The 71,701-nt window shown below is 42.8% G+C and overlaps 1 protein-coding gene and 1 long non-coding RNA gene across 4 annotated transcripts; one reads left to right on the top strand and one right to left on the bottom strand.

Moving 5' to 3' along the window:
* Positions 1–20,405: 20,405 nt before the first annotated feature.
* On the bottom strand, positions 20,406–24,837 carry LOC125611869. The gene is made up of 3 exons (XR_007342105.1): positions 24,417–24,837; positions 23,220–23,290; positions 20,406–20,931 (listed from the first exon to the last, which is right to left on the bottom strand). It is a non-coding gene; the product is annotated as an uncharacterized LOC125611869 (long non-coding RNA).
* Positions 24,838–26,409: 1,572 nt separating this feature from the next.
* On the top strand, positions 26,410–64,392 carry Ada2 (adenosine deaminase 2). 3 transcript variants are annotated; one of them, XM_015500810.2, is made up of 10 exons: positions 26,410–26,689; positions 32,641–32,970; positions 35,514–35,739; positions 37,711–37,921; positions 54,588–54,715; positions 56,556–56,646; positions 57,529–57,637; positions 61,331–61,488; positions 62,026–62,228; positions 62,746–64,392. In XM_015500810.2, exons 1-10 carry the CDS (start codon positions 26,437–26,439, stop codon positions 62,843–62,845), a joined length of 1,809 nt encoding a protein of 602 aa, XP_015356296.2. In that variant the 5' UTR covers positions 26,410–26,436; the 3' UTR covers positions 62,846–64,392. The 3 variants fall into 3 exon arrangements, with proteins under 3 accessions (XP_015356296.2, XP_048643675.1, XP_048643674.1); XM_048787717.1 differs by lacking the exon at positions 26,410–26,689 and adding an exon at positions 28,340–29,292; XM_048787718.1 differs by lacking the exon at positions 62,026–62,228 and having other exon boundaries at positions 62,746–62,864.
* The last annotated feature ends 7,309 nt before the right edge of the window (positions 64,393–71,701 follow it).

The raw sequence follows: 71,701 nt of genomic DNA, 5'->3' as shown, positions 1-71,701 counted from the left end.
CCCAGCCCTTTTTATTTTTTATTTTGAAACATGGTCTCACCAAATTGCATAGGACCTTATGAAGTTGCTAAGGCTGGCCTCAAATTTGCAATCCTCCTGTCTCAGCCTCTCGAGTCACTGGGATTATAGGCGTGTGACACCATGATTGGCTCCATTTTTAGATAAGGAAAATTCATCAATTAGTTTTTGATGGAGCCAATATTTGAATCCAGGTCTACTTAACTTCAAGGTCAGAGAAGAAATTCCAGTGAATTTTTAAGCAGCTGTGACTGGTGTGGCTGAGCCAAATCCTTTAGTCCTGGGTGTCACTTGCCTCAGCATATATGCTGTGGTCAATGTCCACAGGCCTAGGCCTCCACAGTCTACTTGCACCAAGTTAGATGAGGAATTTTTTTGTTTTTGTTTTTGTTTCATGGTGCTGGGGGTGGAATGCAGGGCCTCATACATGCTAAGAAAGCACTCTACCACTGAGCCATTGCCTCAGCCCGCCTTTGCAGCTTCTAAACTCATTGAGGCCTCTGGGGATCCAGGCTGAAATAGCCACATGACCCAGCAGCTGGGCAGAACACCAAGAGAGGAAACCACCTGGGCAAAACTTGGTCAACAGAGAGGCCCTGGCTTCAAGTCCCATTTTGTTTTCAAACTTTTTATTATGATAAAATAATAACATAGAGAAAGTTTGAATTGTACAAATAATATTCATATATTCATTACCTAGAGTCAACAATGATTAACATTTTATGATATCTGCTCCCTTGCTCTATCTACTAAATCATTTCCTTCCTTCCTTCCTTCCTTCCTTCCTTCCTTCCTTCCTTCCTTCCATGCCCCCCCCACACACTTTCTTTCATAGGGATTAAACCCAGGACACTGAACTATATTCCTAGCCCTTTTACTTTTTTATTTTAAGACAGGATCTCACTAAGTTGCATAGGGCCTCCCTAAATGGCTGAGGCTGGCACCTAGCAGTTTGATCAGATTTTGATTAAACTTCTTTGGCAAGAAATGATGTTTAGTTGGACACAATACTAAGTATTGGACAATACTAAGTATTGTCTCTGGTTATATTTTAATAATGGAGGCTGACATCTTGTAGACTGTCAGAGCTAGCCACCAGTGTGTGGTTATACAGGGTGAACTTCTTTGCCTACTTGTTAATTTAATACAGGATTAATTGATAGAGGTAAACCTGCTATGGCAAAGTCTGTGTTTGTTTTCTTGGCTAATTGCACAGACTTTGGTAATACAGTTTTTAGAACATATCATTTGCACATGAACTCTGGGTTAAGATGAAAAAATGCTCATCTCTTGAGTTAAAAACAAATAAATAGCCAGGTGCAATGGTATATGCCTGTGATACCAGCCATGCAGGAGGCTGAGGCAGGAGGATTGCCAGGAGGCCAGCCTGGGCAAGTTGGCAAAACCCTGCATCAAAATAAAAAATAAAAAGGACTTAGAATATGGCTCAATAATACAGTGCCCTTGAGTCCAATCCCCAGAATCACAGAACAAAACATAAACACCAACATAAAATGGGTGAATGCAGGTTTATAGGTGGTAGTGCTGTAGCTTGGTGGTAGAGCATGTGCTTAGCATGTGTGAGGCCCTGGGTTCAATTCCCAGCCTCACACATGCACACACAAAATTCAGTTTTCTCCATGAGAAGCCCAATCCCAGAATATAGTTAAGGAATTGAGCAAGCCATTAAAAACCAGGGAAGCATCCTAATGATGGCAACAGGGCTCATTTAGAATGTGACACTGTAGCCTTTGGTTTTAAAGAACAGAATGCGTAACTGGAAGTCACCTAAACAATAGAAGTGAGTCTTATCTCACATAACAGGAAGTGCAGATGGAGATGTTTGGGTGAGTTGGCAGCTCAACTATGTCAGGGCTGTGTTTGCGTCTTTGTGATTCTCTTGGCTTTCCTCTCATGATCACAAGGTGGCTGTTAAAGCACCAAGTGTTACATTCTATTGTGGCAATAAACAAAGATGTCAAACAGGGAAGAAAATCTTACCAAAAGCATCCCCACTACCATCAAAGCCAATTTCAGTGTCCCGTTGTCTCTTGGACTAGAATAGGTCATATACCTACCCTGAAGCCAATCACAGTAAAACAACAAACAAACAAACAATCAATCAAACAAACAAAAAACCTGGGATTCCCAGGTTACCAATTATAGTTTAGAGTTGAGTCTGCTATCCCTGAAAACATTAGTGCTGTGAACAAAACAATAAGGGAAAGAGGAAGAATTGGGTCGACTACCAGCAACATCTCCCCATAATAACTCAAGACAGTCATCCTGGGCTGGGCTGGAGCTCAGGGGTAGAACGCTTGCTCAGCAGGAGCAATGCCCAAGTTCCATCCCCACCAATGCAGAAGATTCATGCAATATTATATTTATGTGCAGGGAGGGATTGATTCCAAGGGGACAGCAAACCTTGAACTTTGATTTGCAACACCAAGTATAAACCCTGATTATGGATCAAGATGCATCAGTGTTTTCTGAGAAAATTGTATTTTTTATTGTTCAAGTGAAAAGAAGAGCTCATTTTAGGTAAAAACCAAGAAGGAAAAAACAAAAACACCTGCAAGAACTCTGGAACAGTGGGTAGGGATTGGGGTAGAGGGGATACCAGGTGTCTAGGGCTGGAGGGTGAACATTGGGGGCTGTGGCTCTAGGCATCTCACCTGTGCCCCTTTACTGTTGTTATGCAACAGCCTGGGGAGCCCAAGTTTTGTCTGAAAGGGACAGCTCCTGAGCCTTGTACCAAGGAGGTTTCCAATGTTGCTCATATTCTCATTTTTAAAAATATTTATTTATTTTTTTAGGTGTAGATGGACAGAACACAATGCCTTTATTTTTATGTGGTCCCGCCTGTGCTAGGCAAGCGCTCTACCACTGAGATACAATCCCAGCCCCATATTCTCATTTTTCAAGGAAGTAAAAATTTTATTTATTTTTTAATTAATTAATTAATTAATTATTTTTGCAGTATTGGGGATTGAACTCCAGAGTGCTCTACCACTGAGGTACATCTCCAGCCCTTTTATTTTTTATTTTGAGACAGGCTCTTTGCCAAGTTGTCTAGATTGACCTTGAACTTGTGATCCTCTTGCCTCAGCCTCCTGAGTTGCTGGGATTACAGGAGTGTGCCACCACACTTAGCTATATTTTAAATTTTTATGTGAAATTATCTCATTTTTAAAAGCTAGCAAAAAAAATTTTTTTTTTCCAAAAAATAGTTTAAATGTATGGGGCCAAATATAACATCTATAGGTCATACTTTGACCTACAGGTAAGTGGACATAATGGATTCTATTGGGAGGAAAAATCAATGCATAAGGATAAAAATTTTATTTTGGCTCATAATTTTCAGAAGTTTCAGATCATGGCCAGTTGGCCCTGTTGCTTTTTCTTTGGGGCCTGTAGTGAGATGGGACATGGGAACGGGAGATGTGGCGGAGGAAGCTGCTTACCACGCCAGCAAGAAAGAAAAGACATAGGAAGGGTTTAGGTCCCTGATATTTCCTCAAGGGCATACCCCCAAGTGACCTTACTCTCTCTCACTGGGCCACACCTCCTAAAGATTCTACCACCTCCCAATAGCACCAGAGCCTGGGACCAAGACTTCAACACCTGGGCCTTCAGGGGACATTCAAGATCCAAAGTATAGCAGTGATAAATTTACTAAAAATCATTAAATTGCACACCTGAAACATATGAATTATATATAAAATGCACCTTGACAAAGTTAACAAATAATTGGCCTAAAGTCTATAATTTTGTAATTACAACTAGAAAGTTATTCCTAAGTCTCTCCAAGCCTGACTTTGGTTTTGTGGTGGGACTAACCACACTGGAAGTTGAGAATTGACATCAGCTTGTGAAGGAAGGACTATAGGTCTAGGGATATATTGCTAGAGGGTTTGCCTGGCATTCATGAAGACCTGGGTTCAATACCCAGTAGTTGGGAGAGTGGGGGGGTGTGTGTGTGTGGAGGGGGAAGGGAGGGAGGGAGGGAGGGAGGGAGGAAGAGTATAGCCTAGTGGTTAATATGTGGCTGTGTAGTCAACTGAGTTCAATTCCACCTTCCTCAATGACTAGCCATATGACTTGGGACAAGTTTTATCTCTAGTCTGGTTGTCTTCTTGAGATTTGTTTCCCTCATCTTTACAATGAGAAGGATAATAATAATACCTAGACTATTAAATGAAATAATACAGGTAAAGCATCTGGAATAATTTAAGTCCTCAAGCTACACAAACACACACACACACACACACACACACACTGTTTTGTGGTGCTACAGATCAAACTCAAGACTTAGCACATGCTAAACACAGACTCTACCACTAAGTAGTAACCTCTACTCCTAAAAATATATTTATTATTAGGATTTCTTGCCACAAAGCACACCTGGACTAAACAGTCTCCTTCCTGGGTGTAATCTCCTTCCTGGTGTAATCTTCTTCCTGGGACAGAGATTACCTCCAAGTCTACTGCCATTGACTGAGGCGACTGATGGTACCATTAGCTGTTACTCTAGTGTTCTGTGGAAGGCTTGGATACTCTGCCCACCAGTGAAAGAGCTCTCTTTTGCACTCAGGGGCAAATAGGACTCTTCCAACCCACACTCTCAGTGCAAACAGATTTAAAGTCAGGCACGATAGCACACCCCTGTAATCCCAGTGACTTGTGAGGCTGAGGCAGGAGGATGGCAAGTTCAAAGCCAGCCTCAGCAACTTAGCAAGTCCTTAGGTAACCTAGTCTCAAAATAAAAAATAAAAAGGGCTGATCATGTGGCTAAGTGGTCTCAAAATAAAAAAAAAAAAACCCAAAACAAAACAAAACAGATTTAAGAAGATTTGAGGCTTTCTAGAGCCCTGAAGAGCTCTGTGTGTGTGTGTGTGTGTGTGTGTGTGTGTCTGTACTGAAGAAAAGATAGCAAACCAAAGTAGTAGCTCTTGGCAAATTCAGATTTTTTAAACTCCTGAGAGGATCAATTAAAAATCCTTTGTTAGAGGTTTATTTATTTTTTTCTTTTTCTTTTTTGTGGGACTGAGGATGAATTGTAAGAGCTGCTAAGGCCCAATGCATACTGGATCAATACTTCTGACGAACCACTGGTTTCCTTTGAAAGTCACACATCAGAGACACTTGGAGAAGTTAAATGAGGATGCTCTGACTCCAAGTCTCACCCCATGTGGTTAGTTTTTCTGTCAATCTCCACAGTGGTCACTGTGTAGAACTGAGCTCAGTTGCAGCCATCCAAACCCTGAACTTCCCAGCCTCTGGAGAAGCTTACCTTCCTGTCTTCCACTTGTTTGATTTTCTGCTACTGATTTTCATTCCACCCCAGAAAATATTGCTTTTATTTTTTTGAGGTACTGGGATTGAACCCAGGGTCTCACACATGCTAAGCACTGAGCTACATCCCCATCCCAAAATATTGCTTTTTTTTTGGTACTGGGGATTGAACTCAGGGGTACTCGACCACTGAGCCACATTCCCTATTTAGAGACAGGGCCTCACTGAATTGCTTAGCACCTCGCTTTTGCTGAGGCTGGCTTTGAACCTGAGATCCTCCTGCCTCAGCCTCCGAGTTGCTGAGATTACAGGCAGCACCACAGTGCCCGAGCCAACTATTGTTTTAAAAGGACCATGAGCCAAGCATAGTGATGCACACCAGTAATCTCAGCAACTCAGGAGGCTAAGACATGAGAATAATAAGTTCAAGGCCAGCCTCAGCAACTTAGACTAAGCAACTTAGCGAGACACTGTCTCAAAATAAAAAGAGCTGGGGATATGGCTCAGTGGTACAGTACTTCTGGATTCAATCCCCAGTACCTAAAAAAAAAAAAAAAAAAAAAAGAAAGAAAGAAAAGAAAAAGAAAAAAAGAAAGAATGAAAAGACTAGAGGGCTGGGCATGGTGGAGTACATCTATAATTCCAGGTACTTGGAAGGCTGAGGCAGGAGGATCATAAGTATAAGTTCAGCCTTGGCAACTTACTGAAAAACCCGTTTCAAAATTAAAATAATAATAATAATAATAATAAATATAATAAAAAAAGAGGGCTGGGGATTTAGCTTAGGGGTAAAGCAGGCCTGGGTTAAACAAACAAACAAACAATAAAAAGACTTTGAGACTCCTGAACTTGTTTTTTTCTTTCAATATTGGGGATTGAACCCAGGGATGCTTTACCACTGAGCTACACTTCAGCCTTAAAACAGTTTTTAAATATATTCCCAAGAGTTTACTTGAAAAGTAGTCACTCTGGCCATCACTAGGGCCCTAGGAGCTTCTATACTCATGTGCAGAGAAGGGAGGAGGCCCTGCCTACAGGAACACACAGCACCCCTGAGAAACCTAGGTTGGGGTACAGCATTCCTCACCTTGCATTGCACGTGTAGCATGTGAACCAGCAATAAAACCTCTCACAGGGGCATTGGGGGCTGAGGAGAGGTGCACAGAACCTGGCTACACTCATAGGCTACTCTGGACCCCTGTTCTAAAAGAGACCCAGAAATGTAAGGGAGAGAGAAATATGCACATCAGATCAGACTATCTGTCCTTGTCCTTAGTTCTCATATCTTTTGTTCCTCTTGTTCTCTCCCTGTCCACATTCTGTCAAGTGATGCCCTATGCCTCAGTAAATTGCCACCAGCCTCTTAGAGAAACAAGGACATGCCTAGTACAGTAGCATGTGCATGTAATCCCAGTGACTTGAGAGATCCAGGCAGGAGAATCATAAGTTTAAGGCCAGCCTCAGAAATTTAGTGAGACTAAGCAACTTAGCAAGACCCTGTCTCAAAGTAAAAACCAAAAAGGGCTAGGGATGTGGCTCAATGGTAAAGCATTCCTGGGTTTAATCCCCAGTATAAAAATAAATAAATGAAGGAACAGGGCATTCTTTATTATTTTTTTCCCCTTCTGTTCTGGGAATCAACCCAGAACCCCATTGCATGCTAGACAAGTGTTCTGCCACTGAGCTGCGTCCATAACCCCAACAAGGGTATTCTTACTAGTAACTAAGCACTCCCACAGGGCCAAGGAGTTTGGGGGAGGTGGGAATGAGGTGCAGGCGTGAGCCTACTGGACCTCTTCTGTGGAAATGCCCTGTCGGGGACGGCTGTCACCACGTGGTTCTCGCCCACCCTTGGGATGGAAGGTGAGTGGTGAGGACTTTCAGTGCACTTTTAGTGTTAGGTGGTGGGTGGGACTGTGGTGAGCAAAGCAAGACCCACAGTTGTCTTGTGATGTTAGAAATTTGAAATGAAACTCGAGATCTTGAGTCACCCATGTGATTGAGGCCTTCTGCGTGGCTTTTACTGTCTTGAACAGAAAGTCCGGAGCCTGAACAATGCTTCTGACTAATGAATGCTTCAGCCTAAGTGATTTAGCTGAGGTTGACCCACTGGCTCATTGATCTTCCTCATTCTAAATTCCAGCGGCAATTGAAGTCCCCACCACACAATTTAGAACTCGGTTATATATCGCCTGGTGTTGTTCTTCTTGTTTCATGCGAGCTTTTCTTGCCTCTGGGCAAGAATTACAAGCACCTTCAGGAATGGGATCAAGTATGTCTGATACTTCTTTAACCTCCAACGCCACTCAATAAATACTTCTTGATTAGATCAGACAGTATCTGCAATGCAGTGGGAGCCCTTGTTGCTCAGCTTTTATAGCTTTGCTTTCCTAATACTGGGCACAGACAGGTGCTCAATAAATGGCTACATGAAGGAGTGATTTCTTTTTTTCTATTAACAAAGGACAAGGCAGAACTTTCTGAAAACTTGCAAGGTGTGCTTAAGTTTAACTTGGCTTGCTGTTAGTAGTAAATCTCCACTAATGAATTAAATTGTGTTGAGTAAGAAATATGAAGTATGAGCTGAATTAAGTACCCCCCCCCACTTTTCATATCTTGAAGCCCTAACACCCAGTACCTTAAATATGACTGTATTTGGCGATAGGACCTCTAACAAGATGATTAAATTAAAAGACGGACATGGGGTGGCCTGACTTCAATGTAACTTTTGTTCTTATAGGAACAGGAAGTTTGGACACACACAGAGAAACAGGGGTGCCCATGGACAGAGAAAGGGCCGTCTGAAAGCCAAGGAGAAATGCTTCAGGAGAAATCAAACCTGACGACATTTGATCTTGGCCTCCTAACTTCCAGAATTGTGAGAAAAGAAATTTCTATTGTTTCAGCCACCAGTCTGTGGTATTTGTTATGGTAGGCCTAGCAGACTAATACAGAGAGAGAAGTTGAGACCCCCACAAGGGAAGTACTTTCTGTCACAGGTTAAATGTCTAAGCTTTCTGGAAATCCCCAATGTCATGTGTCCACATGCGTGGGAGTTCCTGAAGGTGCACCACAGTCTAGCTGTGTCTTGCAGTTTGGCAGGGGGTGCTTAAGTTTAACGTGGTTTGCTGGTTGTAATAAATCTCTACTAGTGAATTGAGTTGGTGTTAGTAGTTCTTTTTTGGGGGGGGGTACTGGGGATTAAACTCAGGGGCACTTGACCACAAAGACACATCCCCAGTCCTATTTTGCATTTTATTTAGAGAGGGTTTCACTGGGTTGCTTAGCATCTTGCTTTTGCCAAGGCTGGCTTTGAACTTGTAATCATCTTGCCTTAGCCTCCTGAGTTGCTGGGATTGCAGGCATGTGCCACCGCACCTGGCTTGGTGTTAGTATTTCTTACTCAGATAGTGTTATGGGCTGAATTGTGTGCCCCTCAAATTCATATTTTGAAACACTAATATCCAGTACCTCAAAATATGACTGTCTTGGGATTGCTTCTTCTTGTGCTCCCTCAAAGCAAAAAATGAAAAATAAAAATAAAAAGAGTTTGTCTCCATCAAGAATTCTTCCTCTGGATCCTGGACTCTCCATGTTCTTCCCAACTCTATCACACTTCTGTCCCCATATCAACACAAGCACCAGTGTAATATGTCCTGCAACACTGCAAAAAAGTACACGACTCAAACTGTATTGTATTGTGTTGAGGTGACTCCTGGGAACATTCTCCCAGGGTCAGTTCTTTTTGAACCGTTGGATAGCACCAGGAAGTCCCATCCAAGGACTTATATGTCTAATATAAGCAGTCACTCCCTTCAGGTTTGGGCAAACCTGTTCAGCCAGGACTGTAAGTAGGGGAGGCAGAAGCCAAGGTCCTAGGTACCAGCCAAGAAGTTGTACTCTAGATGGGCATGTAGAGATGTGAATCTTAACAATTCCTGGGGAAAGAGCTGAGACATGAACAGTCAGAGGATAGAAATGCAACAAATGAGTGCAAATCTGTTTAGACCATGTAGACAACTGCCTATTTGTTTAAGAGATCCAACTTATAAAAAAAGTAAATAAATAAAAGAAAAAGGAAAAAGGAGAGAGAGAGAGAGAGAGAGATGGAGATCCACCTCAGACTATACCAAGTAGAGAAGCCTTGGCCCAAGGGTTGGCAGGTACACCCTGAAATTTAATCCCTGAACATCTTTCTCACGTGTCTGTTAGATTTAGTCTTCCCTTTTCTTCTGGGTTCCTATTTTCTAACACTAGTTATGTGTTATATTTTGCCTAGTTTTGCCCAGTTATGTGGGATCTTACCTGAGCACATAAACTCCTTTCAGGTTTTAGAAAACATTTTGCAGTTAATAATTACAGGCACTTCTTGGTTTACTTAGGTTTGCTTTATTTGTATTCTCGAATTGTTTTCTAGTAGACCATTACTAACATGCCATTCAATAGCACTTTTTTCTTTCTTTCTTTCTTGTACCAGGGGTGCTTAGCCACTGGGCCACATTCCTAGACCTTTTTATTTATTTTTTTAATCTTTATTTTTTAAAATTTTTTTTACTTGTAGATGAACACAATACCTTTATTTTATTTGTTTATTTTTTATGTGGTGCCAGGGATCAAACCCAGTGCCTCAGGCATGCTAGACAAGTGCTCTACCAAAGAGCCACAACCCCAGTCCCTATTTTTTTGTTTTGAGATAGGGTCTCAATAAGTTGCTTAGGCTCTCACCAAGTTGCTGAGACTATTTTTAAACTTGCGATCCTCGTTCCTCAGCTTCCCGAACTGCTGGGATTGTAGCCATACACAACCATGCCTGGCATACAACAGCACTTTTTTTTTTTTTTTGTACTCAGGGGCACTCCACCACTAAACCACATCCCCAGTCCTATTTTCTATTTTTTTATTTAGAGACAGGGTCTCACTGAGTTGTTTATTGCCTCGTCTTTGCTGAGACTGGCTTTGAATTCATGAGCCTCCTGTCTCAGCCTCCCGAACCGCTGGGATTACAAGAATGCGCCACCACACCTGGCTACAACAGCACTTATGAGGATGGTATGGACTGCTGGGTTACGTGGTTCCCATCTTGGTGTGACCTCCTTAGTGTGTTATCTAGAGCTGTGTCCATTGGTGTGGAGTGATAGAAGACCCTCTGTGAAAGGGCAGCCTGACACCTCCTTTCCTTACTCACCAACTGAGTCTAACCTAGCGGGGTACAATATTGCTCTCTTTGTACTTCCCCAACACTGAAGTTTCTTCTAATGCCATGAGGTCTTGAGACTTGATGACCATTGAGAGACTGGCCAGGATAAATCTCAGACTTTCCCAAACTTCAGAAATGCCTCTACCCTCCACCTCTACCAGTTCAATCACTCATCCTAGGAACATGGCATTATTCTTCCACGTTAGTCAGCTGTCCATTGCTCAGATAAAATACCTCATAAAATCAACATTAAAGGAGGAAAGTCTTGCCAGCTGTGATGGTACACGCCTGTAATCCCAGCCACTCAGGAAGCCGTGAAAAGACTGCAGGTTTTTTTTTTTTTTGTAGTTGTAGATGGACAGCATGCCTTTATTTTATTTATTTTTGTATGCGGTATTAAGGATCAAACCCAGTGCTTCACACATGCTAGGCAAGTGCTCTGCCACTGAGCCTCAGCCCCAAGGAAGACTGCATGTATGAGGCCAGCCCCTGCAACTTAGCAAGACCCTGTCTTAAATGCTTTGTCTCTCAGTGGTAGAGTGCCCTGGGGAAGGTGTGGAGGGAGAGGAAAGGTTTGTTTTAGCTCACAGTTTTAGAGGTTTTAGTTCATGAGCGTTTTATCCTGTCTCCTTAACAAGTACATCATGGCAGAGCATGTGGTGGAGGAAATCTCTTTACCTCATCAGAGCTAGGAAGCAAAAGAGAAATGAGGGGGCTGGGGTCCTTATATATCCTCAGAGTGTCAATGACCTAACTTCCTCCTGCTAGGCCCCACTTCCTAAAGGTTCCACCACCTCCCAATAGTGCCACAGGCTAGGGACCAAGTCTTTAGCACATGGGCTTTTGGAGGATATTTAAGATCTAAACCATAGCATCAACCTAAAGAGAGATTCTGCTTCTTAGACTTGAATATACATCAGAATCACCTGGGGAGCTCATTAAAGAACAGATCTGGGTTCCATCCTGGAGTTTGAGTCAGTAGGTCTGGGAAGAATCTGAAATGTTTCCTTCTTTCTTTCTTTCTCCCCTTCCCTCCCCTCCCCTCCCCTCCCCTCCTCTCCCTTACCCTCCATTTCCCTCCTNGTCCTCAATTATTATTCTTTTCTGATCCATCTTTTTTCCCCTTTTTCTTTTCTTGTAGTGCTGGGGATGGAATCCTTGTGTATGCTTGGCAAGTGCTCTACCACTGAGGGACACCCCCAAGTCCTTCTGGTTGATCTTAATACTCTTACCCAAAAAGGTCATTTGCTTTGATCCTTTGGAGGTTTCTGGGTTCCTGGCCAATTTCTCCTGCTCTTGTATTTTCTCTGAGTTTTCTTCAGTTGACCAGAAAGGATTTTAATCAGATTAAAAAAAACAAAAACAAAAACAAAAAACACTGAGAATTGAACACAGGGGTAACCTACTACTGAGCTGTATACCCAGGCTTTTTTTTTTTCTTCTCTTCTAACTTTATTTTGAGACAGGAACTCTCTAAATTGCTGAGGCTAGCCTCGAATTAGCAGTCCTCCTGTCTCAGCCTCTAAAATTGCTGGAATTATAGGCATGTGCCACCATGCTGGCAAAGGGATTCATTTGTGTGTGAGAGTATTACTGGGGATTGAACACAGGGGTAATCTATCCCCAAGATACATCCCCAGCCTTTACATTTTTTTTTTCTTTTTTGGTTTTGGGACAGGGTCTCACTAAATTGCCCAAGCTGGGCTCAAACTTGTGATCCGCTTGTCTCAGCATCCTGAGTCACTAAGATTAAAGGCATGCACCACCATGCCCAGCCTATCAACTCTTTTTTAAATTTTGAAACAGGGTGTTGCTAAATTGCAAAGGCTGGCCTTGAATTTGGGATCCTCTAGTCTCAGAATTACTGGGATTATAGGCTTGAGCCACTGCGGCCAGATCCTCTGATCAGATTGTTTAAGCTAATCTCTTCACTCAAAACTCAGTTCAACCTAGAGCCTGGTGTGGCCTCTCAAGGTACAGGAAATGAGCATCTTGTCTGAAGGCAATTTCCTGCCCAGCACCAGTCCCATTGTACCATGCATTTGTTTGTTTTTGTTTTGATTTCCCAACTTTTTTTAAAAATATTTTTTAGTTGTTGATGGACCTTTATTTTATTTATTTGTATGTGGTGCTGAGAATCGAACTCAGTGCCTCTTGCATGCTAGGCAAGCGCGTTACCACTGAGCCACAACCCCAGTCCCTTGATTTCCTAACTTTATTTAGAAAAACAAATCCGGGTCTCAGTGTCCCCCACACCCTCCCCGTCCCCAACCATAATTTAAAGTTTAGAGACAGAGAGGGAATGAAGGGCCTGGAGGGGAGAGTTGAGCCAGGGGTGGGAGGAAGAGGAAAAGTCCCCTGCAGTTGCTGAAACACCCACTTCTTGTCTTTTTCTTATTGTGCTGGCAGGTGTGCTTCTTGGTCATGGGACCATCAGCCCCTTCTGTGCCTCCAGGGGCCACAGGGTCAGTGGAGGAGGCTTCAGAGACACTGGCCACAGCCCAGTCGGCCTCAGCCTGCCTGCTGCTGGGCCACCTGTGCCACCATGGGTCTCTGTGAGCAGGTGGGCCCACAGCAGACTCCTCATAGTTCCCCAAGAGCAGGTGGCCTGCCTCTTTGTTGAGTGCAGATTTGCGGTTTAGGGTGGATCAGCAGGCACTTGATGGTCAGCAGCACATGTTGGACGCCCAGCTCAGCCTTTTAGTCCATCTTGACACAGATCTCACCATTTCCATGCCTGGTCTTGTGCTACCTAGGTGACCTAACTGAATTTCTTTACCCTAGTCAGAGGCCTGGATGCCTGAAGGTAAGACATTCCTTTTCAGGTGGGTTGGCTGAAACTGGTTGGGTCTAAAATGACTGTCAGTCATGCATACTGCCCGCTTGGAATCCTAGCAACTGGGGAGGCTGAGGCAGGAGAATTGCAAGTTTGAAGCCAGCCTGGGAAATTTAGAGAGACTCTGTCTCAAAAAACAGATGGGGTTGGGGATGTTAGGATGTAGCGCCCCTGCCTTCAATACTCAGTATGAAAAAAAAAAAAAAAAGGAAATAAAAAGCCTGTCTCCCCTGTGGGAAGCACATTCAGTATCAGACAGTCTGCAGTCTTCATACTTGGGAGGACAGGGCTGCTCCCTAAGCTAGGTTCAGGGACTGGGGAAAACCAGGCTGAGAAATAATGGCAGGTCCTAGAACCCTGGGAAGATAATGGTCAAATAGTGAGATGGATGCATATCTATTTGAAATCCACTGGAATGGATTTCTTTATATTCTTTAAGTGCACTCGATAGGACAGAAATTAATATGAATCAGTGCCTTTTGCTTAGCACCACATGATTTATTTATTTGTTTGTTTCATGGTACTGGGGGCTGAACCCAGGGCCTATCACTTGCTGGGCAAGTATTTTAACATTGTCCTCTGTAAGGACAGCCATCTTAAGTGACAGCCACCATCTTCAGGCATTTCTGAGAAAGGGCATTTCTGAGAAAGGCTCACCACTCCCTCATACCAACTCAACCCTTAACCTCCCACATTAGGACCTGCCCAGCTCTGAGCCTCCCCCAAGCCTGAGTTGCCTTTCTCCTCTATGGAGAGATGTGCCTTTATTTGTCAGTTCTGACAAATAAACTCCTGTGTGTATCTCTACCTGGTCTCTTTCATTTCTTGCTCGCTGGTTCCTTGCTTGCTGGTTCCTCACTTTCCTTTCAATCCCCAGCTGTTTCTAAACTGTTATTTTGAGACAGGGTCTCACTAAGTTCCCCAGGTTGGTCTCAAACTTTCCACCCTCCTGTTTTAGCCGCTTAGGTAGTCATCAAGTTTGTACCATGGTGTCCAGACTTTTTTTTTTTTTTTTGGTACTGGGCATTGAATCCAAGGTATTCTAACAATGAGCAACATTCCCAGCCCTTTTGGTTTTTAATTTTGAGATAGAGTCTCAGTAAGTCGCTGAGGCTGCCCCTGAACCTTTGATCCTCCTGGCTCGGCCTCCCAAATTGCTGGGATTACAGGTATGCATCACAGTACCCGGCTTGTTTTTTTCTTTAACGTGTTGCTGAGATTGGAACCCAGGGACTCCCATGTGCTAAGTAAGTGCTCTACACAGAGCAATATCCCCAACCCCAACCCCAACATCACATATTTTTTTCTCTTTCCTCTGCTACCCTCCTCTCAAGTCCTTTCACTTCCTTCAGCTCTCCACCTAAGGACCTTTGCACATACTTCCCCTTGGCCTAGAATGATTTTCCTCTCTGGGTAACTTCCATCTATCCTTTAGATCTCATTTGAGCATCACATCCTGTGGGACACTGTACTGCTCTGGGTTGGATTTTCCTTCTATGTGGTTCATGTCCTTTCATACCCTAAATGTAATTAAATTCATGTAATTAATTAATTATTCAGGTTTTCTCTTCCTCTGTAGATCATAAACTTCACAAGGGCAGGAACCACATCCTTTACATTGCTTGGTATTATAGCAGGATCTCAATAAGTATTTGGTGAACTGTTATGCTCGAATTTGGGACCCCCAAAAGACCACCAGAGACAAAGATCGATGTAAGCAGCAAAGAGGTGTTTATTGCGAGCTAGCTCAGTCCTCCGTGCTTACACAGCAACTGGTGATGCTGAGAGGCCCAAGCCCAGGGTTTACAGCAGTTTTATACACTCTTTGGAGGAGGCAGGGACCCCCACATACATCATAACATCTCTTAGCAAATCATCACACACAGCGGGAAAATCAAATAACAACTCTAAAACCTGATTAGCACATTCACTGGCAGGAACAAGTTGGGTAGGGGTGATTGGTTAGTACAAGAGGGGGATTCATTTGAACTGATTGGTTTAAGCCACAAGGGGAGTACTTGCTGAAATACATGGTTTCCCAACATGTTATCAACCACCACAAACTACTGGGAGGGTCATCTGGCATCCCAGGTATTTTCCCTGTCTCATGCTGATTGGTGGTTGCTAGGGGGGTTGCTATGGATCCTCACCTAGCCTGACTGAGTCAGGGACACCTGGCGCAGCAGATCTCTCCTTCTTTGGACAGGCTTTGCTCTGAGGTAGAAGCTGTTTTTTCAGAACAAATGATAGAAGCAAAGAATCAATCATTTCTTCATCAGCTATGCTCAATAATTGCTGGGCACTGGGGATATAGAAATAAAATTCAGGGGCTGGGAATGTATCTCAGTGGTAGAGTGCTTGCCTCAGTTGTATAAGACTTAGGTTCCATCTCCATAATAATAATAATAATAATAATAATAAAAATCATCATAATCCTTGTGATCAGGAAATCTACCCTTGGGCCCTTGGAAATAAGACCTAAAATACTGAACCTGAGAAGTGCTATAGAGGAAGCTTGGGTATGGCCTGGGGTTCCTACATTTGATTTCTAAGATAGTGAGTTCCTGTCTTATGTTTGTCCCAAATGTCCTTGGTCTTCTGGCGGAAGAAAGTCTCCTCCTTTGTCACCCCTAGTCACTGACCCCAGGAATGGTGTTCTCTTTCTTCATGTTGCCTTTGCCGGAAAACTTTTCTTATCAGCTCCTGGGTCTCCTTTTGGTCTTTTTCTTCTCTCCTCTAGTTTCTCCCTCCCCATCCCCAACAGTGCTCTGGAGCCCACTCAGTTGGCCCCCTTCCCTCTTGCCTTAGTCAGCTCCTCACCCTGACAATAACTGCATTTAAAGATTCATTGATTCATTTGCATGTAAAAGATAATCCTTTTGGCTCCAGAGCAATTCATTTCTTGTTTTACAACTTTAAAATTAGTTAAGACCCCTGAATTTGCATTTTAACAGAGACCTGCCAGGTTCCACATTTGAGAGGTGGAGTCATCCCAAATTGTGACATTTGCATTAGGGTGAAGAAATGTCACCTAGGAGATTGTTCTGGCATACCTACGAAACATTGTAGATGCAAACGGATGTTCTTGGTTGGTCGGGGAGGGTCTGCACACAGGCTCCTACAGCCCCAAGCCCTGATCTTGAGCCTTTGAATATCATTGTCTTCAGATTGCTTTTTCCTGTGGACCTTGGTTTCTCTCTATAAAATGGAACCACAAGCCTCCCCAGAACCTGTTCTCTCCACAGGAGGAGCTGAATGTACCTGTGTGCCAGCCTTGGGAGACAGAGAGCATGGGTCACAGAGCAGAGTTGTTCACTCCATGCATCATGGCCTCCCTGTGCATCCTGCAGCAGCTTTCATGACCCTTCTGTGAGCAGAGGAACCAAGTGTCACCTTCTAAAGTGCAGTTCCAAGCTGGACACACAGGATGGAGATTCCTGATGGCTGGTGGTGAAGCACAAGGCTTCCAGGACATGGTAGAAAACCTGATATGTTAGAAGGAGGAAGGCGAGCAAGGAGGAAAGGTGAGGGAGAGGGTGTCCCTCCCATTCTCCTTCCTGTCATTTCCTCCTAAATCTCCTTCTTCATTCTTCTGCATTGCTGCTCAGGATCACCTCTTTGATGACGTGCTCACCTACTTCTCTTCCAGGCTCCTAAAGAATTTGTCTTTTTAAACTGGGAGTGATGGTGTAGGCCTGTAATCCCAGTGACTTGGAGAGGCCGAGGCAGGAAGATAACAAGTTCAAAGCCATTCTCAGCAAAAACAAGGTGCTAAGCAACACAGTGAGAACCTGTCTCTAAATAAAATGCAAAATAGGGCTGGGGATATGACTCAGTGGTCGAGTACCTCTGAGTTTAATCCCCAGTACCCTCCACACACACACACACACAAAATTATATGTAGATAATACCATCTATTGTTTTTAGCATTTTCATGTATGTGGCCTTTCTCCTGAAATGTAGTGGTTTTAACTTCAGCTGCAAATAAGAATCACTAGGGAAGTTAAAAAAAAAAATTGGTCTGGGGTTGTAGCTCAGTGGTAGAGCATTTGCATAGAACATGTGAGGCACTGGGTTTGATCCTCAGTACCACACAAAAATAAATAAATAAAATAAAGGTATTGTGTCCATCTACAACTAAAAATATTAAACATATATAAAAAAAATCCCAGAGCTGCTGGGTGCTGTGGCCCATGTCTGTAATCCCAGCAATTTAGGAGGCTAAAACTGGAGGATTGCAAGTTTGAGGCCAGCCTGGAAAATCTAGGGAGACCCTCAACAATTTAACAAGAACCTGTCTCAAAATAAAAATAAATAGGTCATGGGGCGTGGTGGCGCACACCTGTAATTCCAGTGGTTTGGAAGTTTGAGGCAGGAGAATTGGGAGTTTGAAGCCAGCCTCAGCAACTTAGTGAGGCCCTAAGCAACTCAGCAAGATTCTGTCTCTAAATAAAATACAAAAAAAAAAAAAAAAAACAAAAAAAAAAAACCATGGTTGGGGATGTGGCTTAGTGGTTAAGTGCCCCTGGATTCAATGTCTCTGGCACCAAAAAAATAAGTAAATAAAAATAAAACAAAATAAATAAATAAGGTCTGGGGATGTAGCTCAGTGACAGAATGCTTGCCTAGCATGAGCGAGGCTCTGGGTTCAATTCCCAGTACTGCAAAAGAATTTAAAAGTTAAAAAAAAAAATCCTAGAACCCAAGCCCCAAGTCCAGGGCATCTGATTTAAGTCCAATGTAAGGCTGTCATCTGTGGCTGGAGTATTCCCCAGGCGCAATGAAGGCTTAAGGGCAGGACCTTGCCCAGTAGTTCAGCATTCAGAAGATTTAAGACTATATGGGGCAGGCGTGGTAGTTCACACCTGCAATTCCAGCTACTCAGGAGTCTGAGGCAGGAGGATCAAAAATTTGAGGTCAGCGTTGGCAAGTTAGTGAGATGTAGCTCAGTCTAGGTGACTTATGCCCTGCACCTTTTAATTCCTCACTCCCTACTGCCCAAAAGACTGTGGATTGGAGGGTGGATTAAAAGGTCCTTTACAAAGCAAGTGTCTGAGGCCTGAGAAGATCATCTGGACAATGGCAAAGGGAAGGACACACAGAAGTGCCCAGTGGGAAGGTGGTGGAGGTGAGGTGTGGTGGGATTCCCGTTGCTCAGTCTTTGGAGAAGCAGGTGGGCACTCCTGAGAAGGGTATGTAATACAAACATGGCCACCTAGGCCCCCGGCCCCAAAACTAAGTTCCTGGTGAAGGAGATTGTGGTCCCTCACGGTCCATGCTGTAGAATCCCCTCCCCCTCTGAATGATGCTTTCTGGGGCTGGGGGTGTAACTCAGTGGGAGTACGCTTGCCTAGCATGTGCAAGGTTCTGGGTTCCATCCCCAGCACCCAAAGTCAAATACTGTGTTTTCATTAGTTAATTAATTTAATTTTGCAGTAATAGGATTGAACCCAGAGTTGCTCCACCGCTGAGCTACATCCTGTTATGCTCGAATTCGGGACCCCCAAAAGACCACCAAAGACCAAGATCGATGTAAACAGCAAAGAGGTGTTTATTGCGAGCTAGCTCACAATAGCGCACACAACAACTGGTGACGCTGAGAGGCCCCAAGCCCAGGGTTTGCAGCAGTTTTATACTGGGAGGGTCATCTGGCATCCCAGGTATTTCCCTGTCTCATGCTGATTGGTGGCTGCTAGGGGGTTGCTATGGATCCCCACCTAGCCTGACTGAGTCAGGGACACCTGGCACAGCAGATCTCTCTCTCCTAGCACTGTGCCTACTAGCATGTGCCATGCCTGGGGTTCCATCCCCAGCTCCTCAAGAACACCACAGCTACTGTCAGACCAGGGGCCCTACTGTTGCCCTGTTAGCAGATGGTAGTGACCACCCCCTCTGCCTCCTCCTCAACAATGGCCACAGACCCCCTGAGGCTATTTTTTGTCTTTGGATTCAGAACCCATTTTGAAGACCTCAGGACACAAGTATTTTTTTTTTAAGAGAGAATTTTTAATATTTATTTTTCAGTTTTCGGCAGACACAACATCTTTATTTTATTTTATGTGGTGCTGACGATCGAACCCAGTGCCCTGCGCATGCTAGGCGAGCGTGTTACCGCTTGAGCCACATCCCCAGCCCAGAGGACACAAGTATTGGCATGACTGATGCTGAATCCCTGGCCTAGCCAAGATGTGAAAGGAAAAAGCCTCTCAGCCAGGTGCGGTGAAACAACCCTGTAATCCCAGCTTCTCTGGAGGATCACAAGTTCAAAGTCAGCCTTAGCAACTAGGTGAGACCCTTTCTAAAATAAAAAAATAAGATAAAAAGGGGCTGGGAGTGTAGCTCAGTGATAGAGCACCTGCTTAGTATGCACAAGGCCCTGGGTTTCATCCCCAGTATTAAATTTGAGATTTCAAAGTTTGCTCCCAACAAAAAAAGGACAATAAAAGCAAACATTTATTGAGCATCTTTGTATGCCAACAATGTGCAAGATACTGGAATTTAGCAGGAAACAGATAATAAGAAAAACAGTAGAATATCGTTGTAGGTGGCATGGCCCCTGAAGATTGTCTGCCTGAGTTAAAATATGTCACCTAATTTATTGAGGGCATGCTTAGCAGGCATAATGCCCTGGGTTCAATCCCTGGCACTTCCCACCAACCAAAAAAAAATTTTTTTTGGTACCAGGGATTGAACCCCAGGGCACTGAGCCACATCCCCAGTCCTTTTCATATATTTTATTTAGAGAAAGGGTCTCTCTGAATTGCTAAGCCTGGCTTTGAACTCATGATTTTTCTGCCTCAGCCTCCCCAGCCACTGGGATTACAGGCGTGTGCCACTGTGCTTGGCCCCACCCACCAAAATTTTTACTTCATTGGAGGCTCACTTTTGCATCTGTCAAATAGTAGAATCACTTATGACGCAGAGTGGTCCTGAGGCTGAGGACTATATAAAATAATGTTCAGAAAGCTTTTTTTTTTTTTTTTTTTGTACTGGTATTAAACCCAGGGATGCTTTAATTTTAAGAGAGGGTCTCATGAAGTTGCTTAGGGCCTTGCCAACTTGCTGAGGCTGGCTTCAAACTTGCGATCCTCCTATCTTAGCCTCCCTTCACTGGAAGTTCAGCTCTGCACCACCATGCCCAGCTTGGAGCAATTTTGAACAAATATTTAGTGAATATTGCATTTTAATGGGGGAAACTAGATATTGAGCAGAAAAATTTCCTTCTCTCCTTCCCTTCTTCCCTCTTACTTTCTAAATGGGGTCTCACTATGTTGTCCAATCTGATCTCAAACTCCTGGGCTTAAGTGATCCTCTTGCCTCAGTCCCCTAAGTGCTGAGATTGTAGTCATATGCCACCATATTCATAAACAAATAATGTCAGGAATGACAGTAGTTGCATCCCTTAGTCTTGTGTTTCAGAGTTTGATTCTTAGAATGATGAAGTAATTTCTCTGTAGACATTCTGTACTTCTTGGTTCGTGATGGTCTGTTGGGCTCTGCTGGGGTGTAACGCCTGTGGTTTGTGTATGACACCATTCGTTTCTCCATTCTGCTCAGAGGCCACTTTACTGGCAAACACAACTGCCTGAAAAACAGGAAGAAGGCACTCCAACTGTTCACACTATGGTGAAGAGTCAGAGCACGGGTTCAACCCGTGCCCATCAGCCTTCATGCCAACAATTCTGGGCTTTCTAGACACAGCAATTTTCAAGTCTTAGCTGAATGTTCTACTATCTCCCTCTAGGTCCCCAACAACTGTTCATGTCACCATACTTGATTTTTTCCCCTTTTTTTTCTTTCCAGAGCAGGAGGTGGAACACAGGGTCTTGTGCATGCTAGGTAAATGGTCTACCATTAGCTACACACTGGCCCCTATTGACTTCCCCCCTCCCCATTTTAGGCTGACTTCCGAATATAGAAGATGAAGCTTTAGCCCTCACTCAGCTCTGAGTCCTACTCTTGATCACCACACATGTTATTTGTCCCTTCATCATCCCAATATTTATGTCTTCATTTTCTTAACTCTATATTCAGTGCTTATATTAGAAGGCTGAGCTGAGTAATTGATTATCCCTTTTTCTTTTTTGCACAACAGTTTGTATTTCATTTATATATAAATATATATGTTATTTTTTCTTTATATATTCTTTTTTTTCTTTTCTTTTTTGATACTAGGGATTGAACTCAGGGGCACTTGACCACTGAGCTATATCCTTAGCTCAGTTTTTCATTTTATTTAGAGACAGGGTCTCACTGAGTTGCTCAGTGCTCGCTTTTGCTGAGGCTGGCTTTGAACTTGTTATCCTTCTACCTTAGCCTCCCAAGCCATTGAGATTAAAGGCATGCAACATTGCGCCCAGCTCTTTATATATTCTTATATAAAAGTTATGTATATTACTGGGCCGGGGATATGGCTCAAGCGGTAGCGCGCTCGCCTGGCATGCGTGCGGCCCGGGTTCGATCCTCAGCACCACATACAAACAAAGGTGTTGTGTCCGCCGAAAAGTAAATAAATAAATATTAAAATTCACCCCCCCAAAAAAGTTATGTATATTACTTTTTCTTTTCCTTCTTTTTTTTGTTTTTGTTTTTGTTTGTGGTTCTGGGAGTGGAACCCAGGGCTTCACATATGTTAGGCAAGTTCTCTGCTACTGACCCACATCTCAGCACTTGATATAATTAATTTTCATACATTGTGCTAAATTCTTCAAATGGCCTTTAAATCTGGACCTCATGTATTTTGGTTCTAAGTGGTCTTCTTGAATTTTTTTTTAAATTTCTTTTGTTTTTTCTTTCTTTTAATTGTAGTTGGACACAATATCTTTATTTTATTTATTTATTTTTTTATGTGGTGCTGAGGATTGAGCCCAGTGCCTCCCACGTGCTAGGTGAGCACTCTACCGCTGAGCCCCAGCCCCAGCCCCTTGAAGTATTTCTTTTATGATTTTCTTCACTGTTTTCTCCTTCTGAAACATGGAATTTTCACATATTGAATTTCTTGAAATCATCCTTTTTTAAAAAAAAAATACTTTTAGTTGTAGATGGCACAATACCTTTATTCTATTTATTTATATTTATGTGGTGCTGAGGATCAAACCTGGTGCCTCACACATGCTAGACAAATGCTCTACCACTGAGCTACAACCCCAGCCCCTGAAATCATCCTTTTTTTTTTTAATATTTATTTTTTAGTTGTGGGTAGACACAATATCTTTATTTTTTATTTTTATGAGGTGCTGAGGAGTGCCTCATGAATGCTAGTGAGCGCTCTACCACTGAGTCGCAACCCCAGCCCTCAAATCATCCTTTTAAAAGATCTTTTCTTATACTAGGGGTGCACACCTGTAATCCTAGCAGCTTGGGAAGTTGAGACAGGAGGATCGAAAGTTCAAGGCCAGCCTTAGCAACTTAATAAGATGCTATCTCAAAATTAAAAAATAATAATAATAAAAAGGGTTGGGAATATAGCTCAGCAGCAGAATTCCCCTGGCTTCAATCCCCAGTACTGAAAAATTAAATAAATAAATAAATAAATAAATAAATAAATAAATAAATAAAAAAAATTGATTTTTGTATTGGTTTTGGAGAGAAACTAAATTTAACCATCTGCCCTTTTCTTCTTGTTTTTTCTTCCTTCTTCTTCTTTTTTTCCCCAGCCCTGGGGATGGAACCCAGGGGTGCTCTACCGCTGAGCTACATCCCCAGTCCTTTTTGCTTTGTATTTTGAGACAGGGTCTTAATAAATCACTGAGGTTGGCCTTGAACTTGCGATCCTCCTGTCTCAGCCTCTCTTCTCAGCCTCTCCAGTCGCTGATATTCCAGGCGTGTGCCTCTGTTCCCAGCTTCATTTGCCATCTTTAACAGTCCACTCACCTGTGACTATGTCCTGATTCATAGGGTTTATACACAGTCCTTGTGAGTTTGGTTATTCCACTGCCTGGTCCCTAGACGATGAGCAACACATTAGAGGGGGAAGATTGCTGAAGGAGAGTCTCCAAAAGTAGTAAGTTAACCGCTTGGGAAGGTATGAAAAAAATCATAGAAGAAATATATACAAGCAGAGCAATCTACAGCCATTAGAACAGAGGCCTACAGAGCTAAAGAGCTCCACAGCATCCTAAATTTAGTGGCAGTGAAATAGAAGTAAAAAGGTCAGATTATGTTTACCATTCTCTAAGAAGTGAGGAAGAACACACTAAAAAACTTGTGTGAGGGGATCATGAACTGTAATTGAATTTCATGCATATATGAATTCAATGGGATGAACCTAATTACTATGTATAACTACAAAGCTCTAATTTTTAAAAGGTTAAAAAAAAAAAATCTGGGCAAGGTAGCACACGCCTGTAATCTCAAGTGACTCAGGAGGCTGAGGCAGGAGGATTGCAAGTGTAAGGCCAGCTTCAGTATTTTAAGCAACTTAGCAAGATGCTGTCTCAAAATAAAAAATAAAAAAGGGCTGGGGATGTGGCTTAGTGGTTAAGCACCCTTAGGTTTAATCCCTGGTACAAAAATAAATAAATAAATAAATAAAAGTTTAAAAAAAGGATGCCCAAGAATGATGACAAATGGTTAGATATCTTTTTATATCTCAATGCTTAGGTTTACATGGTAATAAAATAAATAAATACCATATATAGAAAAAGACAGACTTATGTGAGGAATATTACTTATACTGTATAGTTTTAAAAATATTTTCAGGCTGGATTACATTTGTAATCCCAGGGACTCAGGATGCTGAGGCAGGAAGATCACAAGCTCAAGGCCAGCTTCAGCAACTTAGCAAATCCTGTCTCAAAATAAAATATAACTTCATATTTTATACATTCACATACTGAAAAACTTAGTTGAAAAAAAAAAACTTAGTAAGAGGCACTGGGTACTTTCCTTTTTTGTTTCAAATAGACATTAAGACTCATGAATGTTAAGGAATTTTTTTCAAAAATCACATAGTAGTTCTGTGAAACAGCTAACTTTCCTGTTTCCTAAAAACATTTCCATAGTTAAAAGCACAAGCTCTCAGTATTTGGAAAAATCCTTTTGTGCCATGTGGCTGTTCCCATGACCCACCTTTGCTCACTGTGATCTCCTGCAAGGATCTGCTCTCAGGTGATTAGGTGACCTGCTAGAGGCCAGTGAAGACATTTGAAGACTTTGAAGACCTTTCCTCTCAGGCTACCAGGGAAGGCAGTATGGTGGAATCCGCCTGGGACAACTGCACACTCTACTTGCTACCAGCTGTGTGATCTTAGGCAAGTTACCGAACCAACTAGCCCACAGGTGCTTCAGCATACTTTAGCCGTTATCCTTTCCATTTCCTTAACTGTGGAGATCAGAGGCTCTCATTTGTTTTATATAAAAATGGTATAGAAGTCTGATGTTGTGGTGCATGTCGGGAATCCCAGTGATTCCTGGGATGCTGAGGCAGGAGAATTGCAAGTTCAAGGCCAGCCCCAGCAATTTAGTGAAACCCTATCTTAAATATGAAAAAGGATCTGGGGTTGTAGCTCAGCAGTAAAGAGCCTCTGGGTTCAATCCCTACTACCAAAAAAATTAAAGTATAGAAGTTGGGCATGGTGGCATAGTCCTGTCATCCCAGTGACTCCAGAGGCTGGAACAGAAGGATTGCAAATTCCACGCCAGCATCAGTAATTTAGTAAGACCCTCAACAACATAATAAGCCTCTGTCTAAAAAGAAAAAAATAAAAAGGTCTGGGGAGCTGGGTGTGGTGGCGCAAGCCTATAATCCCAGCCTTATAAATATGATCATGAATTCAAAGCCACCTCAGCAACTTAGTAAGATCCTAAGAAACTTAGCAAAACTCTGCCTCAAAAAAATTTTAATTATTTATTTGGTACCAGGGATTAAGCACCTACCTCTCTGGAGGAGCTGGGGATATAGCTCAGTGGTAGAATGTGTGCTTAGAATCAAAGAGGCCCTTTGTTCAATCTGGCATCAAAAACAAAACAAAAAAAGTACTGATTTTATCAGTACATATTGTATACATGTATTGAAATGTCACACTATATTTCATAAATATGTACAATTACTACATTTTTTTTTTTGGTACCAGGAATTTAACTCAGGGGCACTCAGACACTAAGCCAACATTCCCAGCCCCATTTTTGTATTTTATTTAGAGACAGGGTCTCACCAAGTTGTTTAGCACCTCCCTTTTTGTTGAGGTTGGCTTTGAACTTGTGATCCCCTGCCTCAGCTTCCCCAGCTACCGGGATTACAGGAGTGCACTGTGCCTGCCATACAATTACTACATGTTAATCAAAAATCTGAAAAAGGGTTAGAGGTGTAGTTGGTAGAGCATGTGCCTATTATGCATGAGGTTTTGGGTTTTATCTCCAGCACCACAAAAATAAAATTTAAATATGTCTAAGGAGATGGAATTTTTTTTTTTTACAGTAACTAATGTTTATTGGGCACTTTATATGTCAAGTACTGGGCTAAGTTCTTAGCAGACCCTATTCTTTATTTAATTTTCAAATCCATATGCGGTAGAGCTGTTGGCATATTTTACATTGATTTAAAAATGATTTAAAAAATCAGGATCAGACATAGATAGTAACATGAAAAATTCATTTGGTTGTTGTAGAGGCCAGAAGGGTGTCTGTGGTTTGGGTTTGCAAGCCTACATGGGGATGTGGAAATGTTAATTATTCTGATTTTATCATTGCACATTATATGTACATATTGAATGATCACACTTGAACCTCATAAATTTATACAGTTAAAATAATCGTTTAATAGAAAAATAAAATAAAAATAGTAATAGTATTTAAATCTTCAAACCTATAGATAATTCCTATATTCTGCTATAGGTTGTGTATAGCAACAGCATATGGTGTCAGTGGGAAGAAAAAGATGTTTCAGTGAAAATACCTTTTAGATATTTGTGTGGCCAGCAACTATCTTTAATTCTGAAAACCTCTCTGGTCTTCAGTTTTGGGGTTATAACCCACCTGTCTTTTCAGTTTCTGGGTGTGTCAATTGTCTTCCATAATGTGTCAAAAACAGAGCCCTGTTTCACATTTTACAGTCTCTGCACTTGGCAGAATATTCTTCCAGAATGGCCTCATGTTTTACATGCGTGACCCACTGTCGTCAGGTGCCACACCTTTCCTGCAAAACAATGCCCAGGGTACACTGGGAGGAGGCCCCTTGGAAGTGATTTCAGCCACAAAAGGCCTCCTTGGAGCAGGCTCTCACCACAGAGCCCAAGAGGTTGAATCTGGACAAGCTGTCTCTGCTCAAGCAGGCCCTACAGAGCCTGTCGTCAGCCTCTGGGATCTGGCCCTGCTGAGATTCACTGATTCTGACCTGTTTTCAGGTATGTGAGCCCAACCCTCCTCTCGGTCTCCACCTCAAGACCTGGGTCCTCCACTCCACCAGCCCAAGTAGCTTCTGCCTGACTGACGATAACTCCAGCCTGTGGACTCAGCTGGCCTCTTACATTCCCTAGTTAAGGCCTGACCTGGGGTTCCTAGAGCCAGCCTTTTGAGATATGAAATTTAGCTTCTCCTTTTAACTAAAGCTTTTCAAAAGAAAGACTTTATATTCAGCTTTGATGGGGGTATTTAAAAAAAAACATTCAAATTATTTATTTCATATTTATAAAAAATGTATTTTGCATTTGGTACTGGGGGTTGAACCCAGGGCCTTCTACATGCTAAGTTAGTGCTCTATCACTGAACAACATTCCCAGCCTATTGTTTTTTAAACTGGTGTTTATTTTCAATAACCTTATTTCCATTTTGATTAAGTGTCTTCAGAAGGAGACCACTCAGTGGATGTTCCCATGCACTCAGTGGCCAGCTTCAGTAGGCAAGTGCTGGATAGGAATAGAGGGTGCCTGCACTCCTTCAGACCAGTCTGCACCTTCAGATTGAGTAGCAGTGACCTTGGGAGCAGTCCACCATCCACTTACCATGAAATTCCTCCTCTGTTCTATTTTCTTGTCTTTTTTTTTGGTACTAGGGATTGAACCCAGGGGTGCTTTACACTGAGCCACATCCACAGTCCTTTTTACTTTGAGACAGGGTCTTTCTTAAGTTGCTCAGGCTGGCTTCAAACTTGAGATACTCCTGCATCAACCTCCTTCAGCTGGGATTACACACAAGCGTGGACCAAGGCACTTGGCATGCATTCACCATTTAAATCTCACAGTGGGAAGGCTGGGGGTGTGGCTCAGTGGTGGTGCACTTGTATCCTATGTACTAGGTCCTGGATTCAATCTCCAGCCTAAGAAATGAAAGAAGGAAGGAAGGAGGGAAGGAGGGAAGGAAGGAAGGCAGAAAATAAACCTCACCAAAGAATATATGTAGCCTGGTGCAGTGGCACACGCCTGTAATCCCAGTGGCTGGGAGGCTGAGGCAGGAGGATCATGAGTTCAATGCAGCCTTAGCAACTTGACAAGACCCTAAGCAACTCAGTGAGAGCTTGTCTCTAAATAAAGTATAAAAAATAAAGTTAAAAAAAAAAGTATAAAAAGGGGTTAGGGATGTTGCTCAGTGGTTAAGTACCCCTGGGTTCAATTTCCAGTACCAAAAAAGAATCTATGTGGTAGGTACTTTTTATCCCCATTTTCAGATCAGGAAACAGATGTGTAGAGAGTTTAGCCAGGCATGGACCACCAATTTGGAAGTCCCAACAATTTGGAAGGCTGAGGCAAGAGAATAGGAAATTCAAGGCCAGCCTCTTAGCAAGGCCCTAAATAACTTAGAGAGGCCCTTTCTCAAGATATAAAATAAAAAGGACCGGGGATGTGGCTCAGTGGTAAAGTGCTCCTGGGTTCAATCCCCAGTTTACAAAAAGGGGGTGGGGCTGGGGTTATGGCTCAGTGGTAGAGCGCTCACCTTGCACATGCAGGGCTCTGGGTTCGATCCTCAGCACCACATATAAATAAATAAAGTAAAGGTATTGTGTCCAATTACAACTACAAAAAACAAACAAACAAACAACAACAACAACAAAAAAAACAACAGTGTAGAGAGTTTAAATATCATGTCCAAGGCCACAGTGCTAGAGAGGTAAGGTGGGGTGTAAAGGAAAGCGACTGCAGCCTTCCTCAGGGATTGATCTACTCCCCCGACTCCCTTGGAAGCACTGTTCTTGACTCCCCCTATACCTAACTCTCTAGCCTCACACCTCTCCACACTTTCCACTGTCCTGTCTCTTACATTTTATTGCTTCTACTTTTTTATCCTCTGCCCAGTAAATTGCCCCATAATCCAAGATCACATTTTTTTTTTAATGCTGGGGATGGAACCCAGGGCCTTGAACATGCTAAGCATGCTCTCTCCACCAAGCTACACCCCCAACCCCTGCAATCACATTGTGAGAAAGGATACACTTGCCAAAGTTCACAGATTCTGGAGTGCCTCTTTGTGACACTTGCTGTCCAAAACTATGTTCTATACCTTAGGAAGACACAGAACACATAAGCCCATAGGCTCATGCAGATACACACACACACACACACACACACCCTCACCGCAAACACAAAAGTGTATAACCCCCCCTATAAACACATAAACATCAACACAAATATAAATACAACCTCCCATATAAATTCACATGCATACACAGAAACATTTATATACATAGCTCCCCACATGAAAACATTCAGCACATAAATATGCACATAGGTACCCCCACAAACACATAAATGCACAGACACAAGCCTAACTCACTCCCTATGAAGACACAGAGAAACCTACACAAACAAGTGTAAACCCCACGCCTGCCCCTCCCAGAACCCTCAGCCCTTGGGGCAGCTCTTCTCCAGCCTCTCCTCAGAGGCCTGTGCTACTAGGGGCTGGAGGGAAGTGAAACCTGCCTGACAGGAAGTGAGACAGCTGGTGCTTTTCTGGTGCTTCTGACACAGCTGTTGGGAGCACTAAGCAAACAGCTAGTTTCTGGGGCTGCCCTGAGGTAACTGTGGAGCACTGGGGTTCTTGGGCTTTGTTTATCTGGCACCCTTCTCTGACCTTCCCTAGGTGGGCGTTCAACTTTCTGTGGAGAAGGAATCCCTCTCTCCACAAAGGGTTTGTGAAAAACACTGTGGGTTCAAGGACACTTATTCCCAGCCACAGAGGCACATGGTACCTTCCTTTCTTCTTAGTCTGGAAACTTTTCAGAGTTTTCGGGTACCTTCTTTTAAAATTGAAAGATGAAGGCAAGAAGATGAAGTAGGTATATCAATTAAGGGATTATTGAGGGGCTGGGGATGTGGCTCAAGCGGTAGCGCGCTCGCCTGGCATGCGTGTGGCCCGGGTTGGATCCTCAGCACCACATACAAACAAAGATGTTGTGCCCGCCGAAAATGAATAAAATAAATAAATATTTAAAAAAAAAAAAAAGGGATTATTGAAAGGGATTATTTTTCCTTACAGTAGACCAGGCTGATCTTTACTTTTTTTTTTTTTTTNTAAAAAGCTTGGATGTAATATAGTATAATGATTCAAAACTGGGAATTGGGAATTAAACTCAAGGGTACTTTGCTACTGAGAAACATCCCTACCCCTTTTTTTGGGCTGGGAATATAGCTCAGTTGGTAGAGTGCTTGCCTTGCATGCACAAGGTCCTGGGTTTAATCCCCAGCACCACAAAAAAAAAAAAAGAAAAAAAAAGAAAAGAAAAAAGAAACACCCCCACCCCTTTATTTAATTTTTAAATGTATTTTTTAGTTATAGGTGGACACAATATCTTTATTTTATTTTCATGTGGTGCTGAGGATCGAACCCAGTGCCTCACACATGCTAGGCAAGTGCTCTACCACTGAGCCACAACCCCAGTCCTTTATTTAATTTTTATTTTGAGACAGGGTCTTGCTAAGTTGCCCAGGATGCCCTAGAACTTGTAATTGTTCTGCCTCAGCCTCCCAATTTGTTGGAATTATGTGTGTGTGATTATGTCCCTCTCACCTTATTTATTTAATATATTTCTTTGAATTGACTTACTTTATTTAAATTTTTTTTTTTTTTTTTTTTGGTACTGGGGATTGAACCCAGGGGCACTTTACTGTCAAGCTATATCACCAGTCATTTTTATTTTTATTTTTTTATTTTGAGACAGAGTATCCCTAAATTGCTGAGGTTGGCCTTGAACTTTCAATCTTCCTGCCTTAGCTTCCCAAATCACTGGGAGTATAGGTGTGTATCACTGCACCCAGCTAAATTTTTAAAAATTCAACCAAAACAGTAATAGTCATACTATTATGGGCTTAATGTGCTAATACACATTTTTAAACTACATGTCTGGTTTGGGGTGTATCTTAAAGGTAGATTATATGCTTAGCATGTGTGAGGCTTTGGTTTCAATCCCCAGCACCACCAACAAAAAACCCACATAGCTATCAAAATAATTTATATTCATTTATGAACTGCTTAAAAATCATATCATGCAGCCAGGTGTGGTGGTGCACACCTGTAATCCCAGTGGCTCAGGAGGCTGAGACAGGAGGATCAAAAGTTCAAAAGCCAGCCTTAGCAATGATGAAGTACTAAGCAACACAGTGAGACCCTGTCTCTAAATAAAATACAAAATAGGGCTGGGGATGTGGCTCAGTGGTTGAGTGCCTCTGAGTTCAATCTCCAGTACCAAAAAATTTAAATAAATAAAATAAATCATATCATGCATCCTGATGATATAGTCATCATACTTTAGGAATCACTGATCTGGTCTAACATCACCCTTTTTGAGTTTTATTTCTCTCTCACTTTTTTTTTTTTGGTGCTGGGGATTGAACCCAGGGCCTTGTGCATGTGAGGCAAGCACTCTATCAACTGAGCTATATCCCCAGCCCTACATCACTCTTTTTGCAGGTGAGGACACTGATGTCCATAGACATTAGTAATTTGTCTGAGGTCTCACAGTTAAATACTTAGATACTACTTTGAATCTGTTCCTAAAGTCTCCTAATTTACAGTCTTTTTTTTTTTTCTCTTTTCAATGCTAGGTTCAGATCTAGGCTTTCACACAGGCTAGGTAAGCGCTCTACCACTGAACTACACCCCCAGTCCTCTGTATTATTATGTTTTTAGTGGTACTTGAGATTGAACCTAGGGGTACTCTACACAGTTACATCCCCAGTCCACCCCACTCTTTTTCTTTTGAGGCAGGATCTCAGTGAACTCCCAAGGCCGACCTCAAACTTTGATCATTTTTTTATAAAATCTTTTTCCCACTTGGTCGACACATTATCCTTTCTTATCCTTTTAAGAATATTAATTATAGTTCTGTATTTCCCCCCCCCTTATTTCCATGAATTACTTCTGTTTCCCCTTGGGTTCTTTATGTGTTTCTTTTCTTTTTTTGGTATCTGGGATTTAACCTAGGGGCACTTAACACTAAGCCACAACCCCACCCTACCCCACTTTTTAAAATATTTTTTTTAGTTGTAGATGGACACAATATCTTTAGTTATCTCTTTATTTTTATGTGGTGCTGAGGATCGAACCCAGTGCCTCACTCATGCAAGGCAAGTGCTCTGCCACTGAGCCCCAGCCCCAGCCCCTCACCCCTTTTTTATATTTTACTTAGAGATAGGGTCTTGATGCTTAGGGCGTCACTAAGTTTTTGAGGTTGACCTTAAACTCATGATCCTCCTGCCTCAACCTCCCAAGTCACTGGGATTACAGGCATGTGCCACTGTGCCTGGCATCTCGGTGTGTTTCTTACTCATGTTAGAGATTTTCTTCAAATGTCTTGTGATTCTTTCTTCCCTAAAGTGAATCTCTAAAAATTGGATTGCAGTGTCTTTCTGTATTCCCTTCCTTCCTTCCTTTTCTTTGTAAGAGGGATTGACCCAGGGTCTGATGTATCTATTTTTTTCTGAGACAGGGTATAAGTTGCTCAGGCTGGTCTCAAACTTGTGATCCTCCTGCCTTAGCCTCCCAAGTAGCTGGGATTAGAGGTGAGCACCACTGTACCCAGCATGCAGTATCTTTCTTTATTTGTGAGTGGGGCTTATCCCCCAAAGCTTCAATGTAAAGAGACCTCATGATGACCTTTTATTAGGAAAACCCCTACATGTCTGTATCTAGAGGTCTTTTTCTTCTGGGGTCTCAGAGAAGAATTAGTCAATGTCCTACCTCTGGGTAATCTGAGAATGGGTGGGAAAAGGAAAATCAGAGTTCAACATTTATTTTTTTATTTAGGAAGCTAGGGATTGAACCCAGGGCCTTGAACATAGAGTTGGATCTTTAGATCTGCAAATTTTCATTTGCTTATTTCCCTTTGTAGTCCTATTGAATGTCCTCTGAGCAATTTCTCTTCCAGGCATCCCAATGCTGATGGGTGATTCATCTGGGTGGCCAGCCCTGTTCGCCCTGGTTTGGGCTGTGGAAATATCCTTTGTCAGGTCCAACATATTTATGGATGAAGCACGAAGTCGGCTATTAGTGAAAGAGAAGAGAATCCGATTTGGGTCAGAGGTGCTGATGAATGGCCAAGAGAAGAAGGCCAATAGGAACCTCATGGCCATCAAAAAGAGGGAGATCATGGAGGCCATGGAGACCCACAAGTTTCCGCCCAGTATGCACTTCTTCAAGGCCAAGCATCTCATTGAGGACAGCCGGGTGTTTCATGTAATAAAGAAGATGCCTAAAGGTAAATAAAGTTTGGAAGGCTGGGGCTGTAGCTCAGCGGTAGATTGTTTGCCTCGAATGTATGAGACACTGGATTCGACCCTCAGCACTACATAAAAATAAATAAATATACAAAGATATCATGTCCATCTACAACTAAAAAAAATAAAAAAGGTAAAATTTGGAGAGGGATAGTTTTGGGGTGCTGGGACGTAGGAAGAAACTAAAATTGGAATTGTCACTGTCATGGAAGTTGCCCATTATCCTAAATGGAGTAGCAACTACAGTTTTCTTTGCTCTTATTGCCAACCTAAGAAGCAAGGATTCAATGGTGGTTACTGGTTCATCCTCGAAATCAAAACTTTGCTTCCTAGAGGACTCAGCCTCAGAGTAGGCTGGGATATTCCTGGTCTTCCCTAACACAGCATCCAGGGCCCAGAGAACTTTATTATTCCCTTCATAAGTTTCCTCATGACAGTTTCTTCTAACCTTTCTCCAGGGACTGTCACCAAATAGGATGCAATATGATACAGCATCCTGGAGTAGTGTAACACCTTCCTATGATAAGAAAAATCATTTTAAAAAAGAGAATAAAATTATGGCATTTGCAGGTAAATGGATGGTGTTGGAGAAGATAATGTTAAGTGAAGTTAGCCAATCCCCAAAAAACAAATGTTGAATGTTTTCTCTGTTATAAGGAGGCTAACTCATAGTGGGGTAGGGAGGGGGAGCATGGGAGGAATAGATGAATTCTAGATAGGGAAGAGAGGTGGGAGGGAAAGGGAGGGGGCAGGGGATTAGCAAGAATGGTGGACTGTGATAGACATTATTAGCCAAAGTAAATATATGAGGACACGAACTGGTATCAACATACTTTATATACAACCAGAGATATGAAAAATTGTGCTGTATACTTATAACAGGAATTATAATGTATTTCACTGTCATTTATTTTTTTAAATCAATTAATCAATCAATCAATACAATCATATTACAAAGTTAAGAAAAAAAAGAAAAATCATTTTAAGTTTGCACATCTAAATAACTATTTAGCTACTTGTTGGAATGGAGATGTTCCTCAGTGGTATAATGCTTTCCTAGCATGCAGGAGGCCCTGGTTTGAATCCCCAGCACCTTCAAAACAAAACAAAACAAAAACTCCCCAAAACAACAACAACAAAAAAACAAAATAGGTTCTTCCAGCTTATGAGGACTTTCCTATACCTCTTTTTTAAATGCTATAAAGAGAGGGGTTTTGGTTTTGTTTTGTTTTTTGTTTTTGGTACTAGGGATTGAACCCAGGAGCACTCAGCCACTGAGCCACATCTCCAGTCCTTTTTTGTATTTTATTTAGAGACAGGTCTCACTGAGTTGTTTAGGGCATCACTAAGTTGCTGAGACTGGCTTTGAACTCGTGATCCTCCTGTCTCAGCCTCCTGAACCACCGGGATTATAGGTCTGTACCACCGTACCTTGAACCCAGGAATTTGAGGCCAGTCTTTGCAACATAGTGAGACCCCCATCTCAAATAACAATAATAACTGAAGTCAATAAAGTAGCATCCCAGCTTGTGGGGAATGTAAGGGTTAGAGAGGGTGTCATACCAGAGCTCACAGGGCTGGGACACCTGCTGAGAGGCTAATGTTGAGATCAGGTGCTAGATGGAGCAAGGAGAACAGGGGACAGTATGTAGTATTTCTTGAGGAACACCAGAGTAAAACTCATGTTTGGTCTGAAGGACAAATGTGAGGTCTCAAATGGCAAAGCCTGCAGGCCAGAAGCTGCACAGATAGTGGCCCAGAGCAATGATTGAAATATCAGTGCAGGGAGAGGGGTTGGGGATCAGGACATGAGAATCAAGGACAAGTCTGGAAACAGGTCTGGGTTCCTGATGTTCAATTTCATTATATCCCTTCTTGGGGTGTTGAGTAACAAGGTCTCAAATTACTCTCAGGCTTCAACTGAGAAAGAAAAGCTGACAGAGACCCAACTTGAACCCCAGTCTTTGGATTCCAAGTCTGATGCCTGATACCCTCCCACCCTACCATGCTGCCTCTGTTGAATGAGACCACCCATGACATCTAACTAGTGAAGGAGGAAACCAAGGAAGCCCCACTTTTTTTTTTTTTTTTTATGGAACCAAGGCCTCAGACTTCCAGGAAGCGCTGAACCATTAAGCTACATCCCCAGCCCTTTTAATTTTTTATTTTGAGACAGCGTCTCATTAAGTTGCTCAGGCTGGTCTCAGACTTGCAATCCTCCTGCCTCAGCCTCCTGAGTAGCTGGGATTACGGGCCCGCACCACCATGCTGAGTGTGAAGCCCCACTCATAGCAAAGAAAACTGTGGCCCTCCTGAGAAGACAAAGGCAAGAAGTAGGACAGTGAGGTCTTGGAATGGGAACAGGAAAGGTACATTACATTCGAGTCTGAAGAATTTGGCCAGAAAGATAGAAATTCACATGTTTCACACTTCTTCTTGTCCTTCTACACTGCCTTTACAGTCTCCTAATCCCTAGTATCTGGACTTCACCTCCTTTGTCCCTTTTCTGTTCTTCCCTTTCCAGGGGCTGCCTTACACCTCCATGAATTTGGCATGGCGAGTATGGAATGGCTGGTAAAAAATGTCACCTACAGGCCTCACTGCTATTTCTGTATCACCCCAGAGGGGATTCTGCAATTCAGATTTGCTCAGTCAGCTCCCCAAAACCTTAAGGCAAGAGAATGTTCAAACTGGGTTTTGCTGGAGGATCACAGAAAAAAGCTAAAGGACACCGTTGAATTTGATAAAAGGTGAGTGGTGGTTCAGAAAGCATGTGTTACAGACCTATCCTAGGCAATGAGCAGTATGTAGGTATGAAATCCTTGGTACCACCCATGCATAAAAATCTGAGCTCAGAGGGCTGGGGATATAGCTCAGTTGATAGAATGCTTGCCTTGCATGCACAAGACCCTGGGTTCAATCCCCAGCACACACATACACACACAAAAGAAAGAAAGAAAAAAAAAGTACTATCTCACAGTTATGGAGAGCCTGGATTCCAAGGTCAAGGTGCACACAGGGTTCTCCTGAGGCCTGTCTAATAGGTGTGCAGATGGTTGCCTTTTCTCTGTATCCTCATGTGACTTTTCCTCTGTGAATGCACATCTGTGGTATCTCCTCCTCTTTTTCATAAGGACATCAGTCCTATTGGATCAGGTTCCTACCCTCACATCTTCAGTTAACCTCAATTACCTCCTTAAAAGGACCATTTTGACTGGGCATGATGACACACACCTGTAATCCCAGCGGCTCCGGAGGCTGAAACTGGAGGGTTGCAAGTTCAAAGCCAGTCTCAACAATTTAGCGAGGTCTTAAGCAACTTAATGAGACCCTGTCTCAAAATTCAAAAAATAAAAAGGGCTGAGGATGTGGCTCAGTGGTTAAGCATGCCTAGGTTCAACCCCCAGTACCAATAAATAAATAAATAGACCTTCCTCTAAATATAGTCACATTGAAGGTTAGGACTTCAATATGTGCACTTGGGGGAGTGGTGTGACAAATACACTCACTTGTCCAAACCCAAAGAATAGAGACACAAGGTACAGCCCAAACAGCAAGGCTTTAGTGATGGTCTTGCAAGATTGGGTGTCTGGTACACCCAAAGCAGTTACCATCAGCATTGTATCCTATAGAGCATGAGGTCCTTCCCCTGGTTCCTCATTGGCTGAGTACTCTGGGGTATACCATCTTCCCAAAGGTCACCTAGGTTTTACTGTCTCCTATTAGGTTATTTAGAGAAATATACCTTTGATGGGTCCCACCTCTCTTCTTTTGTTTCCTTGTGGGAAAATATTCTTGGGGCAGGTATATTTTGACATATGTGGAGCTCTTAATTCTTTACCTAAGTTACTATTTCTTAACAGAGAGATTTCTATTTTTGATGGTTGGGCAACCCCTCCCTCACTTCCTGTTTGTCAAAGGGCAGTTCAAGTGCTTGGACTTTGGATCTGCCACATCCATGGGCTATGGTACTATTGTGTGAGTTAACTGCGTATAACTTTCCATTCAGTTCTATTTCCCTTCCAGCTGCAGTCCTTACATCCCCATTTTATATCTAAGGCTAAATAAGTGTATTCTGAAAATGGACCACTGGATTTTGTATTTCTCACAGTGGGGACACAATTCATTTCATTATATAACCCGCCCCCCCCCCACACACACACACAAAGAGAGCTTGGTCTAAGATGTGGATAAAATGGGGTCAGGTTGGCCAAATATGTGGAAGAACAGGAGAGTCTCGCTAGTGTGCACTCCGTCTTCAACTTAGAGTAAGCAACCAATTACCTCTTCACTGGACCTGGGCTTATATCAGAAAGACCAGGCATAGTAGTACATGCCTGTAATCCTAGCTACTCAGGAGGCTGAGGAGGATTGCAAATTTGAGATCAACTTCAGCAATTTAGGAAGACTTTATCTTAAAATAAAATAAAAAGGACTGGAATGTAGCTCAGTGGTAGTGTTCACCTAGCATGCATGAAGCCCTAGGTTTAATTTCCAGAACTGCAAAAACAAAAACAAAACCCCCAGATGCTTCCCTTTGCCTCTTCCAGGTCTCTGCTCACTAGGGTGTATCCTGGTTTATTCTTGGACTCAATGGCCTGAATCTTCCTTAACTCCTCTTCTTTTTTCTTTTTTGCAGTGTTAGTAATGGAACCTAGGGTTTTGTGCGTGCTAGCCAAGTGCTATATCCCAACTTTTATTTCCCCTTCTTTATCCTGTAGCTTGCTGAGGGCTTTCACTATGGTGACCAAGAACCCCGAGAAGATTTATCCCAATGAAGATGCCCTTCGGACAAAGTTTCAAAACATCTTTCTCTCCATCTCTGGCCTTGTCCGTCATGCTCCAGTGTTCAAGGACTATATCTTCCAGGGGCTGAAGGAGTTCCACGCGGATAATGTGTTCTTCTTGGAGATCAGAACCATGTTATGGCCGGTGAGCCCAACTCTCTCCTCTTTCTTTTCTTTGCCTTGACCCTCAGATCTTGCCTGGTGGGAGACTGACTGCTTATGAATGTATAACCCAGATCTCTGTTGCAAAGGGATATGTCCTTTCCAGGGACAATTGTGCTCAAGGAAGAGCAAAATGGACTGGGCTAGCCCCAGAAAAATGGTGACCAGAATTGTCTCTGTCCTTTTACCTCCCTTTTCTCATGACTCCCCACATCTCACTTCTACCATGATATTCAATGCCTTCTGGGGTTTCGGGAACCCTGGTCTTGGCATCTGAGCAGTGCTCATGCACTTGTATCTTTCTTGTTCTGGTTCATTACGTATCCAAATATAGTCCCTTAGGAGGGATGATGCTCTTGGTATGGGGACAGTTGATAAATCTGATACATGTATCTTGTTGCATGTGATATTAGGAATGGGTAAGTCCCTGTGGGACCCTTTTTGTGGAGTGTGGTTACATTGGGTGGGGGGTGGGTTGCTAGGGAATAAACCTAGAGGTCTTCTAACTATTAAACTATATCCCCAGCTCTTTTTAGCTTTTATTACAGGACAAGGTCTTTCTAAGTTGCCCAGACTGGCCTTGAATTTGTAATCCTCCTGTCTCAGCCTCCTGAGTTGCTGGGGTTACAGGCATGATCCACTACGCCAAGCAACATGTTTACTTTTTTTTTTTTTTTTAAGTACTGTGGATTGACCAGGGCCACTTACCAGCAAGCTACATCCTCAGCCTTTTTGTTTTTGAGAAAGGGTCTTTCTAAGTTGCTGAGGCTGGTCTTGAACTTGTGATCCACCTGCTTCAGCCTCCCGAGTTGCTGGAGTAACAAGCACAATCATGCTCAACACTATCTTGTTTCTTGACTGTCCCATTATAGCTATATCCTCCCTTGTTTCCCCTAAAATCATTCTGCATCAAACCTTCTTTCTCTCTCTGGTGCTAAATCTTGAACCCAGGGTCATGCACATGCTAAGCACATGCTTTACCACTGAGCTACACCTTCAGCTCCTAACTTCTTTAATCTCCCTGAAATATGGTTTTTGTGTGTATGACTCCCAGTGTTGGTGGGCTAAATGTTCAACTCCTTGGCATGTATGAGAACCTCTCACAATTCAGAGTATATTTACTAGCTGGGGTTGTAACTCTGTGATAGAGCGCTTACCTAGCACATGTGAAGCCATAGGTTGTATCCTCAGCACTTCATGAAAATAAATAAAATACAGGTATTGTGACAATTCATAGTATATTCACTTATCTCAACCTTGCTCAGTATCAGGGATTGTGCTTGGTGCCAAGTGTACAAAGGCATATGTATAGGGTAGTCACATGCTCTTAAGAACAACAGTTTCTGGGTGGGAGGCCCACATAAAGGAGCAGATATTCTTGTAGATATTGTGAATTTATCAGCATATATATAAGTTGTAGGTGGACACAATACTTTTATTTTTATGTGGTGCTGAGTATCGAACCCAGTGCCTCACGCGTGCCATGTGAGCACTCTACCATTGAGTCCCAGCCCTAGCCCTTATCAGCTATTCTTGTAGTTGTAAATATCCACTTATAGAGTATGGAGAGAAGACAAAGAAAGAAAAGTATTACCTGGTGGGAAGGGAGAAAAGACCAAATGTGTGTTATAGAGGAAGGAGAAAGCTCTAGTGTATTCTGGAAGGTGAGGATGGGTCCCCTGAGCTGAAGGGTAAATGCAGGGAAGGGATTCTACCAGTGGGAGCAGCATAAATGAGGGTATAGGGTTGGAAGTATAGCTCAATGGCAGAGTGCTTGCCTAGCATGTTTAAGGCCCTGGGTTCTATCCCCAAAAACAAATAACAAAGGTATAGATTCCATTGACATTTATTTGGAGTCTATTTGGAAGTATAAGGAGCTTGTCATGACTATGTCATAAGACCCTAGGGGTACTCATTGAAAATAAGACTGGGAGCCAGGTGTGGTAGAGCCTGTCTGTAATCCCAGCAACTCAGGAGGCTGGGGCAGGAAGATCACAAGTTTAAAGCCAGGCTGAGCAACTTGGAGAGCTCTTGTCTCAAAATAAAGAATAACAAGGCCTGGGGATGTAGCTCTGTGGTGGAGTGCCCCTGGGTTCAATCCCTAATACTGTAAGCAAAAAAACAGAAAAGAGTCCATTGGATTTGGAAATTAGCAGATCATTGAGCAGTTTCAATGATGTGGTAAGAGAAGCCAATATCTGGGAGTGGAAAAAAGGAAATGCAGGTGATAAGTTGGAGCCAGATTTGGTTGATTAAATACCGTGACTGTGTGACTGTGATTTGAGAGAAAGAAAGTTGAGGTAGCTAGACAGGAACAGAGGATCCAAGAGATTTCTATTTAGGGTGAAAGAGACTTTGCACACAGAGGGAAGAAGCCTGGAGAAGTTAAAAATAGAAGTGAGAAAGAGCTGAGGATGTGACTTAGTGGTAGAACATTAGACTAGCATGTGCCCTGGATTTTTTTCCCCATATTTTTTAATTGGTACATTATAGTCCTACATAATGGTGGGATTCATGGTTATGTATTTGTATATGCACACAATTTAACAATATAATTTGTATGCCCTGGACTTGATCCCCAGCACCAAAACCAAAACAAAAACATCATATGAGGAACAAAGTAAGAGATGTAATGTACCCTAGGGGACAAAAGAAGAGGTTGCCCCAGTGCCCAAGGAGTGAGACTGTCCTTGAATCAGAGAAAGATCTGGAAGATTTGAAAGGCTGATGTGGGATAGATGCAGGCATTGGAGGAATTGGAGGGCTTGCTCAGGGAGAAGACCCTTCTCTGTCTCTCTTATGTTTTTATCATGGGTGTGGTAGGCATATCCACTGGATGAAGGGCAGGAAGGGGAGAGTGGTGGATGCCTCCTGGGAGACAGGATGAGTTACTGATCCCAGATAGTTAACATAAATAAGATTCCCTGGAGATGCTGAGGGCCAACCCAGGTTGGAGACAAGATTCTGTAGAAGTCCACACTAAAAAAATCTGCCTTTAGAGTCTTGCATTTTGTCCAGAAGCAAAAGATGACTGAGATTTCGGGTATGTGAGATATCTGAATTTCAGACCTTAGAATTATAGACCTGAGCTGGGGGAAGCTGACATTCCAAGTTGAGGAGAGCAGCCCTATGTAAGCAAATACTACTAGGAAATTCTGTTGGTGAGTATAGTGAAGAGAACTTTCCTGAGGATTTGGGGGGCAGGAGAAATAGGGTGTTGGCATGGGCAGGATTCCTGACAGTTCTAGCTGATAGACTCAGAGTTGAGCTGGTTTTAAAGGATTTCGGAGGCTTAGGGAAAGTGATTTTTGGATAGAGTCTCCTCTCTATCATCATTAGTTTTGAGGTGCCAGGAATTGAACCCAGGACGTGATGTATGCTAGAAAGTGCTCTACCACTCAGCTACACCTCCACCCCAAGTCTCCTCTGGGTTGTATTCAAAGTAGTATGCTTTTTCATTCAAAGCCTTGGTGACTGTTCTTTGAGCTCATGGAAGGGTCCACAGGGTGGCAGTATTGTGGTTTTGTTACCACATTCTATGGTTTTGTTAGGCTCAGAAATTTTATGGTAACTGTACCCAGAAGCCCTGTACTACAGGGCTCCAGAGGCCTGATTCATGTGGACCAAATTCATAAGAGATGGATGTATAAATAAGAAATCAGAATGCTGTTTTCAGAGAAAACTGTCAAGCAGACCACACATTTATGCTTCCTAATCAGGAAATCCTCTCCTTAAAGCCAAAATTATAGTCAGAGCCCTGTCACTGGGTTCTGAGAATTTAAGGGATTCAATAACAGTGTTCTTAAAGTTTTAAAAAAATCTGATGAACCTTTTTCCTAGGGGGGAATAACTACTACAATAATTTGAATTTTTTTTTTTTTTACTAAGGATTGAACCCAGCATGCTTTACCACTAAGCTACATCCCCAGTACTACTTCTTTTCTTTTTTTGGTATCGGTGATTGAACCTGGGGTGCTTAACCACTGAACCATATCCCCAGCCCCCCCTTTTTTTTTTCCTCACTAAGTTGCTTAGGGTTTTGCTAAATTGCTGAGCCTGGCTTTGAATTTGCAATCCTCCTGCCTCACCTCTGGGTGGGATTACAGGCATGCACCACGGTTTTTGTTGTTGTTTGTTTGTTTGTTTTTTAATTTGAACCAGGGTCCCACTAAATTGCCCAGGTTGGCCTTGAATGTGGCCTCCTTCATCAGCCTCTTGAGCCCCTGGAATTACATAAATTGACTAGTACATTGTATTTGCATGTATTTATATACATATATAAAATGAAACAAACGTTTATAGAAACACTGTAATTTCAGTGGCTGATGTTTATTATTTCTTTTTTCTTCTTTTTTTTTTTTGGTACCAGGGATTGAACTTGGGGGCACTTAACCACAGAGCCACATCCCCAGCCCTATTTTTTGTATTTTATTTAGAGAAGGGTCTCACTGAATTGCTAAGTGCCTCACTATTGCTGAGGCTGGCTTTGAACTCCTGATACTCCTGCCTCAGCCTCCCGAGCTGCTAGGTTTACAGGTGTGAGCCACCACACCTGGCTTGTATTGTTTGTTTTTTAAAAGATATGATTAGGGTTCATAAATTGACTTTTATCCCATTTTGAGTTAGTGTTCTAGGATACTAAACAATGAAAGATACACCTGCCCCCCAAGAACCAGTGATTGGAATTTTTTAAATGTTTTAATTAGTTATACATGACAGTAGAATGCATTTATATACTTTGATATATCATACATAGATGGGATATAATTTCTCATTTTTCTGAGTGTACATGTTGTAGAATCATATTGGTCATGCAATCACATATATACATAAAGTAATAATGTCTGTTTCGTTCTACTATCCTTCCTATTCCCACATCCCCTCCCTTCTCCTTCACTTCCTCTACCTAACCTAAGGTAATGCTATTCTTCTTTAGTGTCTCCCCCCATTGTGAATTAGCATCCCCATGTTAGAGAAAACATTTGGCCTTTGGTTTTGGGGGATTGGCTTATTTTGCTTAGGATTATGATATTCTCCAACTCCATCCATTCACCTGCAAATGCCATAATTTCATTCTTCTTTAAAACTGAGTAATATTCCATTGAATATACATACCACAAATTCTTTAACCATTCATCTATTGAAGAATACCTTGGTTGGTCAGTTATTGGAATTTGAGGGTCCCACCTCCCTTTCCCTTAATTGGAGGCAATTAATTAATTAATTAAGTCTCAATTTTCATTTTTATGTGCATCCTGGGTTGACTTCTCCTTTTCTTTTGATATGTTAATGTCCTCAGTAAGGTTTGAGGAAGGTGAGCTCTGGAGAGTCCCTTCTCTCCACTTGGGTCTCTTGTTTGTTTTATAGTTCTACTCTCTGGATGCAGATTTTTATTTGTTTTGCGACTTCCTGGTTTTTGATTGTTTTTGTGGTACTAGGGATTGAACCTGTGGCCTGGCACATATTATTTAAGTGCTGTACCACTGAGCTCTATTTCTGAATTCTTGAAAAGTGAGAGGAGCATCTTACCTTTGACTTTTTTCACTGGGCTTATGAGCAGAGTAGATAAGAACCAGGCACAAATAATGCCTTTTTTTTTTTTTTTTTCAGTACTGGGGACTGAACTGAGGGCTCTCTACCACTGAGCTACTACATTCCCAGCCCCATTTTTTAAGTTTTTAAATAGGGTTTCACTATGTTGCCAAAGCTGGTCTTGGACTTGCAAACCTGCCTCAGCCTCCGGAATCACTAGGATTACAGGTATGCACCACAGCACTGAGCAAAAATAATTCTCTGGGGTTGGTTCATCTTCTCAAGAAAAGGATTTCTGGTGACACATGCCTATAAGCCCAGTGACTTGGGAGGCTGAGGCACGAGAATCACAAGGTTCAAGACCAACCTGGGCAATTTAGGAAGAGCTTGTCTCAAAATATCAAAATAAAATAAAAAAGGCTGGGAACGTAACTCTACTGGGGTAGAGCATTTGTCTAGCTTGCATAAAGCCCTGGGTTCAATCCCCAGTACTGCCTAAAAAGAAGAAAGAAAGAAAGAAAGAGAGAGAGAGAGAGAGAGAGAGAGAGAGAGAGAGAGAGAGAGAGAGAGGAAGGAAAAGAAAAGAAAAGAAATNAAAGAGAGAGAGAGAGAGAGAGAGAGAGAGAGAGAGAGAGAGAGAGAGAAAGGAAGGAAAAGAAAAGAAAAGAAATTCTGAGAGATGAACTGGCATTGGGGCTGGCCTAGGTATATGGAAAAAACTGCACTTCAAAGAACAGTTGATTCCCAGGCTTGGAAACTCTCCTCTCTCCTTGCAGGGTCTCCTCTCCATCTAGGTCCTTCATTTTCTCTGGGCACAGTGCTTTTACCCACTTCTGAGACTGTCACATTTGACTTCTCCCTCCTTAGCCTCCCTGTAATGTTTATGTCCAGCATCCTGTAGGTGTCTTCTTATTTATGTCATAACATATAAGCCCCAGTTTCTCAACTTGATTGTGACTTATCTCAGACTGGCTATTGCCTGGTATACTCAGCAGGTAGCAAGTGAGATAAGTGTGCTTGTTCTTGGTGTCCTCAAATTTTGCAATACAGGGGCTGTGTGTGGCTCAGTGGTAGAGCAGAGCGCCTGCTTAGTATGCTATAGAAATTGGATTGGAGGATTTCAATCCCTAACACCACAAAAAAGCAAAAACAAAACCAAAAAACCTACATATGAATAATTTGAAAATGCTGCCTAAATTCTGTTTTTAGACCCTGACCTCCAGGATCCTAATTCTGTGCTGCTTGGTAAGGTGAGGAAGCTGCAAAGTTAACTAGCCCCACTCTTTCTGCCCCCTCCTGGTGATTCTAATGCAGATGGCCTGATTCAGACCACATTTTGAGAAAGGATATGGCAACTTGGCCTTTACAAAGCATTTATTTCACCTGCAACATCTTATTTGAGCCTTGCAACCCAGTTTTGGAGAAGATGGTAATTCATTTTACAGAGGTGGAAACTGGGGCACAGAAAGGTCAAAGAACTTGATTAAGGTCACATTGGTTGTCAGGAGTGACCAGACAGAAGTCAGGGCTCCTAAATTGGATGCTATCCTCATTGTGTCAGGCTCTAGGAACATCATGGCAGCCTAAGAGAGCATCTGGTTTCAGTGTTAGGACTTTCTGAGGAAAAATGATATCCCTAGGACGGGCTGAGCTGATGCTTGACCTAAACTGGAACTGGCCCCTGGAGGGGAGTAGCTTCCTGTGTCGCAACTCCTGACAGCCTTCTTGGTATGGGCCTGGAGAGAGAGACTTTAACACTTGCAGAAGCTGAGGGAAACAGAGAGGGAGAAAATGGCTGAGAGGTTATGGGCCTTGGTTTGGTTGAAGGCTGTTACTTTTATGGTGAGCAAGATAGGGGTGTTTTGGGGGGGATGCTGAGAAATTAGATTGGAGGGCCAGAGAGAAATGTCAGAGTAATGGTTTTCCTGTTCCATTCTCCCTACACCTTCTGTGGTGAGTTATTTCTGCTTTCTGAGCCAGTGGTGGAGAGCGATGGGGACAGGCCTGGCTCCCATCTTCTCTCTTTACTCTGCCCAGTCCCCAGCAGCCCCTAGCCAGCCTTTCCAGAAGGTGGAGGGCTGCTGGGATTTCAGCTTCTTGTTGAAGCTGAGGGGGATGGGATTTGGCCGTTTATTCTAGCCTGACCCAGGAACAAAGGCCTCTTGCAACCGAGAGTCCAGGCCTTAATGCCCCCCCCCCCCATTAGCCAGAGTAAGGGGGGTGGGGGGGGCATCCACACATTAACAACTAAAAACAGTCTGCACTGGAATTCTTTTGCTAAGCTCTGTTACCTCCCCCTTCTAGGTCGCGGGCTGATTCAGGGCCAGGGGATGATGTTGATGGACTATCCTGGCTGCTGGACTCCCATTGTGTTACTAATGCTTGATAACAAAGGCTACTTGCCTCTAGCAACTGTCGCTGGGCGGGTCTTATCTTCTGGGCTCCAGTCCCTGCCCCCACAGCCAGAATCTGAGGCCCAGATTGGGTCCGGTGGAGCTCTTGGAAGATCCAAGAAGCTTCCAACAGGCAACTGCCCTTCCCTTCTGATGGGAGAGTTTAGGAGAGAGACATGGCAGTGGCCAGAAAACCCATGGTGGTCCTTTCCGGACATTTTCTTTTTTTTGGTAGTGCTGGGGATTGAACCCAGGGCCTGGTGAATGCTGGGCAAGCACTCTACCAACTGAGCTATATCCCCAGGCCTCCAGACATTTTCTTGACTATCACTTCTATAACAAGCCCCAGTAATGCCCCAGTCTTGCGCTTTTCTTGGATTCTTAGCAAAAACTCTTCACTAAAAACTCTACCTGGCTCCCCACACTGACCACTGTGTCCCATTATTGATGTCACCAATGTCATGAATATTCACTCTATTAACTGCTCCCCTCTGTAATTGTGCTACTTACTTATCTGTGAAATTCAAGAAAAAGTAGGTCTTAACTCAAGCTGTACATTATATATGTATTGCCTGAGAAGGTGAGGGGGAAAAAAACAGGTTGTAACCGTCCCTGCCCCCAGATACTCTGATTTGATTGGCTTGAGTGGAACTCAGGCATTTTCCCCTCCTTGGGTATTGCCCATGTGTCCCCAAGGGTGAGACTTTGTTCTCTCTCTCTTTTTTTTTGTGGTGCTGGGGGATCGAAGGCAAGCACTCTACCAACTGAGCTATATCCCCAGCCCCCAAGGGTGAGACTTTGAGACCCCCTAGATATCACTAGAATAATAATGACAGTTCCATAATTTTTCAATTATTTAATTAAACTGTAGATAAAAATTGGGACTGATGGTAGAGTGCTTACCTAGCATGCCTGAGTCCCTGAGTTTCATCACTACCAGCATAAAAACAAAACAAAACAAAACAAAACAAAAAAAACCCACCCCAAACTGCTATATCCAGGTAATATGGCTTGAATATGGCTATGGGACACTGAGTCTGGTGCAGTGGCACATCCCTGTAATCCCAGCAACTCAGGAAGCTGAAGCTGGAGGATCACAAATTTGAGGCCAGGTTCAGCAACTTAGCAAGTCCTATCTCAAAATAAAAAAATAATAAAGGTCTAGTAGCTCAGGGATAGAGTGCTCCTGGGTTCAATACCCAATTTTCAAAGCAAAACAAAAACAGTACAGTGAACTTATCTCCAAACAATTGGTGGAGAGGGTCCTGGAGATTGAACCTGGGGCCTTGCAAATGCTGTGCATATGATCTACTGCAGAGCTACACCCCCACCCCCCTATAGTAGCATAGTAGCTTTCTGTATGACTTTGTTTTAAGATAAAAGATCGACACTACCTACTTGTACTTAGAAACAGTAAAATTCTTAGATATTAACTCATCTTCCCAGAATAACTGCAGGTTTACAGTGTTTTTTTAGATCTGGTGATAAGATTTATAATCATGAAAACATTATTATCAAATAGTTATAATTTCTCCCAGCTACTTGGGAGGCTGAGGCAGGAGGATAAGCAAGTTCAATGGCAGCCTCAGCAACTTAGCAAGATCCTGTCTCAAAATAAAAAATAATGAAAGTCTGGGAGTATACCTCAGCGGCACAGCTCCCTTGGGTTAAATCCTCACTACCACCAAAAAAAAAAAAGTTATTATTTCTGAATGCCTTACAAATATTAACTCACAAACATTTGATTTTACAATAATCCTCTCAGGTATGACTGACTGAATTCAGATTCTCCCTTGGGAACCTGAATCCAGAAGGCCCACCAGAAGCCTCAAACCTGCTGAGTCCTTCTTCAGATGCCTGCCTTCATGAGCAGAGTCAATCCACACTGGCTGTTTGGCAGTGAGGAGTGGCAGGTCTCCCCAACCAGAGGACCTCCCTCTCCTTGCAGGGTATTGTTAAATTTTCAGATTGGGTCCAAGGCACGCCTGTCAAACCTGCAATTTCTGTGCCAGAGGTCAGGGCTACAGAGGTACAGGGCCCTGGCAATCCTCGAGGAGATTTACTGGGGCAGCAGGAAACTTAGAAAATGCTCTGAAAGGTGTTTCAGCATCTGCAACCCAGGGAGCCACATGCTGCCTTCTTGGACTCTGTGCTGTGGAAACAAGCATTGTGCATGGAATCTGGGAAGGTAGAGGTCCCAGCTTCTCTAGTGATAAGCACAAGAATGTCAGGATGGATGATTTGGAACCACTACCATTTCAAGTCTCTGTCAGGCCCCTGGTTGCATCATTTGCTTATCTCTGCATACTTGATTAATAATTGTCATTTTTTTTTCTTTCTTTTGCCTCCTTCTACTCTGCTATCACAGCCCTTCCCTGCACTCCTCCAGCATTCATCTGTTCATCCATTCCTTAAGACATGTGCCTGCATGTGACAGTTAGGATCTTGAGTGTCCCCCAGTGGCTGGCCAGCTTGAGAGGTCATGGAAACTTTAAGAGAACCACCTAAGTAGGATGTCATTTTTTTTTTTTTTTGGTACTGGGGATTGAACCCGGAGGCTATTTACCACTGAGCTACATTCCAGCCTTTTAATTAAAAAAAAAAAAAAAAATATATATATATATATATATATATATATATATTAGTTGTAGTTGGACACAATACCTTTATTTCACTTATTTATTTTTATATGGTACTAAAGATCGAACCCAGGGTCTCATGTGCAAGGTGGCGCTCTACCGCTGAGCCACAACCCCAGCCCCAGACTTTTAATTTTTTTATTTTGAGAGAGGATCTTACTAAATTGCTTAGGGCCTCACCAAATTTCTGGGGTTGTCTTTGAACTTGCAATCCTCCTGCCTCAGCTTACTGAATCAATGGAATTATATGCATGTGTCACTGCACCTCGTGGGGTGTGCCCTTGAAAAGGATTGTGGAGCACTAGTCACTTTTTGTTTTCTTCCTGGCTACCAGGAGCTTCCTCTGTCCTGAGCTCTTGCCATGACTCACCAGGGAATTTGAGAAGGTTGTAGTCCCAGCTTCTCCAGTGATAAACACTGTATGATAAGGGACCCACCACAGTCCCAGAAGCAAAAGGGAAGAGACCATGAGCTGAAATCTCCAAAATTGTGATCCCAAACAAACCTTTCTTTTCTCTCTCCTGCTCCACTACTGGGGATTTAACCCTGGTACATTTTACCACTGAGCTGCATCCCCAGACCTTTTTTATATTTTATTTAGAGACAGGATCTCACAAAGTTGCTGACAGCCTTGCAAAATTGCTGAGGCTGGCCCTAAATTTGCAATCCTCCTGCCTCAAACTCCCAAGTTGCTGGGATTACAGGCATGTGCCACTGTGCCTGGCAGTCTTTCATCTCAGGTTTTCATTATTATCTCAGGTATTTGTTATGGTAGCACAAAAGTAGTAGACTAGGGCTTGGTAATTTTAAATTTCCTGTGGCCAGTATTCTTAAGATAATATTGATTTATGAAGTACTAACTTGAATGCTATAGGAGAGAAGGTGGGCTGATTAAAACTACATGAACTTCACCCTCAGGAGTTTCTAATCCAGTTGGGGTTCATGGGCAGGTGGCTCAGATAATGTCAGAGCAGTGAAGGCATAGGACAAAATTCTATTCTTCCCTGCTGCAAACCAGCTGGGAGATGTTAAGATGACTTCAAGTAACAATTTTGAGTTGGGTTAGTACAATGGTTCTCAAACTTTCTGGCTCCAGAACCACTTTACATTCTTAAAACATTTTAAGGATCTTAGAAAAGTTCGATTTGTGTGGATTATATCTGTTGTTATATTCTATATTAGATATTAAAATTTGAGAAAATCTTCAAAAATTCAAGACTGCACAAGCACAGGAAACATTACCTCTTAGAATGATATCATCACACCTGATGCAACTTCAGGAAAATTCTACTGTACTTTCATGAGAGAATGACAATGAAAAAGATAGATAACATCTTAAAATTACTATGAAAAGAGGGTTGTAGGGCTGGGGATGTGGCTCAGTGGTTGACTGCCTGTGAATTCAACCCTCTGTACACCCCTGCCAAAAAAAAAAAAAAAGAATCAGCCCTTACATATTATTTCACTCTACAGTCTCTGCAAAAACTCCTACCTCTTGTCTTGACCCTCAACTACCTGTGAACCCCTTGGCAAAGTTTCGACCTAGCCAAGCAACAGGGAAGGGTAGGAGCTGCAGGGAATGAATACTCCCACTGCCCAGTTCCCCTCACAGCAGCCGGGCTACCCAGGAGACTTCAGCTGCCATTTAATACCAACCTTCCAAGTGGACATTGTAGGGACCCTTTGTTTTTGCAGTGCAGTGGGTGAAACCGGGCTTCATGCATGCTAGCCAAGTGCTCTACCACTAAATTACCCCACCTCCCACCCCAGGGAGTTTCCTTATAAACTTTTCCATTATGCAGTTCTTCTGCATTTTTTTTTCTTTGTCTTACTCATACCCATTTCTTACTGTGCCCTAACCATGTCACAGTTGGTCTTCCCAGTGGCCTGGCTCTGCCAGGAGGTAGGAAGTAGTAGGGAGGATAGGGGCTGGATAGTGGGGAGATGATATGAATTTTAGGATTATAATTTCTGGCCTGTATCCCCTCTTCAGCAGGCCTGTTCTTCATTCAACACAACCCTCTGTCCTTGTTGAGCACCTACACCATCTGCCAGGCACTGTTCTGGGTGTGGCGCAGGCATACCCCTCAGCCTCAGGACATCCAAGGGTGTTATCCCAGTGGGGTTAGGACTATTCATATAGCTATAAAGAACGAGTCAGAGGCCATAGGAGACATTGGATAAGTCAGGCACTGTGGCACAATCCTGTAATCCCAGCAACTCAAGAGGCTGAGGCAGAAGGATTGCAAGTTCAAGCCTCAGCAATTTAGTGAGGCGCTGTCTTGAAATAAAAAATAAAAAGGGCTGGAATGTAGCTCAGTGGTCAAGAAAAGGTGTTTTAGTCAGCTTTTTTACTGCTGGGACTAAAAGACCTAATAAGAACAATTTTTAAAATTTTTAAATTTGTTTTCATTAGTTATACATGACAGTAGAATGCATTTATGCACTTTGATATATCATACATAGATAAGATATAATTTCCCATTCCTCTGAGTGTATATGTTACAGAAACATATTGGTCATGTAGTCACACATATATACATATATACATACAATAATAATGTCTGTTTCATTTTACTATCTTTCCTATCCCCATATTCCCTCCCCTTCCCTCCTATCACTTCCCTCTACCTAATCTAAGGTAACACTATTCTTCCTTAGTGCCCCCCTGCCTTATTTTGAATTAGCATCTGCATATTAGAGAAAACATTCGGCCTTTGGTTTTGTGGGATTGGCTTATTTTGCTTAGCATGATATTCTTCAAATCCCATCATTTACTGGCAAATACCATAATTTTACTCTTCTTTAAAGCTGAGTATTATTCCATTGAGTATATATATATATATATATATATATATATATATATATATANTAGGCCATTGAATATATATATCACATTTTCTTTATCCATTCACCTATTGAGGGACACTTAGGTTGGTTCCATAGTCTAGCTATTGTGAATTGAGCTGCTAAAACATTGATGTGGCTGTGTCACTATAGTATGCTGATTTCAAGTTCTTTGGGTATAAACCAAGGAGTGGGTTAGCTGGGTCAGATGGTGGCTCCATTGCCAATTTTCTATTTTCCATAGTAACAGACAGCACCAATTTGCAGTCCCACCAACAATGTACCTTTTCCATCACATCCTCACCAACATTTATAGTTGCATGTATTCTTTTTTTTTTTAAGTTGTAGATGGACACAATACCTTTATTTTATTTGTTTATTTTTATGTGGTGCCAGGGATCAAACCCAGTACCTCATGCGTGCTAGGCAAGCGCTCTACTACTGAGCCACAACCCTGGCCCCAGTTGCCTGTATGCTTGATTATTGCCATTCTGACAGGAGTGAGATGAAATCTGAGAGTAGTTTGGATTTGCATTTCTCTAATTGCTAGAGATGATGAACATTTTTTCATATATTTGTTGATCAATTGTATTTCCTCTTCTGTGAAGTATCTGTCCAGTTCCTTAGCCCATTTATTGACTGGGTTATTTGTTTTTTGGTGTTAAGTTTTTTTAGTTCTTTATATATCCTAGAGATTAATGCTTTATCAGAAGTACATGTGGTAAAGATTTTCTCCCAATCTGTAGGCTCTCTCCTCACTTTATTAATTGTTTCCTTTGCTGAGAAGAAGCTTTTTAATTTGAATCCATCCCATTTATTAATTCTTGATTTTACTTTTTGCGCTTTAGGAGTCTTTAGGAGTCTTTAGGAGTCTTGTTAAGGAAGTCAGATCATAGGTGAAGATAGGGCCTATTTTTTTGTTCTGTTAGGTACAGGGTCTCAGTTCTAGTGCCTAAGTCTTTGATTTACTTTGAGTTGATTTTTGTGCACGGCGAGAGAGACATTTAATTTCATTTTGCTACATATGGATTTCCAGTTTTGCCAGCACCCTTTGTTGAATAGGCTATATTTTCTCCAGTGAATGTTTTTGGCACCTTTTTCTACTATGACAAAACCATATTTATGTGGGTTTGTCTCTGTATCCTCTATTCTGTACCATTGATCTACAAGTCTATTTTGGTGTCAATATCATGCTGTTTTTGTTACTATATCTCTGTAGTATAATTTAAGGTCTGGTATTGTGATGCCTCCTGCTTCACTTTTCTTGCTTAGGATTGCTTTAGCTATTCTGGGTCTCTTATTTTTCCAAATAAATTTTATGATTGCTTTTTCTATTTTTTGGAAGAATGTCATTGGGATTTTAATAGATCTGTATAATACTTTTGGTAGTATGGCCATTTTGGTAATATTAATTTTGCCTATTCAGGAGCATGGGAGATCTTTCCATCTTCTGAGGTTTTCTTCAATTTCTTTCTTTAGTGTTCTGTAGTTTTCATTGTAGAGGTCTTTCATCTCTTTTGTTAGATTGAGTCCCAGGTTTTTTTTTTTGCTTGTTTGTTTGTTTGTTTTGTTTTTTTGAGGTTATTTGGAATGGAGTAGTTTTCCTAATTTCTCTTTCAGTGGATTCATTGCTGATGTATAGGAATGCATTTGATTTATGGGTGTTGATTTTATATCCTGCTACTTTGCTGAATTCATTTATTAGTTCTGGAAGTTTTCTGGTGGAATTTTTGTATCTTCTAGATATAGAATCATGTCATCAGCAAATAGTGATAGTTTGAGTTCTTCTTTACCTATTTGTATCCCTTTAATTTCTTTCTTTTGTCTAATTACTCTGGCTAGAGTTTCAAGGATGATGTTGAATAGAAGTGGTGAAAGAAGACATCCTTGTCTTGTTCCAGTTTTTAGCGGTAATGCTTTCAATTTTTCTCCATTTAGAATGATGTTGGTTTTGGGTTTAGGATATATAGCTTTTACAATGTTGAGGTATGTTTCTACTATCCCTAGTTTTTCTAATGTTTTGAACATAAAGGTGTGCTGTATTTTGTCAAATGCTTTTTCTGCGTTAAGATGATCATACGATTCTTGTTTTTAAGTCCATTAATATGATAAATTATGTTTATTGATTTCTGTATGTTGAACCAACGCTGCATCTCTGGGATGAATCCCACTTGATTGTGGTGCACTATCTTTTTAATATGTTTTTGTATGCGATTTGCCAGAATTTTATTGAGAATTTTTGCATCTATGTTCATCAGGGATATTGGTCTGAAGTATTCTTTCCTTGATGGTCTTTGTCTGGTTTTGGTATTAGAGTGATATTATTCCAAACTCATTGAATGAGTTTGGAAGGATTCCCTCCTTTTCTATTTTGTGGAATACTTTGAGGAGTATTGGTGTTAATTCATCTTTGAAAGTCTTGTAGAACTTGACTAAGAATCCATCTGGTCCTGGGCTTTTCTTGGTTGGTAGACTTTTGATGGCATTTTCTATTTCATTACTTGAAATTGATCTATTTAAATCATGTATCACCTCCTCATTCAGTTTGGATAGGTGATATATATCTCTAGAAATTTGTCGATGTCTTCAATATTTTCTATTTTATTAGAGTATAAGTTTTCAAAATAGTTTCTAATTATCTTTTGTATTTCAGATGTACCCGTTGTGATATTTCCTTCTTCATTTTATATTTTAGTAATTTGAGTTTTCTCTCTTTTTCTCTTCGTTAGCATGGCCAATAATAATAATTTAAGGAGAAAAAGTTTATTTGGGGGCTCATTTTCAAGCGGTCTCAGTCCATAGTCAACTGGCTCCATTTCTTAAGGACTCAATGGGATGCTGAGCATCATGGTAGAAGAGTGTGGTAGAGGAAAGTGGCTCAAGACATGAAGATTAGGAAGGAGAGAGACTCCACTCTCCACATACAAAATATTTATACTCCAAAGGCATACCTCCAATGCCTACCTCTTCTAGCCACACCCTCCCTGCTTAGTTACTACTCAGTTAATCCCTATCAGGGGATTAATTTACAGATTGGTTTAAGGCTCTCATCACCCAATCATTTCTCTGCTAAACCTTCTTGCATTGTCTACACACGAGCTTTTGGGGGACAGCATACATCTAAACCATAACAAAAGGACACACAGTACAACCCAGTTTTAGAGATGACAGGTGGTTGGGAATGAAGTTTTGCTCTGCACCCCTCTGATGTCTACTTGGGACCATGTTTTGTTCACAGGTATATGAACTGAATGGGGAGATCCACGATCAGTTGTGGGTAGTGAGGGCTTACCAAGAAGTGGCTGACAAGTTTAAAAGGACTCATCCTGAATTTATGGGATTCAGACTCATTTTTTCGGATTACAGGTGAGAGAATATGGCTGACGCTGCTAGAGTTGGGAGAACAGGATAGAGGCACTGTGCTGGGAGGGGAGCAGAGAGGAGGAATAAGGTTGGAGTCTGGGGGTCATCAACCCAGTGATTAATGCCACAGGGCTGTGGGTTTGGTGTGTGCATTTTTTTGTGAGTGCAGAAGTTAAGATCTACTTTGAAATCCCTCTAGTTGGGGTCTTCACAAACAAACTGAAATGAAAACCTGTGGCATTTTTCCAGATAATTCTAAACTATGAGGCCACACTGGCTAGGGTGATGATAGGTATAATATTTTTGCCTGAATGTTAGGATAATTGGCCCACATTTTTGCTTCCATTTGTTTGTTTTGGTACCAGGGATTGAACCCAGGTGTACTTAACCACTAAGCTACATCCCCAGCCCTTTTTTATATTTTATTTAGAGACAAGGTCTTGCTGAGTTGCTTAGGGCCTCAGTAAATTGCTAAGGTTGGCTTTGAACTTGGATCCTCCTGCCTCAGCCTCCGGAGCCACTGGGATTACAGGTGTGCGACACCACACTCAGTTTTTTTTTCCATTTATTGCTGGGGTTTTGCCTAATGTCAGCTGCCTGCTGTGTGTGGCCATGTATGAGGTCTTGATAGGTCACAGGCCCTGTGTGACACTGGCTCAGGTCTGTATGTGGAGACCCCACAATAGCCATGTGTGCATGATCTAGGGGGATAGTGAAGAAAGACCCACTACTTCCCCAGTCGTACGTGGAATGCTTTATAGCTTAATTTTGCCGAATGAAGAGCTCTGCCCTTAAATTGAAGAGCAGCTGATCTTATGTGGTGTGACCTGTCCCTAGCCAGAACCATGCAGAAGGCAGGCAAATAGATGTCACTCTGAGTCAGGGCAGGGTAAGGGACACCAGTGGGATTGGGCAGGCAGTTCTCCATCTGCTCCACCCACCCATGAGGCTGGGCTGTGGAGAGCCATCAGACTTACCAAAAGCCAACTCCCCAGTCCTGTCCCCAAGTTCTCCTCTTTCCTGTTGGGAACTGCAGGAGCTGAGCCCCTTGCCTGTGTGCTAGTCCTTCCCCCAACCCCAAGAAGAAACTCACAGGATGAACCAATATGATTGCTCCTTGACACCAGTAGTCCCCTCCCAGGGCCAGTGGTAGGAAGGGGTGAGGGCTGACCTGAGGGTCAGTGCCCTCCATGTTCCCTTAGGCTCTGCAAGACGCCATGGATGGGAGTCAGGCAGGACTTCTTACTACCCACAGGATCGAGGATTAGAACAAGTGACCCAGTAGCTGGGCAGAGACCTTTGTGCCATTGTGACTATACCAGCCTTTTGTCACTTAGTACTTTTGTTGTGTGTCTGCTTGCCTCACCCATCCCATGGACTTGAAGGGAGAAGGTACAGAGGGAAGCAAGACAGCTTGGGTATATGCTTTCTGGAGTGCCCAGGGTTTTGCTGACTTAATCAGCAAATGGCCAAATGGTTACCTGATCCAGTTCCTCCATCGGGGATTTGGGTGGATTGTGGCATTTTGCAGGCGTCCAGTGGACAAAGGACCTCCACATTTCATGACCCACCCTGCAGGGATGTAGGGCATACCTGGAACAGGCCCAATTTAGCCTCATGCAAACAAGTGAAATTTTTCCCATGGGTCCCCTTATCCACCTACTTCTCAGAGGCTGTGGGTCTCCCTGGAGCCAACAGGGCTCCTGGTCAGGAATGATTTGGTTGGGCTGGGGTCATGTGTCTGGTTTTGTCAGGGGTTGCTGAATACTTTGACCTAAGCAAGCTCCAGGCAATGATTCTGTTAATGCTGCCATCTCCCAGCTTCTCTCTGTCTCTCTCTCAGGACCAAAAGCTTGGCTCTCATTGCACATTCTGTCCGAACTGCCATCAAACTTCGAGAAGTATTCCCTGACATCATAGCAGGGTTTGACCTGGTAACCAATTCTGTGAAGAGAAGGGGGGAATGTGGGGTTGCCTGTGGCAGGCCAAGTAGGCTGTTCTTTGTAAAGGGGACACCTTATACAGAGCAGTGCTCACCAACACCCTTGGGCTGTAGCTGCTGACCCAGCAGAGCTGGCAGGATTTAGCACTGACCCTCTCTCAGAGGCTGTGGGTGATGGCAGCCATGGGAGAAAAGAAAGCAGAAAAGTCACATGGCTAAAAAAGAAAGTTCTAGAATAAGAAAGGAATTCAGGGAGTTTAGACAACTATGGGCTTGTTCTACATTCGCCTACCTTCCACCCTTTTATTTAGACCAGTGGTTCACCTATGCTGGGTTTTTACAACTGTCACCTCCTATTGTAGCACACAGAAGGGAGCAATTTGAGATGGGGCTAGTAGCCCTGGGCAAGTTCTCCAGGATGGTGGGGCACAGTGGCCCATGCCTGTAATCCCATTGGCTCAGGAGACTGAGGCAGGAGGATCACGAGTTCAAAGCCAGCCTCAGCAATTTATCGAGGCACTTAGCAACTCAGTGAGACACTATCTCTAAATAAAATATAAAAAAGGTCTGGGGATATTCTCTGGTTGAGAACCTGTGGGTTCAATCCTCAGTTCCAAAAAAGAAAAAAGAAAAAAAAATTCTCCAGGATGTGGAATTTGTCCCTTCCATCTCCCTGCCTCAGCCTCTGGAGTTGCTGGGATTACAGGTGTGTACCACCAGCCTGGCCCTACCAGTCATCCTTAAAATTTTGTATGACTTAGGTCTCAAGAAGCAGTGGCAGGGTAAGAGGAAGGCTGTTCCTAGGCTGCAGTGTATACTGCCAGCAAATTCAGGCCTGTGCCAAGCCACATGTCCCCTCATGTCTGTCCTGCAGGTGGGGCGTGAAGACACTGGCTACAGTTTATATTACTACAAGGAGGCTCTGATGATTCCAGTCACACATGGTGTTCAACTACCTTACTTCTTCCACGCTGGGGAGACAGGTGAGCTATAGTGAACACCAGTAGGGAACAGAGGAGGTGGTCAATAGGAGAGATCCTCATCAGCTCTTGGGGTCCTGTGGCATGCAGGGTCATCCTCTCTATGCCTCGTGGCATAGGCCACAGGCAGTGTCAGACCCTTACCCATTTTCATAATCCTGAAAGCAGTCTGTGGAAAGGGGATAAAGTACTCAATGACAATATATTATCAGGTACTTCATGTATATTATTTCTGTTTCTCACCCCAATCTTCCTGGGAAGTGTTTCTATTTCTATTTTATACACGAGTGTTACTGGTCCATAGTTAAAAGAGTTGGTGAGTGCTTGGCATGGTGGCACACACCTATAATCCCAGCAGCTTGGGAGGTTGAGGCAGGAGGATTGCTAGTTCAAAGCCAGCCGTGGCAATCTTAGGGAGGCCCTAAGCAACTTAGAGAGACCTTATGTCTAAATAAAATATAAAAAAGGGCTGGTGGGCTGGGGTTGTGGCTGAGCAGTAGAGTACTCACCTAGCACATGCAAGGCCCTGGGTTTGATCCTCAGCACCACATAAAATAAATAAAGAAAATAAATGTATTGTGTCCAACTACAACTAAAAAATAAATATTAAAAAAAAAAAAGGCTGGGGATGTGGCTTAGAGGTTAAGCACCCATGGGTTCAATCACCAGTACCAAAAAAAAAAAAAAAAAAAAGATCTGTGAGTAGTAAAATCTGAATTTGAACCCTTTCTGGTGATTTCCATCTTATAAATGAGTTATGATTGAGAAGTTAACTGACATACTCGAAGTCACACTAAAACTGACAGGACTGGGACTAGAACCAGGGCTGCTCTGTCCTCTTAGGGTATTGTCCACACTCATCAATGCCAAAGAGGAAAATCACCTTAAGAAGCCATAGCTGCTATTCTTTCTGAAATATCTTTAGCCTAGCTATATCTTTGTTCCCCAAAGCTCAATCCATGGGCTCACTCAGACAACTTTAAGTGCCTCCTATATTGTAGTTCTTAAAGTGTGTAAACCCTAAGACATATCATGGATGCAATTTCAGATCAAAAGGTAGATTTAGGGGAGGCTGTCCCTATGGGGCCTAGAGGAGAGAAGATCTCTTTAGCAACTCCCTGCCAGATCAAGAAGATAAGCAGCAGCGGGTAGCTTGACATCACAACCAAACTTAAACCTTGCTTTATCATACCATCCAGTAGAGGAAGTGTCCCTGTGCATTCATCTCTTCTTCCTGACATTTGAGTCAATTTAGATCCAATTTAGATCAAAGTCTGCTGTGGGAGATTTCAAGAATTGTTTGTGAGGAATGGGGTAGGGGTATGGGGTTGTTAACCTTGAAGAGCTTATAGCCTAGTTGGGAAAATTATACTTACCTATGTGAAAAAATTTTTGGCAGTATAAAAACAGTGTAATACAGATCTAATCTAGTATGTATGGTCCTTGGAGACAATTTTGCCATGACTTGGGTATTTAATTCCCAAAAGTAATGTCCTCATTTAAAAGAAGAAAGTAAATATTTTATTTTATTTGGGTACTGGGGATTGAACTTAGGGGCTCTCAACCACTGAGCCACACCCCCAGCCCTATTTTATATTTTATTTAGAGATGGAGTCTCACTGAGTTGCTTAGGGCCTTGCTAATTTGCTGAGGTTGGCTTTGAACTCACAATCCTCCTGCCTTAGCCTCCCAAACCGCTGGAATAAGAGGTGTGCATCACCATGCCCAGGGAATTTTTCTACTTTATATGTGGATTAGTTAGGGTGCCTTTGGGTGCAAGAATGGAACACATACATCCAATGGATTGGGCCTATTTATTTATTTATTTATTTGAGAGAGAGAGAGAGAGAGAGAGAGAGAGAGAGAATTAATATTTATTTTTAGTTTTCGGCAGACACAACATCTTTGTTTGTTTGTGGTGCTGAGGATCGAACCCGGGCCGCATGCATGCCAGGAGAGTGTGCTACCGCTTGAGCCACATCCCCAGTCCAGCCCATTTATTTATTATCACAAAATAAACAATCTCTGTTGTGCTCATTAAATTGATGATTTTTGCCCTGCTTAGGTGTTGGATGGTGAAGTCACATTCAGGTGTGACCATATCCAGTGAAGCAAAATATGAAACATTTTCATCCAGTGTATTTTTTAACATCTTTAATTTTTGTTTATTTATTTTTTATGTGGTGCTGAGGATTGAACCAGTGCCTCACACGTTCGAGTGCTCTGCCACTAAGCCACTACCCCAGCCCCAGTGTATCTATTTTTATTAGGGAGAAATTCCAGAAACTCCCTACCAGAGCCAGGCATGGTAGTATGTGCCTGTAATCCCAGCAGCTGGGGAGGCTGAGGCAGGAAGAACACAAGTTCAAAGCCAGCAATTTAGCAAGGCCCTAAGCAAGTTAGTGAGACCCTGCTTTAAAATGAAAACTAAAAAAGTAGGCTGGGGATGTAGCTCAATGGTTAAGCACCTCTGGGTTCAATCCCCAGTACGAACCAACAAACTCCTACCCAGACCAGCATTAGGACTGTCCTAGCTGCCAGGAAGGATGGGAGTCTGGATCTGTCATTTCACCCTGCAAAGAGAACCATGGCAGCAAGGAGAGTGCAGTGGGCATGGCTGGGGAGGAGGCTGCAGGAGCATCTGCTCTGGCTTTGTTAGTGGTGGCCATTGGAGTCTAGCAGTTGATGATGTCTCATGAACACTGTTAAATCGATAAAGGATCCAGGCACAGTGGTGCACACCTGTAATCCCAGTGACTCAGGAGGCTGACACAGGAAGATTGCAAGTTCCAGGTCAGCCTTAGCAAATTAGTGAGGCCCTCCACAATTAGTCAAACTTTCTCTCGAAATAAAAAATAAAAAGAGTTGGGAATGTAGCTCAGGGCAGGCACCCCTGGGTTAAATCCCCAGTACACACACACACACACACACACACAACACACACGAACATCTCTAAATAAATAAATAAAATAAATGGATAAAATTTAAAAAGGGAAGAGGGGCAGAGGTTGTGGCTCAGTGGTAGAGCGCTTGCCTAGCACGTGCGAGGCCCTGGGTTTGACCCCCAGTACCACATAAAAATAAATAAACAAACAAACAAGTAAATAAATAAAGATATTGTGTCCAACTACAACTAAAAAATAAATATTAAAAGAAAAAGAAAAAAGAAAAGGGATGAGGATATAGCTCAGTAGTAGACACACACATACATACACAATCTACAGAAGAAAGTAAATGCATATAGATAATTATACTGACATTATAAATAGTGTTCAGTATATTGTTGTAAAGATCATAAAGATCATTGTTGTAAGGGTTTTGCTACATACTAGTTGAACATCCTTGATCAATTTATAAAACCTATATAAGGGGCTAGGGGTGTAGCTCAGTGGTAGAGCACTTGGCTAGCATGCATGAGGCCCTCGTTTCAATCCCTAGCACCACAAAAAGCACCCAAACAATAACAACAATAGAAACCTATGCAACTTTCAACTTTCTCATCTGGTTAGTAAATAAAATAATATAGTAAGAGAGAGAACAGGCATACCATACCTCCCTTTAGCATAGTTACAAGAAAAATATATGGTATGTATGTTAATTTCTCTTTGTTGCCTGGGAGAGTTGGAGTCTTTACCTGTAGATGATCTATGGGTCAGATCCATATATCCCTGTCAAAACTATCCTTTTTTCCCCCAGACTGGTATGGTACTTCCATAGACAGAAACCTTATAGATGCTGTAATTTTGAATGCTACCAGAATTGGACATGGATTTGCTTTGACGAAACACCCAGTAGTCAAGGCTTATACTCAGAATAAGGACATCCCCCTAGAAGTGTGTCCCATCTCCAACCAGGTATGCACAACCCTTGGGACTAATCTTATGATCTTCTTGCCCCACTTCAACCTCTGTTTTTACTTTTTCTCTATAATTTCTCTCTCCTTTACTCGTTCTTCCACTCTCCCTTATCCATTAATAAAGTTATTTAGGAATGGCCTTTTGCCTAAACCACTCATAATAAAGAGGCAACAGTAAGGGTCCTAATGGGTGGGGGAATTTGAGCAAAGCTATGCCCAAAGTGAAAGGGAACATCAGGCAAGAAGTTAAAGGGGCCATGGGATATTGCTGCTTCCAGCTGTTTCTTGGGGCTGTTTGTGCATCTGTCTTGCTGTATTTGAGAGACTTCTCTGAGCAAGACTCAACAGTGAGTCAGACATTGGTGCTGCTGATAAAACTCTGGGAACATTAGGAAGAGCATGGGAACTAGTTCAGAATGGGGATGGGGATAATAAAGGAGCTGAGTGAGCTCACAGCCTTACCTCCCTCGTGATGAGTCTTTTTACAGATCTGCAGATCAACATTTGCCTTTCTCCCATGCCTCCTATTGAACAGGTCATGAAACTTGTGTCTGATATGAGAAACCACCCTGCAGCTGCTCTGATGGCCTATGGGCATCCCATGGTGATCAGCTCTGATGACCCAGCTGTCTTTGGTGCTAAAGGCTTGTCCTATGATTTCTATGAGGCCTTCATGGGCATCGGGGGGAAGAGGGCTGACCTGAGGACACTCAAAAAGCTGGTCACAAACTCTATCAAGTGAGTGTCCTGTGTATTTCCCTGAACCTGCCCCTCCCTACAGCTGTTTTTATTTTCCTGTTTTGTAGTACAGGGTAGGGAACCCAGGACCTTGCCCATGCTAGGTGAGCACTCTACCACTGAACTGCACCCCATCCCACCATTTGTTTGCCTTTTCTTAGAGATTTGAGACAGACACCTCAGTGGTTTTTGTGGTTCTCCACATTGTCACTGACTTGTTCTTGCTTTCAGACTGGGGAGATGTGTCCTCTGCAAGAATCTAAGGTCCCCTCATGTTTCCTGTCCTATTCCCATTTCCTTCCCTTGGGCTGACCTGTGCTCTTCTTCTTCTTTTTTTTTTTTTTTAAGAGAGAGAGAGAGAGAGAGAATTTTTTTTAATATTTATTTTTTAGTTCTCGGCGGACACAACATCTTTGTTTGTATGTGGTGCTGAGGATCGAACCCGGGCCGCACGCATGCCAGGCGAGCGCGCTACCACTTGAGCCACATCCCCAGCCCTGTGCTCTTCTTCTTGCAGGTATAGCTCCGTGTCAAAGACACAGAAGGACCTTTTTATGAAAGTTTGGAAGCTCAAATGGAATCAGTTCATAGATTATCTGGCTAGGAGGCCAAGGTGAAGAGAAGACGGCCATTTATTATCTCTGCATCCCTCCACTGGCTTCTTCACCTTCTTTCAATTATTCTTGAATCCACTCTAGGATAGCCTCCCCCTTTATTTCATAGCAAAACTGATCTTGTGAAGGTCATTGCTGGCCTGATATTGCTTGATTAGAAACACTTGACCAGATGTCCAAACTCATTTTTTTCAAATATTCTTTTAATCACAGTGACATCAGCTCTCTTGTTTTTGTCCTCTCTGCTGGCCATTGCTCCAGGTTTCCTTTTCCAAAGTCTCTTCTCTATATGGTTGGATTTTAGGACTCAATCCAGGTCTATTCTTCTAATCCTAATTGTGTTACCTTCATTCCTGCCTTTCTTTCCCCCCCCCTCCTCCTTCTGAATTCATTTCTAGCTAATCTCATCTATTCGTTTGATTTTTAAATACCATGGATTTGCTGATGATTCCAGAATTTATCGATTCACTTGGAAAGCTCACTAGGATCTCAGAAGCCTATTATGTGCAATGCTGAACTCTCAACCTTCTGGGCTCTTTTTGAATTCTTTCCCTTGTCTTTCCCACCTTGGTAAACAGTATTTCCACCTATTCTCCCGAGTTGCTCAAAGCAGAAATTTTCAGGGAAATTCTTGATCCTGCTCTCTTTCCCACTTCCCACATCCAAATGTATCTCTAATCCATCTGTGTCTTTTCTCAGTTAGCTGAGTCCCAGCCACTGTTACCCCCTTGCCTGAGGTTTCACATTAGCCTCCCAATTGATCCCCCTTTTGTTACCAGCAGCCTAGCTCAGGGGACCCTGCCTGGATCCTGGCTGGCTGGTTTCTGCCACCCTCCCACATAATAGGCAAAGGTTGGGAAAAAGAAAAGTAAACTTTATGTAGTTTGAGCAAACTGGGAAGAAGCAGCTAGATTGCTTTGTGCCATTAGGTAACGCTTTTCTTCTCTTTGTGCTTTCTGATTCATTTTTCACAGTTTGATTTTTTTAACTGTTAAAAAATTAAAATAAATCAGGATACTTTGTTGTTTACAATCCAGTGCACCGAGAATAAAACCCAAATGTTGCAGCAAGGCACAGAGCATCCTGTCTAATCTGGATCCCTTCCAGCATCATCCTACCCAGAAACCCCTAGTACACCAGAATCAGGCCACACTGGTCCTTTGTTCCCCAAGTGTCCCAAGCTGTACCCCCTGCCAGGGCTTTTTCTTATTCTCTCTGCTTGGAACATGCTCTTTCCATTCTTGTCTAATTCACTCCTGTTTACCCTTCAAGTTTCAGGCTCATGTCACTGTCTCAGGAGGTTTTCTCAGTCCCCTAAACTGTTATTCTGCCTTGAGGTACTTTGCTCTTTTCCATCACAATTCTTACCACCATTTGTAATTGCATATTTATTTGTTTACAGTCTCACCTCACCAGGCTGTAAGCTCTATGTGAGCAGGCACTGATGACTGTTTCTCACAAGCTACACATACTCAGAGCAAGCTTATTTATGTTCCCAAACCTAGTTAGTAGGTTAGCACTTAATAAAGGTTGTGTTGAATGCACAGGGGCATCTGTATCTGTGTTGTTAGTATTTTTTCTTTGTGTGTGTGTGTGTGTGTGTGTGTGTGTGTGTGTGTGTGTGGTGCTGGGGATTGAACCCAGGGCCTCACACATGCTAAGCGCTTTAGCACTGAGTCATATTCCCCAAACCCCTCTCTCTGTATCTGCTGAGTTGGTTGCTGAGATAGGAGGAAATATAGTCGTCTCTCCACCAAAAGGCCTCCTGTGATCAGATTCTGGCTCCTAGCCTGGTCTGTGGAGAAAGAAGGCAAGAAGCCAACTATTTTCTCAATCAACTACAGGATATGAAGGAGAATCAAGAATTCTTATCCTGGGCGCCGTGGTGCCCCACCTGTAATCCCAGCGACTCTGAGGCTGAGGCAGGAGGATTGCAAGTTTCAGGCCATCCTGGGCAATTTAGTGAGGCCCTATGCAGCTTAGCAAGACTCTATCTTAAAATAAAAAATAAAAAGGGCTGGGGATGTAGCTCAGTGATAAACTGCCCCTGGGTTCAATTCCCAGTGTGTATGTGTGTGTTGGGGGGGAGAATTCCTTTAAAGTCCCTCGAGCTGGGAGGCTGAGGCAGAAGTATTGCAAGTTGGAGGCCAGCCTCAGAAACTTAGGCTCTAAGCAACTTGGCAAGACCTTGTCTCAAAATAAAAAATGAAAAAGGCTGGGAATGTGGCTCAGTGGTTAAGCACTCCTGGGTTTAATCCCTGGTACGAAAAAAAAAAAAAAAAAAGTCCCATGTAGATTTAAATCTCTTTCCATCTATCATCCATCCCCTGCATCTGAGGGCAGCATCCAGCCCTCTTTTCATTTGTAGTTTATTGCTGTTTGGCTCATGGTACTGGGAAAAAAGCCTTGCTGCCCACAGGTCCCCAACCACAAGCTATATCCAGGTGTAATTTGACCTCTAAGATCCTGTCTAATTCATTGCCTTAACCAATCCTGTAGATGCGCTTAGGTCCAAACTCAGCTGATTTACATTAATAACTGGTGAAAAAGGAACTTAGCAGAATGGGCTTTTGGAGCAGGTTGCCATGACTACAGGGGCCTCCAGCAGAGGTGGGAGGTCTCTATCCTGGACTTGGTGTCTAATTTGGCAGGACGGACCAGCAAGTCTTTACTTCATGTTCAGTTCTTTTTTCTTTTCCTTTCTTTCTTCCTTCCCTTTTCACTCTCTTCTCCCCAATTCCTTTTTTCTTTTCTTTCTTTTTTCTTTTGCAGTATTGGGGATGGAAACAGAAGCACTCTACCACTGAGCTCCATTCCCAGCCTTTTGTAGTTTTTATTTTGAGACAGGGTCTGGTTAAGTTGCCCAAGCTGGCCTTAAATTTGTGATTCTCCTGCCTTAGCTTCCCAAGTGGCTGGGACTGCAGATATATATCACTGTGCCTGGCTCAGATAGTGATTTTTTTTTTAGTTCCATCGTTTTTATTAGTTGCCACTTTATTGTAAGGAAGAACTTTTTCACTGTGTGGCTCATGGATTCTGATTTTACTCAATGGGCTAAAATCCATTGTAGTTGTAGTACTTGCCTAGCATATGTAAGGCCCTGGGTTCAATCCCTAGCACCACAATAAATAAAATAAAATAAATCCCTTTAGTACTGTAACCCCAGCAACTCGGGCTAAGGCAAGAGGGTCACAAGGTCATCCTGGGCAATTTAGCCAAACCATCTCAAAAATAATAATTTAAAAAAAATGGGTATATAATATTCAGGGGAAATACTCAGGAGAAAAGCACTCCTGGGTTCAATCCCCAGTATCAACCTCACCCCTAAAAATTAAAACCCACAAGTATCATTCATTTGGATATTTACACTATCTCATCTTTAGTCATAGGATTCCTGTTGAGTTGGCTCCTGATAAATTCCTGTAATTTGGGTTTTTTCAACATCAGATATTGAATTTAGACACTGTACCACTGAGCTACATCCCCAACCCTTTTTACCTTATCTTGAGACAGGGTCTTGCTAAGTTGCCTAGGCTGGCCTCCAGGCTGTGATCCTCCTGCCTCAGCCTCCCTGGTAGCTAGGATTACAGGTTTGTGCCATCATGCTTTGCTAAATTCCTATAATATTTTGAGCACTTCCTTTTTTTTTTTTGCACTCACATGACGCAGGAGGATTGCTTGAATCCAGGAGTTTGGGGCCAGCCTGGGCAACATAAGAAGACTCTAAGCCCCCATTCCCCACAAAAAGTCTTTCAAATATATATAAACCTGGGGGCATGGTGTCACAAAATCTGAATATCCCCTGTTCTGGGTTCATTCTTCACTTGGTACAAGGAAAACATGGAGGAAGTATGTTGAGTTGAAAAGCCTAGCTAAAATGAGGTAAAATTGGTAGACTCTAAGCAACTCAGTGAGACCCTGTCTCTAAATAAAATACAAAATAGGGTTGGGGATGTGGCTCAGTGGTTGAGTGCCCCTGAGTTCTATCTCTGGTACCCCTCTCCAAAAAAAAAAAAAAAAAAATTGATAGGATCTGATTTATAGACTGATAGAAATCCTAAAAGTTTAGCTATATCCTACTTTCAAGAAAAGTTGCTCCAGATTTCCTCAAGAAGATGTACCTGCTTAACTTTTTTTTTAATATTTTTTTAAAGAGAGAGAATTTTTTTTTAATATTTATTTTTTAGTTATCATTGGACACAACATTTTTGTTGGTATGTGGTGCTGAGGATCGAACCCGGGCCGCACGCATGCCAGGCGAGCGTGCTACCTACCGCTTGAGCCACATCCCCAGCCCCCCTGCTTAACTTTTAAAAGTCATCAAAATAGGATTTTGTCACTGGCCTTAGCTAGGCAAGTGCTGTACCACTGAACTACATACACCCCCAGTTCCTAAATATTATTTTCACACAGAGTATCTTTTACTTTTTTTTTTTTTTTTGGTACTGGGGATTGAACCCAGGGTGCTTAACCACAGAGCAACATCCCCAATTCCGTTTTATTTTTATTATTTTATTCTGAGACAGGGTCTCCCTAAGTTGCTTAGGGCCTTCCTAAATTGCTGAGGGTGGCTTTGAACTTGCAATCCTCCTGCCTCAGGCTCCAGGGTCGCTGGTATTACAGGCATGTGCCACCATACTGCAATGTTACTTTTAATAGCAGTCATTCTAAAAAACATAACCTCCTCTGTCCTTGCTCCAAGTGAGAGGGGTATTATTTAAACATCTGGGGGCTGGAAGAGCTCTGAGGTACCTGGAGTATAGTATGTAGAGGGGAATAATTTTGGTTCTGCTTTGCCCTGAGAACACCCATATCCTTTAATGCTCACCCATAATGATGTCACCAGACAGAGCTACTGGTTTCCATGTTGGCTGGGCTTTTCACCTGGACCCAGTCTTCCAAAGGGCCTTTTCTGAGGAACTGTTCAGAGACCAGACCTTAGGGGATGACCTGTCCTGATTCAGCCAGACCTCCCTGAGGCTAGGCCAGCTCTGCGTTGGGGAAGGGTGGAGTAAGGAGTTGTTTACATTTGTAGAGTGTGTGAACTCACAAAGGCCTAACATCCTCTAAACCCAGGGGTGCTTTACCAACTGAGCTACATCCCTAGCCCTTTTTAATTAATTTATTTTTTGGAGACAGCTTCTCTGGCTAAATCGCCAAGGCTGGCCTCCAACTTTCTTTTCTTTCTTTTTTAATTTTTAAAATACCTTTATTCTATTTATTAATTTGTATGTGGTGCTGAGGATCGAACCCAGGGCCTCACATGTGCTAGGCAAGCACTCTATGGCTGAGCTATGTGGCCCCAGCCCCTGGCCTCCAACTTTCCATCCTTGGGAGTAGCTGGGATTACAGCCTGCACCCCTGACCTAAAGATCCTCTTATCTAACCTTCTGGTTACAGAAGTCTGAGTTGAGGCCCAGGGAGGGTCAGTAATTCTCCTAAGGTTGCACAGTGGGTGATAGGAGGTTTCCAAATGTTTAGTTTTCTCTCACTGTTTTAAATGAGTGTTTTTTCCCTCCAACTCCCAGTAAGCAGGATAGTTTTCTGGTTTAGAAAGTGATTTTTTTTTTTTTTTTTTAAGGCAGCTTGAGTCCCTAACCTGCCCTGGGACAAGGCACGCCTCCTCTCCCTTGCTCCTTACCCTGAGGCCAGAATGCATCAGCCCTACTAGGAATAGCGATTTCCCTGGTTGAGCAGGCTGACCCCTCCTTTGACCTCTGGCTCTCCTCCGACCAAGTCCCAGCCCCGGAAGCAGCCTCGGTTTCCTGTCCCCTCCCTCCCCAGGGAGGAAAGGCTCTGGAAGCCCTAAGAACCCTCCCTTTGTCCACCGTCCCTGGGCAGAGCGCGCTCTCACCCAGCCCCGCCAGCCCAACCCCGTGTCTTCCCTCAGCTTGCAGACAGCTGTGGCCCTCTGAGACCCCAGCAACTGCCACTAAGCGGGAAATGGCCCGAGACAGAAGCATGTGGACAGCAAATGGCGATTAGTGTGAGGATGGCAGAAGGACCTTCGCGGAGAGAGCCTCCTCGGGTCACCTGTGGCTGGCGACGAAGGGCAGCGGGTTGCTGCTGACCCCTGGCGGCCACATGTGGCACCACAGGAATGTCCCCCAACCCGCCGCCCCTCCCTCTGCGGTTTCCTGTCTGGAGTGTCCTCTACTTGTCTCCTCCCATTACTGCCCTAGTTAACTCTATTGTTTACTTTTTAATTTTTTAAAATTTTTTTTATTTTTGCGGTACTGGGGATGGAACCCAGGGTCTCACACATGCTAAGCAAGTACCACTGAGCTACATCCCCAGGCCATTACTCTTAAATAACAGTAATTTCCCATAGCAAAACATCCGTGCTGTAGTATATTTATAAAATTCAGAAAGTACAGGTGAAAACAAAGATCGCAATTAATTCCCCCAGTGTACATACTTTGGTTTATGTACTTGCCCCAGATTGAATGCCAGGTCCTTCAGGGTCTCATTCGACCCCTACCCCAGCCACATCATTTGGCTCACATGCTTACTTTAGAGGCTGGTCTCCCCTTCAGGTAACAAGGACCACTCTTGTCTTTGGGCCATACTGCATCTGTATCCACTTAGAATAGAACCCACAGCACAGGATTGGAGAGTAATGCCATAATAATGTTAAATTTTTAATTATATTTATTTTAATGTATCATTATTGTTGTTGTTGTTTTTTGCCCTGCTAGAAATTGAATCTGGGGCCTGGATATGCTAGGAACATATTTTACCACTGATATATGTCCCCAGCCTTTATTATATTAAAAAAAAAAAAGTTGTGTGGGCTGGGGCTGTAGCACAGTGGCAAAGCGCTTGCCTAGCATGCGGGAGGCACTGGGTTCGATCCTCAACACCGCATAAAAATTAACAAATAAAATAAAGGCATTCTGTCCATCTACAACTCCAAAAAAAAATTTTTTAAAAATGTCATGACCTCCAAAATTAGTGATTTTTCAATTTGACTAAGAACAAGTGAAGCTAGAGGGTTATTTAGATGCATCTTTAGTAACAATTTCATCTCATGCAAACATTCTGCTTCTGTGGTTTTATCAGGGCCTCACAATGGGTCTGTTGACCATAGCACAAGGATAGAGAGGCAACATGCCCTACAATAAAGGGTAATAGTTTACTGTGCACAGGGGTGTATTTTGTTGTCCCAGTCTTTTGTCCCACCATGGTGGTCCATCTCACCCCTGGAAGACCTTCTGCTAAGCTCCACATCTCAATGTTCCCAACATCTCCCAAGATGTGGACTAAACCTTTAACACATGGGTCTTTGGGGAACACTTAAGATCCAGACTACAATAGGGGTCACTCCGAGTCAGAGCATAGGGAAGAGTACCTATGAGATTAGGTCATTCTCCCTCTGCTCTGCCCAACCATGAGGATGGCCTCTGGAGAACCATCAGATTTACCTAGGGCCAACTCAACTCCCTGCCCTGTTCTCCTGTGGGGACATGGCAACCTGCAGGGCGTCCCATGTCTGTGTGGTAGTCCTACTCCCAATATAGGAGGAAATTCATAGGATGGGCTAAGATGGTTGCTCTCAGAGGCTCCCTGGAACCAACAGTCCCCTCCCAGGGCCATAGGAAGAAAGGGGTAAAGGCTAAACTGGGAGGATCAGTATCCCTCATGTTCCTTTACACTCCGCAGGAGATACTGTGGTCACAGCCATATTGGAAGATCTTGGCTCTGCCCTGACCTGCAAGTGCCCTGAAGCCTAGGGAAAGTCTGGGAATTTACAATGTCTAGGAGGGGTAGGTGGCTGGGAGTCTAGAGGAATAGCCACCAGGTGTTGAATAGGGAGGTCAAGAACCTAACCAGGGGGGTTCATTTGGAAGTCACATGCTTTCACAAAGCTTACAATTCTGTATTCTGGGGTTTTCTTCCTCTTCCTCCCTTGAGTTTTAAATTTTTTCTTGATCAGTTTTCCCTTGCCTCTTCCTTTTCTCTCTTCCTTTTCAGACTTCCCTTCTTCCACCCATTCCTCTCCTGTCTTTTCTTGTTGTTGTTGTTGTTGTTATTATTGTTTTATTTGTACTGGGGATTGAGCTCAGGGGCACTTACCCACTGAGCCACATCCCCAGCCCTATTTTCTTTAGAGACAGGGTCTCACTGAGTTGCTTAGTGATTCAATAAGTTGTTGAGGCTGGCTTTGAATTTGGGATCATCCTGCCTCATCCTCCTGAGCCATAAGGATTACAGGCATGGGCCACCTACAAATAATGCTCTTCTTTCCTTTTTATTGCCCTTTTTTCCTCCTTAGAAATCAAACTGTATTCAATAAAGACACAGAGAGAGAGTAGCCCTGAGACTGCCACGGATCAGGGAAGCAAGCCTGGCTTGAGAAACACTACCTGAACCTGGCCAATCTCTCTGCAGGATCCCAGTGAGGGTCTCTGACCTTTATGCTGTGCCAGCACTTCATGCATCTTGGGCCAGCTGGCCTCTCTCAGGCTTCAGTTCTCTGGAGAAGTTGGTAAGGGGATCCGGGAGAGGACAGACAAATGAAGGTAACAAGGGTGGCAAAGGTAAGAAGAGTTGGGCAGGTTTGGGGACAAGGGGAATATGAGCACAGGGCTGCTAGAATAGCTGTCTGAGGGGAACACATCAGGGTGACCCTGAGCTCTTGATTTTCTTCTACAGATGGGTGGGGGGATCTGAAAGTCATCCTTGCACCCTTTGCTGGGGGCAAGTAGTGTCGGGGTCAAGGGTAGATGGGCTCAGTAACACAGCACTTTGCTGGGCAAGGTATAACATGACTATCATTCCAACAACTGAGAGACTGAGGCTGGAGGATTGAAAGTTTGAGACCAGCCTGGACAGCTAGGTGAGACCCTGTCTCAAAAT

This window comes from Marmota marmota, unplaced genomic scaffold, assembly GCF_001458135.2.
Source record: "Marmota marmota marmota unplaced genomic scaffold, marMar, whole genome shotgun sequence".
Lineage (NCBI taxonomy): Eukaryota > Metazoa > Chordata > Mammalia > Rodentia > Sciuridae > Marmota > Marmota marmota.
The sequence above is the reverse complement of the archived record's forward strand: the minus strand, read 5'-3'. Positions and strand labels throughout refer to the sequence as shown.

Bases quoted from the DNA above. Each gene is read 5' to 3' on its own strand.
- Ada2 (XM_015500810.2), top strand. From the start codon at position 26,437: ATGTTTTACATGCGTGACCCACTGTCGTCAGGTGCCACACCTTTCCTG. The intron at 35,740-37,710 runs GTGAGTGGTGGT...TTTATCCTGTAG, and splicing joins ACCGTTGAATTTGATAAAAG to CTTGCTGAGGGCTTTCACTA. The intron at 54,716-56,555 runs GTGAGAGAATAT...TCTCTCTCTCAG, and splicing joins CTCATTTTTTCGGATTACAG to GACCAAAAGCTTGGCTCTCA.